This window comes from Furipterus horrens, unplaced genomic scaffold, assembly GCF_987537825.1.
Source record: "Furipterus horrens unplaced genomic scaffold, mFurHor1.1.pri manual_scaffold_12, whole genome shotgun sequence".
Classification (NCBI taxonomy): domain Eukaryota; kingdom Metazoa; phylum Chordata; class Mammalia; order Chiroptera; family Furipteridae; genus Furipterus; species Furipterus horrens.
Window position 1 is genome coordinate 49707084 of NW_028327182.1, and position 72089 is coordinate 49779172.

At 39.3% G+C, this 72089-nt stretch overlaps 1 protein-coding gene across 1 annotated transcript; it reads right to left on the bottom strand.

Annotated features, from left to right (window-relative positions):
- Nucleotides 1-670: 670 nt before the first annotated feature.
- On the bottom strand, nucleotides 671-41622 carry RCBTB2 (RCC1 and BTB domain containing protein 2). The gene is made up of 12 exons (XM_090258652.1): nucleotides 41569-41622; nucleotides 24055-24210; nucleotides 23683-23833; nucleotides 21332-21498; nucleotides 20622-20780; nucleotides 20378-20485; nucleotides 19005-19147; nucleotides 12520-12710; nucleotides 11647-11773; nucleotides 9762-9901; nucleotides 5603-5733; nucleotides 671-1925 (listed from the first exon to the last, which is right to left on the bottom strand). Exons 2-12 carry the CDS (start codon nucleotides 24178-24180, stop codon nucleotides 1785-1787), a joined length of 1584 nt encoding a protein of 527 aa, XP_090114778.1. The 5' UTR covers nucleotides 24181-24210; nucleotides 41569-41622; the 3' UTR covers nucleotides 671-1784.
- Nucleotides 41623-72089: the final 30467 nt, after the last annotated feature.

The following is a 72089-nucleotide window of genomic DNA, read 5'->3' on the forward strand; positions in this document are numbered from 1 at the left end:
CAAGCCCACAACCTTTTGGTGTATGCGACAACGCTCCAAACCACTGGGCAACAGTGGCCAGGGCTGAATATTTCTTTGCTGGATATAATAGCAAATCTTCCAAAGAATTAAAACAAATGGTATATCATACTCTTATTTTAAAATAACTGAATAAGACTATATAATTTCAAAAATAAAATTGTTATTTAGAACTAGAGGCATCCAGATTACTTTGCCTCTACAAAATAAGGTCTGCAAAAACAGATAAATAAAGGAATTAAGGATTCGAAAGTGACCTGACCAATAAAGAGTAACTACGGGCAATAATATGAATAGTAAGTTGTTTATAACCATTTATGTTTTAAATGGGCTTTGCTATGATACCTTATTTGAGTAACTGCTTTAAAAAACAAGCATAGATTTATATAAATAAGAGGTATCTAAGAGATAAACATAATCCCTCTTTTTTTGGAATTAAAAAACACCTATCATGGGGATATAAATAAAAGTACAGCACAGGGAATATACTCAGTAAGATTGTAATAACTATGTATGGTGCCAGGTGGGTACTAGAAATACCAGGAGGATCACTTTGTAAAATATATGACTGTTTAACCACTATGCTGTTACCTGTAATTAATACAAAATAATATTGAATGTAAACTGTAATTGAAAAAAAAAACACTTATTATCTGCAAATAAGCACTTTATTATCAAATAGTTCAGCATTAGAACAAGGTTTCTACTTCCAAAAGAGATTTTTTTTTATGTAATATCAGATTGTGAAACATACTAGGAGAATTTGGTGCCACATCATACATCCGATCCAGTTTCTCTTCTGCAGTTGGGTAACTTATTTTGAGCTACAAAGTATAAATTTATCTCATTCTTCTTAATGCCATACATGAAAGGTAAGTATTAGTTCCTCTTCAGCTAGTACTTTATAATTATACTGTGCCAGATTAAGAGACCTGGTTTAAAGTGACATAAAAATCAACTAAAGAAAAACACATAAACATTTTTATTTACAGAGGCAAATCTCTTAACACAAAAACAAAGGACATTATGCAACTATGTAAGGCAGATGAGCCCAGAAATAAAATTCTTCATATTCAATAATCCCATACAATAAATCAATAACTCAAGAGTAAATAGAAAATTAAAGTTAGCCCTTGGGCCTTTGACAATTCATTTGCCAAGGCATTTTGTGAATTCTAATTAATGCTGTAAATTAGCCAATATTTCTCAGAATGATGCACCAGAAGAATATGAACCTTAATAGATATAGGCTGCTTTAAATTTATTTTTGTGCTCGTTATTCCTGCATCCAGTATCCCACAAATAAAGCTGTTCTCAGGGAATACTTAAGATTTATAATAAACTAACTGAGTGCCTACTATATGCAAGGCCCTATGCTGGATGCTGACTGTGTTGGTGACAGCATTCCTCGCCAAGCTGTCTATATCAGCCTGTTGAATAATGGAAGATTTATCCAGAATAGCATGCACTTAGACCTATATGCCAAAAGTGTCCAGCTTAACTGGCTCAAAAGAGGAAATAGTAAATATAATAAGACATTTTAATTTTTTCCCCTGGAGCTTAGTCACATCTGAGCAGACCACGTAATGCCTTCTCTATCAACTTTGAATTTCAGCAGATGGGGAAGACTGACCACCATCGTCCTTTTGACAGAATGTAAGTCTTCAGGCAAATGTAGGTCATCATCATTACTACTGAATAGAAGTCTTCTCTGGCTGTTGCAGGCAAAAAGGAAATACTAAAAAAAATTTTCCCGAAGGTGAGGATCAATTTTTAAAGGCTCCAACTCTGCTTGCTTTGCTGATAAAATTCTTTAGGAGATCATGGTCCATTTCTGCAAAGCCCGAAGTTTGTGTTACTACAGTCAAGTGGTTTATACAAAACCTGAAGCAAAATTCTTCTAAATCCTAGGAACAACAAAAAAATTTTTAACAAATTCATATTTCCCAATGCAATGCAATACAGAATGAAACTTCCTAAAACACACGGGCAAAAAAAAAGGATTAGCTAGCCAAAAGGAAGAAATGTTGGTATGGCAATACCTAAAGAATAGTTATAAAACTACAGAGCTAATATGAATCTATGCTGGTGAAAAATACGAAAAACAGAGTAAAACATTAAAGTTTCTCCACACCAACCAATGCCGGAGTTAGGCACCTACATGTATGAATTCTGTACCTTTTATAGTGAGAGCATTTGTTTTGTTCATTCCACTTTCAATGTTTGTTGAAAGTGTAACATTCCTCTTTTATATTCCCTAGGGGCTTTAAATATCTCTACCTATAAAGAGTTTGTGAGAAAAAAAGTTACATCATAAAAAACAGTAATGCTGGGAAACCACTTCTCTGAAGTCATTAAAAGGCCACTGCTCTTCTTCCTTTACAAGAAGACAAAAGATGCTAGGATGATTGGATTTCATCAGACCCTGCATACCTTCAGTAATCTTAACTGGAAAATGCTTGGAGGAAATCATGACTTTTTCCTAAGAGAAAGTCCTCACATTGATGTTTCTGGCTTGCTGTAATGTACTCTAAGCCAAAGGATAATTCTCTTGATTAGATCTGGAAACTTGAGACAGAATGAAGGTGGCTGGATACCTTTTTTCTGCCCCAGACAAATTAGACCTAAAGTGAGGCCAGCCTGCAGAGACTCCAGTATGCCTTTGGCCTTGGGAAACGCTACCATCTTGACACAGGACAAGGTGCTGCCAGGTGGTGGTCAGCTTTTATGGTGTATGCTCTTTAGCTGAAGCTAATTTACAAAAAGTGAACCCCAGAATAATGTCCAAGTAATCACATATACACAGTACACAATATAATCTTTTCTTCTTTACACACATGTAAATGATAGCAAATGATGGAGATGAAAAAAACAGACAAAAATGAGCAATACTAATAGTCATGCCAATCAAATTCACAGAATGTTTGAAGGAACAATCTACATGAAGAAAACCTATCTATTTCACCCCTAAACAGCTATGTAGGCTGCTAGGTTCACCCTGGCAGTATAACATCTCTCAGTCCCCCACTTGATATCATAACATGACTATACATAAAAATGTGCATTATTAATATATACTGAATATATCGATATCCATTTAAAATGATAAACTCTAGCTTAAATTTTTAGAAATGACATTTTTGCCTACAGCACACTGAAGTGAAATAAGACAGCAAACACACTGTTCTTTTAAAAACTTGTAGTCTATTATACTAATTTAGGTACAGCTATTCGTTAGATAGGCTGTAGTAAAATACAGGCCTCTATAGGCAAAGTTAAATATTCATTAAACATTTAATGGTATGTGTTAGGCACTATCCTAGGCACGAGGGATTTGGTTGTGAGCAAAGCAAAGTCCTTGCCATTCCTTGCAGAGCTTACTTTCAAGAAAACAGAGGGCTGCAAGGTAACCATACAAAGAATTTACATAAATAAGGGAATATGAAAACATCTTGGAAATTAAGACCTAGTTTAGGTGGAAACATTATGTCCGCACCTTTTTGTTATCTGAGGTAGCCCACCAGAATCCAGTGTTATCACCATGACTTTAACAAACTAGAAAACACAATAATTTTTTTTAGCCATAAGCATTTTGCATGTTGTACATACCCAGTAAAACATTACCTTGATGAAAGACAAACATTGACTCTGCTTGTAAATGTCAATGTTTCTAGGTGGGTAAAAAAAATTTTTAATGTTAACTAAAAAAAAATTAGTATTTAGAGATATAATATAATCTAGGAAAAGATCAGAAGGAGCTGTGTGAAAATGTTATGTTCTCCAGTTGATAAGTCATTTCCTTTCCAAATTTTATTTAATAAGCATATTATTATTTTACAAGCAGAAAAAAGGTTATAACTAGTTTAGGTTATAACCTTCTTTCCACCCACCACTAAAATGTCCCCCTTTTTTTCTTTTTTCTTTTTAACCAAGGAGAGGTTATCCTTATACCAAAAGGAAATTGACTCTAGGAAGTATAGCCTAGTTCTTAAAGATATCACTCTAAGACTGGTTTTCTTTCTTTATTAAAACTATACATGGTCACTGTACAAAGTTCAGAAGAAAGAAAGCAAAGATAAGGATATGAAAATCATCCATAATCCCACCATGTAAAGATAATCATTGGCTATAATTTTCAGGGGTTTTTTTGTTTTGTTTTGTTTTTTTGTTTGTTTTTTTGTAGATAATGTTCAGTGTTTTTAAATCAGCTATTTTTACATTTAAAAAAATAAAAATAGGACCATAGTTTTTCAGTTAATGATATATATTGAGTAGCTGCAGATTTCATGTTATTAACATTCAATATAGTTTAAACAGTTCTCTACAGTTCACATTGACTTTTTCTAATTTTTCAAAATTATAAACAATGCTGCAATAAACATCTTTGAAGTTAATCTTTGTCCAAATCCATGATTACGTCCTTAAGACAAGTCCCTATATATCAATTTCTTAAAGAACTACATCTTTTAAGTCTTTTAAAGTTTGTTTTGTTTTGTTGTCTTCCTTTTATTAAATTTATTGAGATTACATTGGTTAACAAAATTGTACAGGTTTCAGGTGCACAGTTCTACACCGTATCTGTATAGTGTATTATGTGTTCAATGCCCCAAGTCATCAGTTTATCCCCCCATCCCCTCTTCTACCTTCCCAAGCCCCCTCCCACAGCAGTCACCACACTGTTGTCCTTGTCCATGATTTTCTTTCCTTTTTGCTCTATCCCTCCACCCCTCCCCTCGTCCAGCCAAACAGTGCCCCAGAATGACTGTACCAGTTTGCACTTTCATTAGCAGTTTAGGAGATCATCCACTGTCCTAAGTCTATATTATTTCTAAAAACATATTCCTCAATGTGACAATTGTTTTTATTTATATTTTTCACTTATTCATAACTCCATTTTTTTTTCGTCAATTGCTCATGTTTCCTTTTTTCTAAGAACTAGACATTCAAAGGACTCATGAACAACAGTGTGGTGATTGCTGAGGGGAGGGGATATAAGGGGACTAAATGGTAATAGAAAAAAATAAAATAAAGATGAAGTTTAAAAATAAAGAACTGTGCATTAACTATTGTAAGCTTGCTTCATTATATGTTACAAAAAATTTCCCAGTGTATTATTTACTTTCTAATTTTCTCTGTGGTATTTTTTGGTGTATAAATTTTTTTTTAATCCTCACCTGAGAATATGCTTAAAGATTCTAGGGGACGGTGGCAGCGAAAGAGAGAGAGAGAGGCATTAACACAAGAGAGAAACACTGTCTACCGTATGTGCTCTGACTGGGAATGGAACCCACAACCTTTTGTTGTATGGGACGATGCTCCAACCAACTGAGCCACCTGGCCAGGGCTGTATAAACTTTATTTTCTTTTTTTGAAATTAAATCCATCAGTCCTTTCCTTTATGGTTTTCTGACTTTGAGGTCCACCCTAGCATTATATAAATATTTATTAATATTTTTGCTGACACTTTACTGTACTTGTTTGTATTAAGTATTTAATCTACAAAGACTTTATTTTAGTTTAAGATATGAAGTAGACACCTACCTGTTGTTTCCAGAAGGTAGGCTAGAAAAAATGCTTTTCTTACCTGAGCATCATACTTCACAGCAGCAGAGAGCAGAGCAATGGCATTCTCCTCACAGATTCCTTGCTTGATAGTTTGCTGGCAGAGTTTTTTCAATCGGTTTTCTCTATAAAATGTAGCCAAATCTAGCAATCCTGGCAGAAAGAGACAGGTGGAGTAACTTCAAGCATCCTGATTTAACTTCTCTCAACCCTTCAGAGATGATTTTTAATATAATCCTTAGGGAAGGCTGTGTAAATATACTGGTATTAACTTATACTCTGAGCAGGTGACTCTACCTAAGAATGTAATTGAACTGAGCAAATAAGGAGCTGTGGAAAAATAAGAGCACAGTGAAAATGGCTTTAATATGTTTCCTAGAAAGGCCCCTGTAATTATCTGTCCACTTGCATTGCCAATATCTGCTCCTGGGTAATTTCCATCAGCACATACAAGCTATAATAGTGCTCATCTCTTTCAAAAAGAAAAGAAAGAAGAAAAACCTTTATGGACTCATGTCTGCCTCTCATCACCCTACTCCATTTCTCTGCTCCTCTCTACAGCAAACCTCCAGGGGAGAGTCATCTCTGCTTCTTGACTTCATTTTCTCAGCTCCCATTCTCACCTCAAACCTTTCCAGGCGTAATTCCATCCCCTCCCCTCCTGACACCACACCTGGGATTATCAGTGATGGCTTCCACATTGCCAAGTCCAAGGGGCTCTTTTCTGGTTTCATCTTACTCAAGATTGACACCGAATTTCTTGTGGTTGATGACACTCCAGTTCTTGTCACTTGTTTGTGTTTTTCTTCTCTTTAATTAGTTACTCTTCAGTCTCTTGGCTGAACCATTTTCTCCTGACTTCCAAATGTCTGAGTGCCCCAGGATTCAATCCTCAGATTCTTATTTATTTCTTGAAGTGATTCCAGTTCCATGGCTTTAAATACCATCTATAAATGCTGATGATTCCTGTCATATTATCTGTCATCTACTTTCAGATAATTCAACATAGATTGATATACACATGCCAGTTAATTTTCATCTACCCCATGGGACACTGTGAGATTCTCTAATCAGGAATGGCCAGTTAGCATTTGAAATATCCTTGTCAGGGCTTCGGATACTGCTACTTAAATCTTCATTAAAGAGTGTTGTTGGTTAAATGACTACTGTTCGGGATACAAGGCTTGGTTAGAAATATTGTGAGGGTCCTTTCTCTTTCCATGAATGGCGTTCAAGCATCATGAGCTCAGCAGTCTGACAGTCTTGGAGTAGTACATTTGCTAGGTCTTCATCCAGTCCTAGGCTGCCAACTGATCAAAAGCTTAGCTAAATCTTGCTACTAGAATATTATCTCATCTACTTCATGCTAACCTTTCATGTAATCTACTTCATAGAGGTCCTAATGGACAGAGAGCTGGGATTTCATCAGTTTTACATTAGTATTTTCATATCTGTCTGCTCCTAAGTTTTGTGTGTATGGAAGAATATGGCTGGAAACTTGCTTTCATTGTAACTGAGAAACATTTGAACAGAATTATGGAAGAGAAGCCCATTGGATGATACTGAAACCTTGAGAGCTATGAATGGCTCGATTATTTTTGGTCAGTCCTCAACATCTCCCAAATTCTTATCAACAGCCCTATATGCTCCTGAGCTTCAGACTTACATTGACGTGTACTCACAGGAACTACCCTAAGAAAGGATCCTGCCCTGAATCTCTGCTCAAGAGGACTCTATTCTGTGCCTCCACCAGACACGTCCCTCACTAAAAGTGTGGTGGTTAAGGAGCTGTGCACCCACTCTTAGATCACATTTTGGGTACCAGGGACTCTAGGGTTACCTGCCTAACTGGCCCTGAGGCACCATTGTATGAGTATTTCTTCCCCCTCCCCTCTAAACCATGATACCAATGTACAGACCCTCCACCCCAAGGGGTGGCCCAAGCTGGGGGTGGATGGAGCTTGGACATGCAGGCTGGGGTGCCCATATACCACTGTGATGCAGGATGTAGCTGGTGGTGGGAAAAGAAAAGCAGCTGGCTACAAGCTGGAGGCCAGAGGCCTGTCTGTCTCATGCCACTATATTCCAGCACAGAACTCCAAGGAGTTCCACAATTCTAAATTCCATCTAAAACTTAAACCTGGCCTTTCACTTCTCAGTCAAGGTATACTTTTCAAGGTATGAGGATTGAGCATATCTGAAGTTTGTTAGCTTGACATAACTTTGAATTTTTAGACATACAGTAAGTAGCCCTTAATTTGGACTCTTGCCCGGGCCCTGCAAATATTAGGGATGGGCCTATAATAATGCCACTCGGATGTCTAATAAAGCAGCTCACACTCCTTTGACTTTTAAAACTCAATAGCAATACCTCTTTATCCTCTTCATTTTAGTGAATGATACTTTCTTTAACCCAGCCTCTCAGGCTATTACTTCAGAGTGGTCATCCTTCTCCTTTTGCCTCACACCCCACATCCCACCAATTGACAAATCCCATCAGCTCCATCTTTAAAATATCCAGAATCTAATCTCATCAGCCACTGCTACACCACCCAAACCCAGGGTACCATTATAATTACTGATCTTTTAAAAACAACATCACTCCTATGGTAGAAGCTACTTGTTGCTTCCCCAACATACACACATGCATGTGGGACTCCATTCTCCCTTTCTCCCAAAACCATATAATATTTAGCTGAGCCTTGGCCATCTGGATACAACCACACTTTCCCAAATCTCCTATGCATCTGGATTATTGCCTTGGTCAACTCCAGTCCCTGGTTTGAAATAAGTGGAACTTCCAGGGCCTTTCCTTAAGGGATGTAATGCAGATGTGCTCTTGGACCACGAGCACAGGGGCCACATGTACCAATGCCTTGCACTGTATTCCTGTGTGAGAGAGAAACTATCTTGTTTAAGCCACTTTTTTTTTCCCATTTTACTGTGAGAATTAAAGAAAATCCTAAATAACACAACCCTATGCTAAAAACTTTCCAAGACTTTCCATCATACCAAGAATAAAACTCAGGCTCTTCACCATGGCCTTCAAGATTATGTATGATCTTGCTCAGCTCTCAATTCCTCAATTCCTACCACTACAAGTCTTGCTCAGTCCACTGCAGCCATCCTGGTCTTCTCCCTCTTCCTCCACATGCCAGTTCTGTTCCTGTCTCAGACTTTTGCACTTACTGTTTTGCTTAGAGGCTCTTCCTTGGGTATCTGCATGGCTCACTCCCTCATGACTCACCCATGTCTCTGCTTAGTACACTCCCCAGTGGAGGACTCCCTTGACCCCCCTGACTGATGCTTGTATTTATTTGTTTAGGGCTTGTCTCCCTCATCTGAATACAAGCTCCACAGCAGCAGGGCCTCAGTCTGTCTCCTCACAGGCACCGGGAGGAGTTGCAACACATGGTGGGCATGGGCACTAAAATATTTGTGGAAAAAAAGGAAGGAAAATTATAAAACTTTAGAAATCAGACTTCTGTTTATCTGAGTAAAACTAAATGCTGACCTGGTAAAAAAAAATTTTATTGGTTTATATATGTAAAATGAATGTTTAATTTAAAAATTTGGAGACTGAACTCTCTTTAGTTCCTTATAGAAGTAATTCCTTAATTTTTCCTGTACCATAGGCCAACGGTATTGCTGTCAGCTGTAAACTGAAACTTCGTAGGTTTTTAACTGTGTCCATTGGACACCTTGTGGGGTTTTTTCGTTGTTGTATTTTTTACTGTCAGGTGAACGCTCCTCACCTTTCAGGACAGGATGCACCAGACCATAGTGGTCTGTCCTGAAGTCCTCTGGGATGGAAATTCACAGATATGGAAATCAGCAGGGCTTATTATTACGCGGATGTTACCTTTTTTATAATGCAAACATCTTGAGGGCAACAGGTATGATAGCTAAAAGTTATGGGCAATACTAACAATATAGCAATTAAGAATGGTACATGCTCAACAGTGGTAATGCTTCGATAATTCATGTACCTCTTATTTTATCTATCCAGCCAACCTTTGTATTAAGTAATAACAAAGGAAAGCAGCTTGGGTTCAACACACAAAAAGAGAACTACTGTGATTTCCCTTACCACGATGTCCATTTAGGCTCTGCAGGAACCACCTTGCTCAGTTACCAAGCACTTAGCCAATCTCTTGGTAAAGTTTGTGGCAATTAATTACCTACTGCCTCCTCAGGGGCAAGGCTGATACTGTCCGTGTACAGGTATTCCAGGAAGGCTCGGTAAACAGGATATGAAAATTCACTCATTTCTACAGTATCATCCTCACTGTCTTCCAACGAAGAACGGAAGTGCTCGCACCTGAAGGAAGAAAAGCATGTCAGGTCCTAACTTATGTGCAAGAGCACATAAACACAAGGAGCACATGCCTGTGGGGCTTAAAGGGCAGAAACTAACAAGATGAAAGGAAAATCACAACACTACACATGACACTTTGCGTTGTATACCTTCATATCCTTGCCCTGACCCTCACTTCCTCTGCTGGCCAGTTTTCAAACAACCATTAATTCGAAAGGTTGCAAGTGCAAACCTGCTGTGGTGGAGCTGCCCCTGCAGCCATGCTGGGTAGAGACAGTGCTGGCCTCCCTGGCAAAGTTCCCACACCATGTCCACAGCACCGCATTTATGGACATCAGGTGGGTTTACCTTTATAATCTCTGGGTGATTTTGTTTCTTTACTTCCTGTTACGGGTTGAATTTTGCCTCCCAAAATTCATATGTTGAAACCCTCACAGTATTGAAGGGTCCTTACAGAAGTCACCAAGTTAAAATGAGGTCATTAGGGTGGACCCTAATCCAATATGACTGGTGTCCTTATAAAAAGGGGAGAATTTGAACACACACATGCACACACAGTGAGAATACCATGTGAAGACTGGAGTTAAGCTGCCACAAGGCAAGGAACACCGAAGATTGCCAGTAAACCACCACAGACTGGGAGACTCAAGGATCAGATTCTTCTTCCTGGCCCTCAGAAGAAACCCATCCTATGAACACCTCAGTCTTGGACTGCTAGCCTCCAGAACAGTAAGAGAATACACTTCCGTTGTTGAAGCCCGGTTTGTAGTGCTTTGTTACAGCAGCCCCGGCACACTCACTCACACGCACCTTTCACAAATGCTACACAGCCCGACCTTAATAAGAGGTGAACTTGAGACTGAAATGCTATCTTACGCTTGTGATTTGTTGCAGTAGGATTTGTATATCTGTTACACAACAACATGATGAGTTTCAAAATTACTGTTAAAAGAAAGAAGCCAGGCACAGAAGACTACATACTGTATAATTCTATTTATTAAACTTCTAGAAAATGCTAGCTAATCTATAGCGAGAGAAAGAAGATTGCCTGCCCCATCACTGGGGCAGGAGGCATCTTCGAGTAGTGACAGAAACAATCTCTATCTTGATTTGGGGCAATGCTTTCACAGCTGTATGCATATGTCAAAGCTCCTAAAATGCACACGTCAAGTGAATGCAGCTCATTGATAAAAACTATACACACACACACACACATATATATATATATATATATATATATATATATATATATATATCATTTTTTAAAAATATATGTTAGCTCTATCCTTGATCTTATTGCTTTGGAAAAGTCTTCTCTTTTTTTCAAACATCTAAAAGTTCAGTACCCCACAGCTGACTGAGGAGTGATGTTCATGGAGCTGAGCCCAGCTCCTAGCTAGGAAATTTACCTGTGTTGATGCAGCCCATGCAGTGCTGAAAGCACACAACACACTCACCTGCTGGTAGCTGGCTGCTCTCTGAAGCCAAGGAGGACAGACCATTTGTAAAGTCCTGTAACGAAGCCTAGAGTACTTATGCCCTGAATTATAATCCTGGCACTCATTGCATCCGGCCTCTATTACTTCTTGTTTCATGTATAACGTGTTTCCCCCAGCTGCACTGTAAGCTCATAAGGACAAAATCTGCCTTACATTTTTTTCATAATTACTGAAGTGCCTAGAGTAGTCCCTTAGATTAGCAAACAATAAATGTATTTCTTTTAATTCTCAAAATAAATGATTCCTTACCTAATTTTGAGAAGGACTTTATGTGCATAAATATACTTTCCATCCACCAGAAATTTCAGGTCTGCAGTATTGGGGTTGTCAAATTCCCTCTTCAGTGACTCAGCTACTGTGAGGTGGTCATCAGGTTCTAGGAGAATAACACCAGTGTTTCTGACTTAACTACAGACATAATGAAAATGCAGGTTGCAATATAGCATTGCTCTCTGTAGGCATTGATGAAAATATCAATTCTCCAAAATAACAAAACAACTGAGCAATGCTTTTTTCCCCTAAACATGAATTCACACCGCTGCAATCATTAAGGATCAGAACCTCACACAAATCTGCTGCTAAATCTGGCAAAACAACAACTGTGAAGTCCAAAACCATCTCCAATTAAATGGAGTTTTGAATGTTTTGAGTAAATATACTAGCTAAAAAAAAAAAAAGACAGTTTCTTAGTCAAATTAAAAAGCAGTCAAATAGCCCTGGCTGGTATGGCTCACTGGATTGAGTGCTGACCTGAGAACCAAAGGGTAGCCCGTTTAATCCCCAGTCAGGGCCTGGGTGGTGGGCCAGGTCCCCAGTTGGGGGTGTGTAGGAGGCAACCACACATTGATGTTTCTCTCTCTCTCTTCCTTCCCTTCTCTCTAAAAATAAATAAAATATTTTTTTTAAAAACCAGTCAAATATAGTACTTTTAATTTAGTATGTAGTGTTGGTGTCTGATACTTTTAAGAAAAATAATCAAACTAGTTCCTTTTCACAGGAATCCATTAAAGGAAAACAAAGTATGTAATACTGTACTTAACAAAGTCCTTCCTATCAATACAAAAGCAACAGTTCTCTTCCTAGTTTTTAAGCCATCACTCAAATGGACAGTGATCAGCTCACCCACAGAGAGGAGGCGCCAGGAGACGGCAGGAGTGGCAAAGCAGGCAAACACGTCATCCGTGCAGGAGAGGTGGGTGAGGTGAGGCAGGATCACTGACTGGCCCCGGCACTGGCCCCACATGTACACATGCCCGCCCTGGGTCTTGGCAGCAGATGTGTGGGTAGAGTGGCAGGCTGCAATTTCTATAATTCTAAATTCACAAAGTAGAGAAGAAATGAGTTGATCTTTACAGGTCTTTACACTGAAGCTATATTTCAATGCACTAATAACTAATGAAGATCTTGTTATCACTTCTAACCAGTAAACCTATAAAAATATGTACCATCCTGCCCTGTCCAGGTGGCTCAGTTTGTTGGAGCGTCTCCCCATATACCAAAAGGTTGAGGGTTTGATTCCCAGTCAGGGCACATACCTAGGTTGTGGGTTTGATCCCAGGTCGGGGCACGTATGGGAGGCAATAGCAATAAATTGATCTCTCTCTTGCTCTCTCTCACTCGCTCTCTCTCGCTCTCTCTCCCTCCAACTCCCTTCCTCTCTCTGTAAAATCAATAAGCATATCCTTGAGTGAGGATTAAAGAAAAAAATGTACCATCCCATTTTAAAATTCAAGTGTAATCTAAGAGAGTACAGACCAGGGAAAAAAAGAAGAAAAAAAAGGAATATAATTTTTTGTTAAAATATTACTTACTAAAGTAGAAATAAAGACTTGACCCATCTTGACCCAAGTTCAAAAAATATTTTCATCAAAACATTACCAATTTTAGGATTAAATGGAGCATGCTGTAAGACACCCCACCTCACACTGCAAACAGGAAATTCAGTAGTTATAACTCACTAGACTGTCTAGAGCCCCACAATGCAGTTCTCTGGGTCAACATGTGTTAGACTGTAGTGCAATAAGCTCATGATTGCTAGGGGGGTAGTTCTCAGAACACTTCCTAATAGAAAACACTGTTTCTGTTGATTTGAAAATAATTACTTTGCTCTAAGAATAAGCCATCATACAGATTCAAAGAAGATAAGAAACTATTTTACCCTGAATGAGGCTATCATCTTGATTTTCTTACAGCAGGCAATGGGATCAGCATCCTCTGTAACTTAGGCTCAGAACTTCAGAATTATCTCTGACCTCTCTTTCCTCACCACTTTCTTCAGAATATCCAGTTGGCAAATAACATAAATCCTTTGTAATTTCTCCCATCTGCCACCGCCTTTGGTCAAACACATCTGGACCAATGGAACAGTCTCCTAGCGACTTCTGTCTGCTCTGATCCAAATTGCGTAATACTGGCAGGTGGGTAATCCTCTTAAAATACCATGCTCATCAGTACTTTCAAACCTTCCCTGATTTCCCACAAGATAAAACCCTGACTAGTGACATTAAGGCCTTCCATCATCATCTGGCTTCCACCTATGTCCAGCCTTCCTTCAAACAGCTTTTGCCCACACACCCTACATTCCAACAAATATGTACTCACTACCCCTCGATGCCTTTATTCACAAGTAAAGTCCTTAATCAGGAATGTTCTTTCCTTTCTCTCTGCCTCAGAGTTCCTACCCATCTTTTAAGGCCCAGTTCAAACAGTCCCAAGATAAGAGGTCTCTCACTCACCTGACCTCTTGCAGAACTTCCTGTCCACACCACTCCAGCCTGGCCCTGTTATCTTTCAGGTGAATGTGTCATACCTATCTTATTCAGTTAGATTACAAGTTCCTGGCAGGCTGATTCACTGACTTATTTCTCACCCCCTAAGCAACCAATACAGTGCCTTACTAAATATAATTTGTAGATCATTTTATTGACTAATTGGGAAAGACTCAACCACACAGAGCAACTGAGGGGTGGGTAAGACCCTACTGACCAAGGCTAACAGCTGAAAGGTGGAGACATTCCTCCACTGTGTGCTTTAACTAGAGGTTTCCCAATCAAGGAGGGAGGATGGTCATCATACAACCTGGTGATTGCTGTGTTGGCTTGCCTCAGAAGGCTGAGAGATCTATTGTTTTCTTGTGCAGCCCAAGTAATTTCACTGATTTATTAGAGGATAGCTCTCAGCTCTTGAAAACAGCTCAAGAGTATTGGAGGAAATGAGGCTGTATGTCTCAGCTATATGTCTCATAGTGGAAAGCCTGGATGTTGGAGCTTAATTTGAGTCTTAGCCTTACCACTAAGCTGCATGATTCTCAGAATGTCCCTGCATATCTGTGAACCTCAGTTTCATCATAGTGTAAGGCTACTGTATGAGAATTAAATGAGAACATGTTAAATGCCAAGCACAGTGTCTGGTGTACAAATGAAATGGTAGCCTAACAGTAGAGGTTTCTCAATATTACTATTTCTCCTCAGTATTTTAAGTGCCAAAGGCTCCACTATACAGAGACTGTGTATTTCTAATGATCAGTTCAAAATAGTAAGACCTTTCCTATTTGCACGGTTAAGTTAGTCAAAACGAAGCCAGCCTACATGGGGAAAGTGGTCAATACTATGGAAAAGAATATCCTTATTGCTTCTCAATAAGGATATTATTTCCAAAAAAAAAAGGAGCAGGAAATAGAATAAATACATTTATTCAAGGAAAAGTGGATCTATTACCATCTACCCTCAAATGTTACATCCACACGTGAGAGTAGCAACAATTCACTTTAATTATCATGGCTCTATAGTATAATTTGAAGTTAGATAGTGTGATACCTCCGGCTTCATTCTCTTTTTTCAGGATTGCTTTGACTATGCAGGGTCTTTTGTGGTTCCATATAAATCTAATGTTTTTTGGTCTATTTCTTTTTAAAAAATGACATTGGGATTTTGATGGAGATTGCATAAAATCTCTACATGGATCTGGGTAATATGGCATTTTAACTATGTTGATTCTTCCAATCCATGGACACATAATATCTTCATTTCATTGTATCTTTTTCAATATCTGTTAATAATGCTTTGTAGTTTTCTGTAAACAATTCATTTTATTTTTTTTTTAGCCTTTTAAGTATATTTTATTGATTATGTTGTTACAGAAGTCCCAGTTTTTTTCTGCTTTGCTCCCCTCCACCCAGTACCCCCCTTCCCTCCAGCAATCCCACCCCCCTTAATTCATGTCCATGGGTCGTGCATATAGTTCTTTGGTTAGATTGTGTAGTAGGCAAGACATGGGCTGGGAGTCAGAGGCTAAGTTATTTAAATTCTTATAATCCATTTTATCATCTTAAAAAAAAGAAGAAAGAAAAGAAAGGTGGAGGCTTGTGGTGAAAAGTACATGAAATGAGCTACCCAGCACAGTGCACATTCAAAAATGGTTTCTTCCCATGACTAACAGCTCCTTGAGGCATGATGGGACCTGCCCAGGGGGCTTAAGAGAGAAGTAGCTTACCTGTGAAACTGCAAAGAATTCCCAGATAACATCACAGTGTAGCACTGCCTACAAGTCTCTGGAGTAAGGGGGAATACCTGGGTACTCTTCAGGGAGTATTTGAAGTAAAAATGAGTTCAGGTGGGCCACAGAGGTTTGGATGAGTAAGAGCATATGAAACAGAGAGAAATACATGTACAAATCTGTAGGCATAGCATGGAAACAGCAAGACTGGAGAAGGTACAATATTAAGAAGAGATGGCAGCAATGAGGTTTGCTAGGAACAGTGGTGTCAGTTTTAAATCCAAGGCTGAAGGGTTTAGATTTTATTTGATGTGAAGGAACACAGCTTTGTAAACAGGGCCACAATATGATAAAAATGTAATCCTTAGATTAATTTGGCAACAGTGTACAACATAGGCTGAGAAGGAGAAAAAGAATAGGCTAGAAGGTGAGCTGGGGAAGGCTGATGGGTGTGCAGATGTCGTGTCTAAGCATGGTGCCAAGGAAGGATCAGGGTAGCCTTTGACATTGTGAGAGTTCAGAACAAGTCACCCGAAATACGCTTCTATGAGATGCAGATTGTTTTGAGCTAAAGGCAACTTTAGCCATGGGCTCAAGAGAAAAATTTTCCCCTCCCTTAACTACCTACAAGAATTCGAGACAATAAACTCACAGCTATCAAAAACTGAATCTAAAAAATAAAAACAAAAACAAACTAAGCAAACAACCAGAACAGGAGCAGAATCATAGGTGTGGGGATCACTTGCAGGGATATCATCTTGGGAGGGGAAGGGGGAGAAATGGGGAAATGGTGCAGGGATTAAGAAGCATAATTGGTTGGTACAAAATAGACAAGGGGAAGTTAAGAATAATATAGGAAAGGGTGAAGCCAAAGTATTTACATGCACGACCCATGGACATGAAATAAGGGGGGTGGGATTGCTGAAGGGAAAGGGAGTACTGGGCAGAGGGGAGCAAAGGGAAAAAAAATTGGGACAACTGTAACAACATAATCAATAAAATATACTTAAAAAAAAAACTTGAATTAGGGGGCTTACCCATAATAAGAGACTATAAAGATAACCTCTTTTGACCTACCTGTAGAGCAAGACAAACTCCTATTTACTGAACATCTGCTCTTCTTATCCTGCAATGACCCTTTGAAGTCCCCAAGGCAACTTACCTCATCCTAGCTCAGGATGTCTTATATACCCATGTTCTCTTGCTATCTCTGAACCTCTGAAGCATGTAGAGTATAACTCTCATGTACGTGGAGTTTCCATACATATGTATATATGAAATTTAGTTATTTTTTCTTGCTAATCTGTCGCATGTCTATTTGATTATTAGACCAACCAGAAGAGCACTGAGGGTAGAGGAAATTTTGTTCTCCCCCAGAATATCAGTGAGAAGAAGGAGAGGCTTTAAATTTGGCCCCAGAGTCTAAGAAAACATCAACTTGACAGTTGTTGGAGGGAGGGGGACACAGTGCTGGTCTGATGATGGGATGGGGGCTCAACAGACAGATATCTAAGCAGTTAACAAAAGAAAAAGGCCTTCTATATTTTAACCACTTCAGTTATAAAGCAATCTGGTGTTCTCTGGGAGAAGGGGAGGTTAGAACAACCCAACACTGTTTAGATAAACATTAATTAACTGCTCTGCCCTGGCTGGTTTGGCTCAGTGGATTGAGCGTCGGCCTGCGAGCTAAGTGTCGCTGGTTCGATCTTCCAGTCAGGGCACATCAGAGAAGGAAAACTCTGACTCCAAAAAACCTCCGCTGCCTTGCGGCATACCTCTTCAGGGGAAAGGCTAAGGGAGTAAACCCCGACAGAAAATCCGGAGCCGGAGTCCCTAAGGCGGTTTGACGTTGTAGTCAACACCGGCAACTCCTGCGGCGCACCTGAAGCCAAGCTGTATTGACTCCGTCTTTCCCTTGGACCCTTCAGCTGCGAAGAGAGGGGGGGTCTGCTGCATGGGCAACAGCAGACCCTCCATATCACCCTGCCCAGGCTCTGTAGCTTCAGCTTCACTGGAGAGGACACTCCAGCGTCATCGCAAGATGTCAATTCAACACGGGAGGAGACAGATACCGTGTCACTCCCGAGTCGGACTGCACAACCATTCTCGGCGGTGCAGATAGACTCTTAAGAAGCTACACCATCGTCTCTCGAGACGGACGGCTGCCGACGACGGAATTAACTGCTCTGTTCTCATCATATTTAATCACTTCCACAATGACCCACTAGGTAGAAACTTTTAGATCATTTGAATATCTTTTCTGTACTTTGGAAAATCACTTAAAATGATAGCCTCCCTTTTCCATGATAACATTCTATGAAATATGTAACTAGTTGAAACACAACAGTGACCATCTATGCTAAACTACCCACCACAGAAAAGAAAAATAACTTAATTCCTACATTCACTTCTGACTGTTTATTATTAGCCTTCATAAAACAGGAGTAGCCTTTGCCATTATAGGAGGCAGAAACACTGCTTCTTGCAGAAAGCTGGTACAGACACAGCAAAGGGGTTAGGATGTGGACCTGGCCTGGTGACATTTTCCTGGAACACCCATTGCCACAAGGGAAGTCAGGGAAGGGGCACAGTCTTGGCTCGCTGTAGCAACTGCTACAGGAAAGAGAGTGGAGAAAGTTGACAGGAAACCTTCAGGTCTAGGTTTGGGATCAAAGCCCCAAGGCCCATGCCTTTGTCATCTGTTTTTGTACCTGATTCATACCAACAAACAAATTTTCCTGAGCCACAGAAGATAGAATGCAAATGTTATCAACTTCCTCTTAAGAACAGAAAACAGAAAACAATGAGGAGAAAGAGAAGAGGTAATTTGTGAGGGAGAAAAATAATGTAGAGTAGCTGTTGGAGGTTTAGTCATTATAGTTTGTATAGAGTAGCCATTGGAGGTGCAGATGAAATATGGCTAAGGGAAAATAGAATATTCAATATACGGTCAAATTCCCCAACTATTCAAAAGTCAATTTTAAAAAAGAATGAGAGCTCCTGTTAAAGAATGTTCTAATACTAGCAGTAAATTTCCCACAATTCTATATTAGGTCTAAGCTTTGTTTAATCGCTAAGAAACATTGAAGATACTTTGCAAATGAACATATTACCTGTCCTTTTCCACAACGACAGGAGTAGGATAGGACTGGTTACTTTTATTGCCAGTGCCCAACTGGCCATAAGAATTTGCGCCCCAAGCATATACTTGGCCATCATCTGTTAATACTAATGTGTGTGCGTAGCCACAGGCAACCTGAAAGAGAAAAACCAAATCTACTCAGGCCTGCAAATAGAAGGGTACATGCTTTCACAAAATAGGTAAGAATCAAAAATGAAAAAAAGGGAAGAGGCAACCTGTCCAGAGAGGCAAACATTAAGTTAACCAATTCCTCTGGAACTATCTCAGGCTCCACGTATGGCCAAAACTATGGAAAGGTAGATGTGAGTCCTTTAGTGATATGAGCCCAGTATTCAGCTTTTGATATGACATTCATTGTGCTCACAGAGATCAAGGGGTATGAAGTTAATAAGAAAGATACATTTTTCTTTTTTAAAAAGATTTTTTTTATTATAAAAAGATGTTCAATATGAAAAAGTATAAATATGAAAGTAATCTCAAGATCAGTATTTTCTACTTAAATACGGATATGCACAGATAGCTTTTTTGAGTAATTCTGTGTCTTTTTTTTTGAATCCTCATCCAAGGATATGTTTATTGATTTTAGAGAGAGGAAGAGAAAGAGAGAGAGAGAGAGTGAGAGAGAGAGAGAGAGACATCAATGTGAGAGTAACATCAACTGGTTGCCTCCCATATGTGCCCCAAACAGGGATTGAACCTGCAACCCAGATATGTGCCCTGATGGGGAATTGAACGTGCAAACTTTTTGGTGTATGGACTGATGCTCTAACCAACTGAGCCACCGAGTCAGGGCTCTGTCTTTTTTTTTCTATTTAACATTACATACAGCACTATTTCAAAATCATTAAAAATCCTTTGTCCTTTATAAACATCATTTCTGTTCGCATAGGTTTAGTATAATTTATTTAACCATTAACTTATTGTTTGAGTAGATAAATTATGCTACATTTATTATTTGCTAAAGTTATTTTGTTTTTCTTCCTTTTTTTTCTTCTTCTCCACTAATTCTGTGAGTTTCTCTTAGGTTCCTTACAATGGAGTAGAATTACAGATTAAAGGGTATCGATATTTTTAAGGTTCTTGATACATACTGCCAAAGTGTCCTTGGGAAATATTTTAGTAATTTATATTCCAACAGCTGTGTATGAGAATGTCCTAGAAATTTAAATTTTCTGATAAGTAACTATAACTCAATTCAGGGAAACAGAGCTTAAACCTTTACTTCAGTGAAGATACCCGAGCAGCTAAACTTTTCATCCCGCCATAAAAACGGTTTTTAATACATTGGTATCTTTGTCACTGAAGCTCTAATAACAGGCACATATAAAGCAAGGGTGGACATACCCGCTGAACGCGTATGCCTTGCAGAGCTGCGATTCTGCAGGGCGTTGATTGGTTGCCGCTACTGCCAAGTCCGAGCTGCCCGTTTCCATTGTAACCCCAGACATACACCTGAGAGAAAATGAGAGACTCAAGGCCAACAAAAGACAAAAAGCAATCAAGTTCTCTGTTACGAGAAACATGCTAGGTTGGTATGACGCTAGTAAGGCAAACAATTTTTTTAAATAACATGAAATAACCTTCTTACCTCCCCACTGTCCACCACCGCCATTGAGCACATCTGCCCACATGCTATGTTCGTAACTACTCTATTCTGTAAGCATCCAGTGACTCTTCGAGGGATTGGCTGATTAGCTGTTGATCCAGATCCTACCTGACCAGAATTATTATAACCCCAGGCAAATACCTATTTGAAAGAAGAGATCAGTTAATGAAATATAATAATTTATAAAGCATCTCAATTGGACACTAACATATACTTATGGCATCTCATTTTTGCTCTCAAAGTGACTGATATCCATATATTGTCTCAACATAGGCAGAGAAGTTTTTGTAAAATTTATTCTTACAAAATGCATTTTATAAAATTTGGTTATTGGTGTTTCTATGCAAACAGTAATTATTATTTCATATCATATAATATTTATAAGAATATCTACTTTGCCATATTTTTTCAGCATTTGGGGATTTTTTTCTTTTTGCAGATGACCCCTTTGAGTATAGAAATATAGAAGAGGAAATATATCCTTTTAAATTTTACAGTAATAGAGATTCTTACTACATAAAGGTAAACATACTATACACATAAACACCATGACTATGAGTTGTTAACAAGAATAAGACTGAATTTGAGGAAGGTGATCATTTTAATCAAATGATTATATTTCTAGGATTGCTATAGGAATCTATATAAACTTATTGAAAAGAATAAATGAGATTTATACTAATTGTTCTTACCTCTCCATCAGATGTCAGTACCAAAGAATGGTAAGACCCACAGGCAACTTCGATCACTTGTTTGTTTGACAAATTAGTAGAGATATGACAGGGCACTAAACCAGGATTAGTTGCTCCATTGCCCAGCTGGCTATAAGCATTATGACCCCAGGTAAAGACTTCTCCTTCTGACAATAAAAAGAAACATAATTAGCTTTCAGAATATCTACTTCATTATATGAAAATATATATTGCACACTTCTACAAATGAAAACTAAAAATTAAGTTGCAAAAGCCAATCAACTTCACTATTCCACCAAACCCATTCTATAAAAAAATACATTTGAAAAGTATGAACACATTCTACCTCAAAGCAACAAGATGAAATTTAAATAAATGCAATTTTAGTAGCTGGAAAATAGGCTTTTAATAAACAGCAGGGGGAAAAGGCCGCTAAAAGTAATAGAAAAAAATATTAGATTGAAAGATAGAAGATTTCACTTTTCTAAGCTTTAATTTCCTCACCTATAAAATGATCACCAAGTTATTTTTTAATCTTTGTTATTACATCACTTGTACAATACACATTCATAAAAGTTCATAAAATATATATGCACAATTTCATAAATAATTATATATTTCACACACCCATGTGCTATACCATTCAGGTGAGAAAATATAACCTTTGATCACCCCAAAAGCCCCCACATATAAGTCCTGAATAACAATTTAGTTTGTCCTATTTCTGAACTTTAAATAAATGGAAGTACATAGTATATACCCATTTCATCTGTATTTTCTACCATACTGTCTCTTTGTGCTACATTCCAGATAATTCCTTCTGATCAATCTTCCAGTTTATAAATTTTCTCTTTTGCTGTGTCCAAACTGCAGCTAAACTTGTCTACTAAGTTATTCATTTTGATAATTATATTGTATATTTGGTTCTTTTTCAAATATTTTATGATCTCTGCAGGTATCTCCATGCTCATTTTTTATTTTTTCTAACACAATAAATATAGCCATCTTATCACTGGTGTCTGGTAACTCTATTATATGATATGTAATAGTCAGTTTTTGCTGTCTTTTTTGCACTGGTTCTCACCCATGCTGCCTGTTTCATTATGTACCTGGTTGTCCTTGACTATGTGCTGCTAACTGGCACTGGGAAATTATTTTTCAATGGCATCATACCCCCTCAGGCCCAGAATAAAGGTGCCTTCCTAACGAAAGGATTTACATCAACTTCTTAAAAGTACTTAAAGGTACCTCTAATAAATTCAAGACTTAAGATTTCTTGGACAATCCAGACTGATGTGAATTGGAATACAAATCTATGGTTACAACCTCTCAGGGAGAGATTTTCTTTCTTTTTTCTTCCTGATTTGCTGAGAGCCAAGGAATTCTTCAGTTCAGTCCTATAAGATGAAAGAACTGGCTCATCCTTGCCCTGATGTAGCCCTTTGTGGTCCCAGCCTAGTTTGTGAGGTCTTTGACTTTTGACCCCTTCACCTCATGAGTACATTAGCCCACAACTCCATTTAAGTGGATAGGCAGATATCTTTAAGGCAAAATTAACTTCAAGTTTCCCTCTGACTTCTTAGTTCACACTTTCTCCTAAATCTGATCTAATAATTCCTTTTTGCACTGTGTTTTGATGCCTTTATGGAAAATATTTTTAATATTTTATTTAGAATTTTCAGTTGTTTTCAGTGAGGAAGTGATCTGAATAATCTTGCCTGCTATTACTGGCAACAAAAACCTCTAAAAGTTATTATTTTAATGTGAAATAAGTATACAAAAGAATGTAAAATTTATTTCCATTTAAAGAATACTAATAATACTTAAGAAAACTATAAGGTATATTTTAATTATAATGTCTATTACTCTTATGTCATGAAATAGTCATGAGAATATTTAATTCCTTATACTATTAAATACCAACTACAGTCATCAGTCATTAACATAAGAATCACAGAATAGGAAGAGTTGGAGGGGACCTTGGAATTTGGTTTTAGTCTTTCAGTTAGTTCATTGGTCAGAATCTCAAATTCAAAAAGTCTACAGTGAGTGCACCATTTTAAGTACAAAATAATTACACTTATAAAATGTAAGGGTTTTACTGGGCTTAAAGCACTGCCATTCTTACATGTAAAGTGCCAGTAATTGCTAGATTCCATCTGCTACATAACTTTATTTGATATTCAGATACGTTCATGTTTCATGTTGTCCAAAGCACAGTCAAGTTCACAGGGCAGAGCCAGAAGCTCTTGCCAAATCAAAACGTATGTTCTTGATTTAAGGGTGATCCTAGTTTTGTTTCTGAACAAATAAAGCAAGGGCTAAAATTCTACATCGTGTTCCTCAGTTACCTGCTGTTGCGAGGACAATATGTGGGCCACTCCCATAGCTGACACAGGCTATTTTTTTGCCACTTAGAGAATCCAGTCTCCGAGGTTCAATAGTGCTCTGGACATCACCTAATCCCAAACAGCCACAGCAATTTGTGCCAAGAACAAAAATCTGTGGGGAAAACCACTGTTAGTTCAAGCAGTTCTATTTCTGACAAACCTATAATTACATTTAAACAGGCACAGTGCTACTAAAACAAAACTGCTTCATTTATAATAAGAATATACTCTCTGCACTTTTTAAAACTTAATGCCTTAGTTCCCCCCAAGATCTTCAGTTTTGCAAATCCATTACTGAAAAGAGAAGTGTTTGAACTTTTTCTTCAAAATTACCTCATTGTTTACTGTCATATATAAAACTTCGTTCCCAGCGCTGCCAAAGACACAAGCCTGACGAATTAACTGCAGTTCTTCCTCAGAACAAAGGGAGAAAATTGGCCACTTCCCCACATCTAACATCTTCAAAGATGACAGAGTAGCCTGTACTGGCTAAAAAGGAAAAATATATATATTGAGACTATTCATTAAAAGATTAAGTTTCTTTGCCCCTTTCCCTTCTGTGGAAGAGCTAGCACTGGTTTAGTGAAGAACGAGCTCTTTCTGGTTTTGAGAGGCACCTCACAAATTGCCTTCACAAGCTCAACTGCTTGAGTAATACTCTCACTACAATCAAGTGCCACAGGTTCTGGGCAGAATCAGATCTCACCTATTAATTTTCCTCTAGGACACAGGAACCATCCAAGACTGAACTTGGGGAAGCTGAATGTCTAGCAAGCTCTTGAAGTACTGGCTATGTGCTAAATGTAGCTCTGGAAAATAGCTTGGTTGTAGAAGCAGGGGGAAAAAATGACAAACAGGACTGCTGTTTCATCTGCTGCCCAATTCTTAACAAAACAAGTCCTTAGAAAAGAAAAATGCTGACAGTGACACCAAGGAAATGGTCCAGAAATTTCAGGTCATGGGCCAGTTTTGACCTGCAGTTTAAACAGCTGGTGGGTTCCCTTTTCCCCCACTCAGGTTTGGGTATTTGTAGAAAGAAACACCCAGGAAGTGTGTGTATTCGTTTTCTAGGCCTACTGTAACAAAGTACCACAGATGGAGTGGCTTAATAACAGAAGGCTAGAAGTTCAAAATCAAGGCATCAGCTAGTTTGGTTCCTTCTGAGGGCTGAGAAGGAAGGTCCTGTTCCAGGCCTCTCTCCTTGGCTTGTAGATGGCCATCTTCTCCCTGTGTCTTCACATTATCTTCCCCTTTATGTGTATCTGTTTCTGTGTCAAATTTTCTTTTATTAAGGATACTGGATTAGGGTCCATCTTAACTAAACTACATTTCCAAATAAGGTCACCTTCTCAAGTACTGGGGTATCTTAGTCCATTTGGGCATCTATAACAAAACACTACAGACTGTTGACTTATAGCCAAAAGAAATTTATTTCTCAGTTCTGGAGGTTGGGAAGTCTAAGATCAAGATACCAGCACAGTCATGTTCTTGGTTCATTGCTGGTGACTTCTCACTGTCCTCACATGGTGGAAAGGGCTAGGGATCTCTCTGGACCCCTTTAATAAAGGCAACTAATTCCATTCTTGAGGGTACCATGCTGGTGACATAAGCACCTCCAGCTTAGGATTTCAACATATGAATGAGGGGACACAATTATAGCCTGTGCTTAACAAAAGTGGTAAGTTCTGAGAAAGGCATTGTTCGGCAATTTTCTCACCATGTGAACATCATAGTGTACCTACACAAACCTAGACGCTACAGCCTACCACACCTGGGGTATATGGTATAGCCTATTGCTCCTAGGCTGCAAGCCTGTATAGTATGTTATATACTAAATACTATAGGCAGTTGTAATACATTGCACTACAATGTTACATTGTCACTAGGCAATAGGAATTTTTCAGGTCCATTATAATCTTATGGAACCACCATCACATATGTGGACTTCTGTTGCCTGAAACATCATTATGTGGCATGTGACTGTAAACTCAAAACAGCACACATTTATATCATGAGCATCTGCTCTTATGATAAGAGCATTCAATGGGGACATTATAATGCTATTTCAAAGAGAGCTCTTATGGATTTGCTATACTAGAAACATTTTTAGTTATGTACTTTCAACTTTCAGCATTTTTGTAGATTACAGTAAGATGCAATAAATAGCCAATATACCTATCAAATGGCATGTTTGGCCATTTCCCTCAATAATCATCATATGCTTGGTGGATTTAAAGGAGCAAGGGATTTCCAAGGCCTGTGTTTCGCATAAGCTATTAAGTCAGTTTATCAGAAATGAGTTCTGGTAGAGAGATGATCATATTAGATACTTATTTTCTACAGACTGAAAGGAAATTTGTCCCTTCCACCCTTCAGAGTCACAATCCTGCTGACACGTTGGTTTTAGATGTCTAGCCTCGAGAACTAGGAGAGAATTAATTTCTATTATGTCACCCTCTCCAGTGTGGCTCAGTTGGCTGGAGCATTGTCCTGTAAACAGAAAGGTTGTGGGTTCAATTCCCTGTCAGGGCACATGCCTAGGTTGCAGGTTCAGCCCCCTGGTCGGGGCTCATACAAGAGACAACTGATAGATGTTTATGTTTCTCTCCCTCTCTCTCTTCCTCCCTCCCCGTGCCTAAATCAAAAGCATGTCCTCTAGTGAGGATTTTTTAAAATTCTGTTATTTTAAGCCCCTCAGTTTGCAGTTCTTTGTTAGGGTAGCCCTAGGAAACTAATACAGAAGCAAAGCAGCTTGTTGCTTCTAACAGTATCACCCTGAGTCAGTGGCAGAGCCTGAAACAGGGCAAACTCCCCAATGCCAAATCCAGCCACTTTACTTTTCCCATGCCGCTGCAATTTTAAGATCCTGTCCTGAGAACAATGTCTTCTCTTTTGGGCAGCACCCAAGGCCACTTTAGAGCTATGGACAGATTCTAAGCTTCTACTTTAAATTACCCATTTCCTTATATTATAAAAGAACCTACTTTTCTGTGAGGTCCTTCTTTTAGTATTTTTTCCTATGTAAGTCTTGAAATTTCAAAAAGAACAATATTTGGGTTGTGGCATCAAATATTTAATGTAGATGTCCTCGTCGTCGTCGTCGGCAGCCGTCCGTCTCGAGAGACGATGGCGTAGCTTCCTGAGAGTCTATCTGCACCGCCGAGAATGGCTGTGCAGTCCGATTCGGGAGTGACAATCCCTGCCGCACTTGGTACAGGTGAAGGCAGATGGCCGTTGTTGCTGCTGCTGACGCTGCTTCCGCCTCGATCTTTTCTGGACCGCCTCCTCATTGCGCGCAGCCTCTGCACGTGACGTACCTTGCCTGACCGCGAGCCTCCAGGCTAGGCGGTCGTCTGCTTGAACTTCCCATGTGTTGAGATTGATGGAGCATTGTGTCATGTCCTTTTTGCAGATGTCTTTGAACCGCAGTTTTGGGCGCCCTGTCATCCTCTGGCCTTCTGCTAGCTCGCCGTAGAGGAGGTCTTTGGGGATACGGCCTGCATCCATTCTTTTGACATGGCCGAGCCACCTGAGGCGTCTCTCGCTAAGAACTGCATGCAAACTGCTCATATTGGCTCGCTTCAGCACCTCGGTGTTGGGGACCTTATCCTGCCAGGCGACATGCAGGACGCGTCGCAGGCACCTCATGTGGAAGCTGTTGAGTTTCCTTTCGTGCCTTGCGTAGGTGGTCCACGTCTCGCTGCCATAGAGGAGAGTGCTGAGTACGCAGGCTTGGTAGATGCGCAGTCTGGTTTTCTCAGTGAGGCTGGAATTGTTCCACGCTCGCCGGTTCAGTCTGGCCATAACTGTGGCTGCCCTGGCAATTCTCCGGTTGACCTCCAAGTCGACTGACAGAGAGCTCGAGATGGTGGACCCGAGGTAAGTGAAGTCGTTGACAACCTCCAGGGTGTATCCGTCGATGGTGATGCATGGGGGAGTCCCCGTGCCTTGAGCCATAACATTCGTCTTCGTCAGGCTGATGGCTAGTCCGAACTCCTTGCATGCGTGGGAAAGGCAAGTGACTAGCTGCTGGAGTCCCTCTTCGGAGTGTGATGTCAAAGCTGCGTCGTCGGCGAAGAGCATCTCACGGATGAGCACCTCTTTGACTTTGGTCTTGGCTCGTAGACGGGCCAGGTTGTAGAGCTTGCCATCGGATCTGGTGTGAATGAAGACACCCTCGCTGCAGTCCTTAAAGGCGTATTGGAGGAGCATGGAGAAGAAGATTCCGAACAGCGTAGGCGCGAGGACGCAGCCCTGCTTTACTCCGCTGCTGACTGGGAAGGCCTCAGAGGTTGCGCCGTTGTAGGACACCGTGCTGTGCATGTTGTCGTGAAAGGACATGACCACAGCAAGCAGATGTGGTGGACAGCCAATCTTCCGTAGCAAGCTGAAGAGTCCGCTTCGACTGACCAGATCAAACGCCTTCGTGAGGTCGATAAAGGCGAGGTAGAGTGGTTTATGCTGCTCGTGACACTTCTCCTGCAGCTGGCGTAGGGAGAAGATCATGTCCACTGTTGATCGGCCAGCTCTGAAGCCACACTGGGACTCTGGGTAGACGCGGGAAGCAAGGGTCTGCAGGCGGGCAAGAGCGACCCGGGCGAATACTTTGCCGACGACGCTGAGGAGAGAGATGCCCCGGTAGTTGTTGCAGTCACTGCGGTCTCCTTTGTTCTTGTACATGGTGATAATGTTGGCGTCTCTCATATCCTGGGGGATGTAACCCTCCTTCCAGCAGAGACAGAGTAGATGGTGGAGCGGCTGTAGCAGGACTGGTTTCCCGCTCTTTAGGATTTCTGGAGGGATTCCGTCGCTTCCTGGTGCTTTCCCACAAGCAAGGCGGTCGATGGCTTTGCCGAGCTCTGCCGCAGTAGGTGGGGTGTCTAGCTCCTCCATGACTGGTAGGTCTGGGATGGCTTTAAGAGCAGTGTCTGTTACGGTGTTCTTCGTTGCGTACAGCTCGAGGTAGTGCTCGGTCCACCGCCGCATTTGCTGTTCCTGGTCAGTGATGACCTCACCTGTCTTGGACTTAAGGGGGGCGATCTTGGAGGGGATTGGGCCTGTTGCCTTCTTGATACCCTCATACATTCCTCTGTAGATGTCCTATGTGCTAGTTAAAAGAGTTCTTACAAATTATCTCAAGTCATCTCAATTGTAAGACATAGATATTGCTATCATTTCAAATATGAGGAAACTGAGGCACACAGAGATTACAAAATCCTCCAAGATCACTAGCTTCTAATCGGGTGAGCCCATATTTCTTTCCACATTGTCATCTCTTACCGAGTAAGAAAAACACATCAGAAGTTATACAACTGGTAGACCTAGTGTTTGCCTGAATTTGCAGGGCTTTGGCTGTGGTTCACATGGAGTTCTTAATAAACGGGACGATGCCCACTGTGGTTTGTCATGCACAAACAGGGCAGATGGCAATATACAATGAGAAAACAAGCAGCAATATAATGATTGATTGGTACCTCATTTTTCCCTTGCAAGCAGTCTCTTGAATTTCAACTTGCCCTGCTACAAAATCAAGTGGTTTCTTAGATGCCTAAAATCAGGTTGTAAATTCAACCAGCAACTCAACACTTGCATCCAATTATTAGTTCTGAACTTTCTTCCTGGATCACCTGTACAAAAACTGTAATATCCAGTTCATAACTCTGCTGACTAGTGGGATTCCAATGTGTCTGTAATGTCACTTGCATTGTACATTTGTGAAAGGACATTACTGGTCAAGAGAACATTGGGAGTGACAGTATCACTGAACATTTATTGAATGTCCAATACTGAAGATATAAAAATGGGACATAATCGCTCTCTTCAAGGAGCTCACAATTTAATAGAAAATAATAACTACAATACAACCTAAGTACAGCAGAAGTGTGCTTTTTAAATATGTCAGAAGGCTGGCTGCTGAAGGTTAGTCCTCAAAAACGCATTTTTCTAAACCTGTGGAGAACTATTTCTTGGGGAACTGATGACTAACTTTATGAAATGTATATGTTTACACTTTTTGAAGTAAATATTTAATATTAGTCTCAAGGAACTGAAGCATCTTTGTTCACAGGAGAAAAAAACATTCTCTCGACCATGATAATCATGAGTGTCTATAGTTATATACATCATATATATTGTATACATATGTACATATATAGAATATGTGTATTCCTTATATATAACATTGTATATACACTCCAATAATAAAAGTATATGTAACATAAGAATTCACATGACGCACCCTGTAGAAGCCTCAATCATGCTGCAGCCACCTGCAGGAATGGAGTCATTTCTGTAGAAGGCACCCAACTACCTCTGTACCCAACTGTTAATTTAGAAACTGGTTGAACAAGAGCCAAGAGAGGGCAACAGAAAAATCTGAATGGGGAAAAAAGTGCTACCAAGGAACGAGACCTTGGCAACATATGTCATAAAGATCATGTCCCTAGAATCCACAGTCTTAGTTAGGCCCAGGTAACCCTCCTTCCTGCCCATACTACTACCATAGGCAAGAATTAATCCCAGGCCAGCTCTCCTTTACTACTTTGTTCACATCAAGTCCACCTCCACCATCTTTTGTTGGCATTTGTTTGGGAAATGCAAAGTAACAAAATTTTAATATTAGTTCAAGAAAAAGATAATTAAGGAAATAGAGCTCCATAAAGTTAGAGACCAAACTGCATTTTATTATTCCTTTGAGTGTGTGCTACCTGTATAAATACAGCACATGGAAAATAATTAAAATTACATTTAGGACTTTCTAGCAAAAAAATTTCTTTAAGAAAACCAGCCAACACCTTGCCCTTTGAAGATTTCCTGTCCGTATAACACTTTGAATGTAATAAAGCAATGTCATTACTAATTCTTTGAGTGCATTCTTTCATTTTATAAAACTGTCTCCAGAAAAACAATCGGGAATTTTTTATTAACATTTTAAAGACTCTCAAGTCCTATATATGTATTACTTTTGTAAGCTACTTTTGGGCTTTCTTACGAGGGCTTGCAAACAAGCACTTTGTGTCAGGAGCTTCTGACACTATGCTGGCTTTGCGTAATTATTTACACTGTTAACTGTATTTTGACGGTATTTTATTTAAAAAGAGTGGAAACAGAAAAGTGAAAATACTGGCAGTTGTTAAGCTGTTAACAGTAAAGAGCATATACTTTCTAAACTTAATAAAATTAACACTAGAATGGAAATCAATGTGCATGCTGAAAGATGTGAAACTTTTCACATCATTTGGACACTGATTGGACTTAAGCTGGTTGACTGTAATGCTCAGATGTGTTGGAAAAGAAATAAATTAAAGAATACCTATGATGAATTAAGAACATGTCATCTAAGATATTTTATATTTTCTTTAAATCTAGGAATGGAGTAAACATACCAGAGTTTGAGTTGTTTAACTCATATCCTTCTGCAGGACAGCATTATCTGTGGAAGCAGGGTATGGGCTGTACTCCTCAACCAGCTCAAACATCACCATCTCTGACAACCTGTTCTCTACTCCTCGGACAATATGCATAATTCCCTGTTGGCTCCTTTACCCTTTACATTCTACATACACACAAAATTATCTTTTGGCATCTTTGTCACTACACTGTGAGCCCCTCAAAGATAGATACTGTCTCATTGTTCTTCCCATCAGATGATCAATAAATGTTTGATGAAGCACTTCATGTGACAGAAAATGCAAGGGCATGATTTTTTTCTAAACTTGCCACTTTCTCCATTAAAAAAGGAGAAGTTCTTCTTCTATATGGACTCGATCCTGTGCAGTCCTGAGGGAAAAGTATGTGGTTAAATCAGCATCCCATATGTTGAATTAAAATAGGCAAGTTAAAATTACTTTTAATTAACAGAAAATAAGATAAGCTCAAATATGTAAAAAGAAGATAAAGGAATTGAGTTTTAGGCATGGGAGTTAACAGCTATAAAACCCAAAAGGTGACTTAACAGTTCAGGAACTACCATATGGCTCCTTATAGGAATCCTTCTAATGTTTGAAAAAGTAACCCCAGGATAAATGTAGATTCTTTTTTAAAAAAATAATTTATTTATTTGTTTGTTTTATTTTTAGAGAGAGGGGAAAGGAGAAAGAAAGGGAGAGAAATATCACTGTGTGGTTGCCTCTCATTCGCGCCCCCAACTGGGGACCTGACATGCAACCTAGTCACTTGGTTCGTAGGCTGATGCTCAATCCACTGAGCCATAGCAGCCAAGGCTTTAAATGTAGATTCTTAAATCTAAAAGAAAGTAAGTAGAAATTTTTCATTTGAGTTGAATTCCTATAGTTAAAGAAAAATAAGTCTTAGACGTTGGGCTTAGAAAATTCCAAATCACGGTGAAGAACAGACATCAATTCTCAGCTCCACTGAGGAATATATGATTTTACTAATGGGAGAACTGATGTGCTGATACATCTGATAGGGGGTTAATATCCAAATTTATAAAGAACTTACAAAACTCAACACCAAGAAAACAAATAACCCAATTAAAAAATGAGCAAAGGACCCAAATAGACACTTCTCCAAAGAAAACATACAGGTGGCCAACAGACATATGAAACGATGCTTCAACATCACTAATCATCAGAGAAATGCAAATTAAAACCACAATGAAATATCATCTCATAGCTGTCAGAATTGCTATCATCAATAACTCAACAAACAACAAGTGCTGATGAGGAATGCAGATTCATGCAGGCACTGTGGAGAGCATTATGGAGATACCTCAAAAAATTAAAAATGGATCTGTCTTTTGACGCAGAGATCCCACTTCTGGAAATATATCTGTAGGAACCCAAAACACTAATTGAAAAGAACATAAGCACTCCTATGTTCATTGCAGCATTATTTACAATTGCCAAGATAAGGAAGCAGCCCAAGTGTCCATCAGTAGATGAGTGGGTAAAACAACTATGGGACATTTACACAATAGAATACTACTCAGCTGTAAAAAAGAAGAAAGTTTTACCCTTTCGACAGTATGGAGGGGCCTGGAGAACATTATGCTAAGTGAAATATGCCAGTCAGAGCAAGAAAAATACCATATGATTTCACTCATAAATGGAATCTAATGAACAAACTGAACTAATAAGCAAATAGACTCACAGATATAGAGCAGGATGACAGGTAAGCAGGGGGCAGGGCATTAGAGGTCGGAAGTGCTGAGCAAATAGGTAAAAGGACTCATGGGCATGGACAACAATGTGGTGATTGTGGGAGACAGGGATATAAAAGGACTAACTGGTCATGGAAAAATAATAATAAAAAATAAAATAACACTTTAAAAATAAAATAAAATAAAAATGAAAGGGAACCAAATAGAGATGTAACTGCCCACACTGTATTTTAGACTACCTTTCTTCGTGGTAGAAGGGAAATCTTGCTAACACGCTAAGATCTTTGAACAGTATCCTGGGTTTTTTCTTTCCCACCTCATCCCTCTACCATTGTAGGTATCCAATTTCACTGTATTCAGTATTTTTCTTCCTCTTTTTATTTTTACAAAAATAAGAAGATATATACATAGATATGTTTTTATTCCTCAGTTCCTTCTTGCACAAAATAATTTATACACTCTTTTTAATTCACTTTTTTTCCACTTAACAATATAGCCTGGAAATCACTCAATATCAATTATTATAGATATTTTTAAACAGCTATATATCCTGAGTTTTTAAAGAAGGAAAGTAAATAGCTTTTTTTTCAGTGTCTTTTATAAATTTCAATATTAATTCTTTAAAAATAACAATGGTAAAAAATGAACCATTCCGTGTATTTGACTAATTGAAGTTAAGATATAATTGCATGTATGGCACATAAAAATCACCATATTCAAATCAATAACATTCAGTAGGATTCAATTAACATAATTTAATTTTTCTTGGAATTCCCAATATAGTAAGTATCCAAAATACAAAAATAATTCAAGATGAATTATTATCGTATAGTGTTTTGAAAAAATATTGAATTCTCAAAGCATTGTGGAAAGAATGGCTTTTTAAAAATCATTCCAATCTGATACTAAGATATAGAAAAAACAGAGAATATACGACCTTGCAACTTTAATAAAATCTTTTTATACCTTAGAAAAATACAGCTTAAAAATGATACCAACTTTATTACTAAAAAGTCAGCAAGAGTTATACAATTATTTAAAAATTAATATTGTAAAATATAACCTTTACAACTTCTACTTTATATTGTCCATTAATCTGGACAATAGAACATGAAAAAACACATACTAAAAAAGTTTAATATATAGTATTTCAACATAGAAAATGCAAGGTAAACCATCTGGAATGTGAAAAAAGCAGAACTTTAAAACTTTTGGAACAAACTATAGAAAATATCTTAATGATCTCAGGGCAAGGAAAGATTTCTTAAATAAGAACAAAAAAGCATAAACCACAAAGAAAAGACTGATAAATTTTACTACATTAAAGCTTAAAAATTTGGCATAATAAAAACCAAAATGAGCAAAGGGAAAAACATGTTAAGGAATGGGAGAAGATATTTTCAACATATATAACTAATAGTTGACAAAGGGTTAGTATCCAGAATAAAGAATACCTAAAAATCAGTAAGAAAAAGACAATTTGATTTAGAAATGGGCAAATCACAGAAGGATACAGGTAGTCACAGAAGAAGAAATTAATAAACATATGAAAGGATGCTCAAATTCACCATGGAATTTACTGTGGAAATGTAACCACAATAAGATAGCTCTCACCCATCAGATCTGCAAAATTAGAGGGAAAATACCTAGTGTTGGTGAGGATGCAGACCAAAAGACACTTAAATTGCTGGAAGGAACATAAACTGATATAATAACTTTAGAGAATCATTCAACAATATTGTCTTTCAACCTTTTTTGATACATATATGTAGTTGAAACAAAATTTTCACAAAATCTTATCCTTACTACATGAGATGCTTAGTACTATCTTCTTTCCTATTTTTTCTATTTTATTCTATTGTATTCTACCCTGCTCTATCTTATCTTTCTCTATTTCATTTTTAAAAGAAAATGCTTGTCTCAGTCCACTAAAATAATTTCACAATCACTAATAATTCATGCCTTATAGTTTGGGAAACAATGGTCTAGATAAACTCTAGAGTATATACATAATTTTTTGCAAAAACAAAACAGAACAATAACAACAACAATTTTTAAAAACTTATTGCTCTGGCTGGTGTGGCTCCGTGGAGTGAGTGCCTGCCTGCGAATGGAAGGTCACTGGTTCAATTCCCAGTAAGAGCATGTGCCTGGTTTGTGGGCCAGGTCCCCAGTTGGGGTGTGAGAGAGACAACCAATCAGTGTGCCTCACACATCGATGTTTATCTCCCTCTCTATCTCCCTCCCTTCTTCACTCTCTAAAAATAAGTAAAATCTTAAAAATAAATGAATAAATAAAAAACTAGAAATAGCAAGTGTAAACCGTGGCATATGCATACCACACAGCAATTAAATAAATGATTTAGAATCAATACAGATAAATTTTCAAAAAATTTTGACCAAAATCAGTAAGTTACAGAATGATACATATTTGATAAAGTTTAAAAACATTCATATAATAGTATTTTAATGTGTCGTGGATATACTGATACATATATGACAGGACCGTAATGAGTATTTTTTTCATAGGGAAGTTTTGATGCAGGTATTGCCTGAAATAAAATTGGCATGTAATTCTATCAATGAATTGGTATGATTTGGCTTTTTTATCTGACAAGACTGTTTTCAAATTGCTAAGCTTAAATTAATCACCTGAGCATGGGTGAATAACCCAATGTTAAGGAAAACAACATCTTAGAATCAGAATGCCACCATTTTAATATTGCCTTTACCATAGACACAGGAATTCAATATAGGTTTGATAATGACAACTAACAATCCACAATTTCTTTCTCCATCTGTAAAATAAAATTTTATCAATACCATAGGAAGATAGTAATAAAATATCATAGACAAAGTATTGTACCTTAAATGCCATAATAGAGTAATCCAAAATAGAGAAAAGCTTACTATTAGTGTATTAGAAGAGCAAAAATGTTTTTTACTTCTGATTTAAATCTATTCACAAATTTTCCCCTTTTCTGCACAGGAGCGCAATGTTTCTTATAGACACAGTAGAAGTTAGCATTTGTATTGGGAAAACATTCTTCATATTGATAGTGTCACAGCATAAGATCACCCCACATTATACATCCTATATGTTACTTTATTGGTTTTTGCCGTATGTGAGTTTTGGGATATATAACTTGGCTCATGAGTTAATTACTCATATAAAAAAAAAAATGCCTGTGCTTTGCAAAATAGTTTCTTATGCATTTCCTCATTTTGTTTAAATATAATTTTAAAACTATGTTATTAGAATCTTACTGTACTGATATTTGCATTGCAATATAAAAAGTGGAAGAGGCCCTGGCCAGGTAGCTAAGTTGGTTATCATCCTGATAACCAAGATTGCCAGTTCCAATCCCTAGTCAGGGCACATACATAAATAAGTGAGACAATAAATCAACATCTCTCTTCCTCTCTCTCAAAAAATCAATTTCATGGAGCAAAAGATTGATGTCTCTCTGTCAAAAAATCAATAAAAGGAAAGAAAAAAAACCAAATACACATCAACTAAGATAATTTTTTGCATGACATTTCTTATTTTGGTTGTTTTCCTAAATGTGTATAATTCAATAACTTTCCAAATTAACCCTGGTTAGGACAGGTAACTTCTTGTTTTACATACTGTATTTTGAGAGTTTCCCTACACTATTAATGACTACACAGTTGGGTACTAGTGGACAAAAAGACAGTCTTTTGATGACTGAACTTGATAAATACATACATTCTGAATCCTCTCAAAGAACAGGTCAAATAATTCATTTCCCTGTACAAAGCATATAATAGGCAGTCCCACATATTATTGTAGGTAAAGCAATCATTGTTAACCAGTGTGTCTGCCAATATGACATGCCATTATTACTTGGCAATACTTCTGACATAAATAATAAATTAAGCTGATTATAGTACATACATTCATTTGCCTAATTCATCAACAAATATTGATTTAGTGCCTGCAGTAGGCAATGAACCTTAAGTAAATGCACAAAAGAAAAAAACACAATCATGTGGAGCAAAAGGATACCTTGCTCCTATGTTCTTACATCAATATTATCTCACCCAATGGTACTCATGGGCCTTTAGAGCTAATAAACTAGTGAGCAAAGCATTTTTCAAGTAAATTGATATTTTGCAATTAATCAAAAGCTTCTAAATGGTGATTACTGTTCTCTGTGGTTCAAGAAGAAAAAGTGAAAAAAAAAAGTAATTTCTGCACCTAAAGCCCAGTGTCATGTATTTTGTTAATTTAACTTAATAATAAGCATAAACTCCAAAGCTAAGCTTGAGAAACATAATATATATAAGTTTTCTTGCAATATAGAATTAAATGCTTTTAACAAATTCTCCCTTCTAGACAACACAGTTGGTGATGCTTTTATAACCAAAGAAACAGGACATTAAAGAAAACCTGTATCTTTTAGGACACCAGTTCAGTTTACATATCAGTGTGTTAATGGCTCCAGACCAAGTAAATGTCAGTGAGATAATAACGGTTCCTACCTATATGCTTAGCTGAGTCATTAAATGTATGTCATCTGTAAGTTATAAATAATATAAATATAATATAAAATAATAAAACATGATCCCAATTGTTACGTGCAAAAAAAGATGATAGCTATAAATTAGTTCCACTTGAATGAGATGTAAATCAATGACAAATAATAGTAAGATACCTACACAACTGCTAACTAAAGCAGGACAATTACAAACAAGATGGACAAAACTAAAACACTCCAAGCACAATTAAAACTAAAGCACAACCTCTGAGGAAATGATATTACTATGTTTATGATAAACAGCAAACTGACTTTTAGAACACAGAAACATAGTTTCTATATTAAATTTTTTATTTTTTGAAAAAAGTTTCCAAATTTCACCAAGAGTAATGAAACAGATCTTCAGTCCAAAGCAAAACTGTATTTGATTGGAAAGGATTACTGAGCTTCTCAGTAATCTGAACCACACATAGAAAGTGTCACTTTCAAATATGAAAAATAATCAACATAAACTATACAAATTGTTTAGATTGTTAAGACTAGCTAAAATGAAATGGTTCTTAAGACATCTCTAAATCCATTTGAAATTTAGGTCCTTATAGATCTAATACCAAACAAACAAACAAAAAAAATCCTAACATGCCCATTAAATAGAATCATAACTATAAAGATCTTTGCCCTACAACATATTTGTTCAGCATGGTAGGCCCTCTTGACATTGGCACATTTTCATTTGGGATTCATTTTGTTCAGTATCATATATACAATCAACATAATACAGAACATGTTATAATGTGGTTACAATTTATTATCTACTCATATACTATTACTCATTGGTATTTTTTAGCTCAAATTGTCTTCCATGAGATATATACAAACTCAGGTTAGATTAGCAAAACTGAAGACATAGAAAAGACATATTATCTAACACACTCTGATGTCAGATTAATGCTGAAAAAACCTACTATGCCTTAAACTTCATAAAGACTTTCACGTTAAAATGGAATCACCATGTGAACTAGACACATTTTTTTTTCTGGATAATGAAAGCAAGAGATCACATCAGCCTTCCATTGAAGGACACTATGACTATCCTTTTCAAAGTGGTAAGCTACCTCCTTTGAAGTAAATATTCTCATGTATCCCTGTGCTTTTGGCCTTAAACAGCAGTCCTAGATGTTGCTCTACAACACCGATCATTCAATTCTTGGTCTCAAATCTCTCTAGCCTAGTCAATTTTGATTTATATTCAACTCCAGTAAACCTCAACAGTAGTGGTATCTTGGGGGCATTTTAATTTCAGTTTTTCCAAGTGATAAAACAAAAATTAAATATGGCAATCTCCTGAAGGCATAAGCAAATCCCATGGGTACCTACATTTATAGTTCTATATTAATAGTTTTTGATACTTAAACATAGTGTTTATAATCTACTTAAGTACAAGACCTCAAGGGACACACACCTCGCTTTCTAAAATCGTTTCTCTTCATCAACCTCTTTCTCTAAGCATCCTTTAATTATGGATAGAAATTTGGTTAGTTTTGTTTGGTTCATTCAAAAGTCTTGGGCCCTGGCTGCTGTGGCTCAGTGGATTGAGCATCAGCCTGCGAGCCAAGTGTCGCTGGTTCGATTCCCAGGCAGGGCACAGGAATAGGTTGCACGTCAGGTTCCCAGTTGGGGGCGCGAGTGAGAGGCAACCACACAGTGATGTTTCTCTCCCTCTCTTTCTCCTTTCCCCTCTCTCTACAAATAAATAAACAAAGAAACAAACAAAAAATTTTTTTTAAAGTTTCCTTTAAAAAAAAAGTCTCTAAGAGCAATAATTTAATACCTTAAAGCATCACATCACACCAGGTGAATCTTCAATACATTTTCAAATAAAGTAAATCAGTAACCACTCTTAGGAAACAACTTCACAAGTCATACACAGTCAGAAGGACATTAAGAAGCAATTGCAAAGCATAGTAAAATGTAAAAATATATATACAATTTTTCTCAACACATCTGCAGTATTTCTTTGGCTAGCCTCTTCCACATAAGAGTGCAGTCTCTTAATCTGATGTGCTGAGTTAAACTGTAAAATCCTGAATAACTTGAATTCAATTTAGAAAAGTATTTTTTTACCTATATATTATAAAAGATGATGACATTTGCTACAATGGTCATGCTATGTGCCCCCCTGAAAGACATAGTAAAGAATGGCAAGGAACATTCTCTCCCAGAAAGACATTTTATTCTAAAAGCCAGTTTTCTGTCATAAATATCACCTTCACTTTATCCTTCAGACTCACAATAACCATGCTGTTTAAAATTGCAACACATATGTGCACTGCCAGTCCGCTTTCTCTGATCTCTTCATTTTTTCATAAGTTATAATTTTCTAACATTAAAATTGTTTATTATTAATCATTCTTTGCTAGAATGTAAGCTACAGAAAAAAAAATTTTGTCTATTTTGTTCACTGACATATCCTAAACACCTAGCCAGGATCTGACACAAAGCAGTCACTCAATAAATGTTAGTTAAGTGAATGAATGAAGGAAGGAAGGAATCCAAGTTGAGAGTCCAATGCAAAGTATTTCTAGAGTCAGTTAGATTTCAATTTCATTTATACAATTAACAAATATCTACTAAGATCTGATTATGGGCGAAACAGATTATACACATACAAAAATATATCAGATGCCAAGTAGAGCAGGGTAAGAGGTTGAAGAACAAGAACAGTGGCTAATTTAGAGTGGTAACCACCTCCCTAAAATGATGGCAACTGTTTTGAGACTTGAATGAAGTTGTATGCCATGCAAATTTGGGTGGAGGGGGAAAGTAAGCTTTTAACATGGACAAAATAGCGAATGCTTAGGCCCTAGGGTTGAAGAGGCCCATAAGAACAGTCAGGCCTGCATGGTGGGTGTGGGGTGTGTAATAACATATTCCAATTGATAGCATGTATATACTACCGAGTGCCCTAGAAAATACAATAGAAATACATTCCACCTAGAGTATTCAGATTCTCTGATAGTAAGCACTTCTTCTATTCCAGATCCCAAATGTCTGTATCATCACATCATATAAGATTACAAGGCACACAGGAATGACATTGTTAAAAATGTTCCAAGCAGCCCTAGGAGTCAGGAAACTGACTTAAGCACCATCGGCCAGGAAGGTGTGAAAACCATGCAGATAGTATTAGAAGGGTGCAAAGCCACATTAGTGACGGTCACTTCCTAGTCTGGGAGAGAGCTTTCTAGGCACTGTTTGTGAACTTCACTGCTTTCATTCAGGTCGGACAGAGATTAAGCAGCCAAGGGCGATACCAGTCAGCCCTAGGACTTCCAAGCTATTAACAGTCCTGGACTAGACCCGTTCCAACATTTTATGTAATTTCCCAAAGAACAAACGCAAAAAAGTTCACTCTGACCTCACTCGCCTTCCAACACAAGCAGGAAGTTCTTTCTTGGCCATGAGGAGCAGTTGGTAAATTATCAGCATCTGAAAATCTCTATTTCCGAGTCTGAGCCGAGAACAATAATCTACAGGCTTAAAATAAAGTTTTAAAACGATTTCTCCCCATCCCTTCCACATCAGTTTCAAAAACAGCTTTTGCCTAGCTTGGTCAAACTTTCTGCATTACCCTCGAAATCAGGACCAAATGTCGAAGGCATAATGAGTTGGCCTGCTCGGAGCCAGGGCTAGATGAACAGATTCACAGGACAGGGGCCCGGGGGCGAAGCCACATCAGTAGCGTAAGCGGGGTGGCGCGTGGGGAAGAAAGAGAAACTCCGAGGCAGAAGCCTCACCCGGAGCTCCGGACGCCCTCGCGCCCAGCTGGCCCAGAGCAGCCGGGCACTTGCCCTGGGGGGCCTCAAACGCAGCCCTAAACTGGGCACACAACTTGGGCGGGTGCCCAATCCCAGAGCGGCGCGCCCAGCGATGCCGGAGAGGGCTGCGCACGCGCGGCGACGCCACGGCCCCAGCCTTGGTGACACTGTAGCCCCAGAGGCCCGCGCCTAGGCCCCGCCAGCCAGCGCAGCTGCGGTGCGCAGGGACGGCTCGGCCCGCGGTTCCAGGAAGGCTGTGGACCTCCGGGCTGCTTCCCAAGGGCTGCATCGTCCCGGAATTTTGGCAGCAGGGGCGCAGGAAGGCGGCCCGCTCCGCGGTGTTTGAGATTGGCCCGCTTCAAACCCGGCGCCCCTCCTGACTCTCTGTGCGGTCCCCTGCTCCTACCTCAGCACAGGCCCAGGCCGCATCCGCTCCGCCTCCTGTGTTGCCGTTACTGCGCGGTCAGGACTGGCGCTGCGACGGTTTGGCGCCTCCCCTTGAAGCGGCTCGGCTTCGGCGGGATGCTCTCCAGGGCTTGGCTGACCAAGGAGGGGAAAGGTGGGAAGCGCACTAGAGGAGGGGGGCTGGCGATGGCGCCTCGCCCCTCCTCGCCTGCCTAGCCGCCCACCGCCGCCCCCGCTCATTCCTCGCCAACCACCACTCCTCTGGAGCGGCCCCCTAGGACTGGACACCACCTGCCCCCCTGGGTCACATCTGTCGTTTCATCGTCAATGCCCATGTGGGACACCCCTAGCATTTTCCGTGGTTCTGGTCTGCAAAATCTTGGGAATTTGGAGAGGCCTGACTTAAGGGTGAGGCACGTGTGATGCTGTGGGCAACGTTTTCTACAGTCCCTCTGTCCCAGCTTTCCTAGAGATGGTAGGTACCCCAGTAGGCATCTCAGATCGATTTTTCAACAGTTTCCCCCTTGCTTTCACCTCACTAATGTGGGGCTGAAGTCCTGTACTCTTCTAGTACAAATGCTGAAATAACGAATGATGTGTGCTGAGGAGGTGACCTGAGTTACTTTGGGATCAAGATCTGGAGCCATACTCTCCCTTTAGTAATTCGCAATCATTTCCTGTACCACACTACAGTTCTGTTGGCCTTAGTAGATTTTAGTAAATTGTACTGCAGCTTTATAATGTTCAATAATTTCTGCCACATTACTACACTTAACCTTGACCTGAGTGGATTTTGATAAAATGTTCCAAGCCAATACTAGCTGGTTCTATCAAGGAAGGTGGTGGCTTACATGACATATAATGGCTTTTAAAAGAGGACACAGGTTCAGCACTTAAATTGATTTGCCAAAAGTAGCACAGCCAGATAGAATAACTGAGATTTCAACCCAGAGTGACCATGTCAGTCTTTTGTTTGGTCTGACTTCTGTCATTTCATTGAAAAATGACATTTCATTGGAAAAATTCCAGAATGTCTAGCTGCCCTTATTGCAGCTGCTTTAGGTGGAATTTATGCCTATTATCAGAGTGTAGTCCACTGAGCTCCAGAAGGAGACTTGCAGTTATTTGATTCTATGGAATATAAGTAGGGCAGAAGTTCACATGCATGGCATTGCCTAAGACAAACTTTTTCCTTGAAACAATCAGTTACTTTTTGGCCTTTAAATATAAACTCTGACATCACCATAACTAAAAGGAAAGCTTGGAGTTTTGATTTTAAAAAGAATAATTAGAGGGATTCCTTCAATAGTAATTACCTAAGGGACAGGATGGCCAGACTAAGAAAAGCAGTCAGATGAGTAGGAGTTATCACTCAACATACCTTCCTTGTACTTGGGATGTTTATATCTCATGAGATTGTGAAGTACTTGAGAGCACAGATCATGCCTTGTTAATTTCTGTACCACAAAGTATGTAATAAATGTTTGTGATACCAAATTACATTCGTTACATGCCTTTAGTTCCTCAAATATGCTTCCACGCTACATTTAGAAAACGTAATATAAATGCAAGTCCACTGTCTGCTCTCCTTTTAGATGGTTTGTGCCAGTAATCCTGGCCTGATTGCCTGGATAAACTGACATTTTAGGAGTGCTTGATATCAAATCCAAAAATGCTTGAGTTCACCTTTTCTTATAACCTAATCAGCTTTCTCCTTCCTCCTTTCCTTTATGGCAGAGCCATATAACACTGGGTCTGCATTAAAAATCTACTGACTAGACTTCAGGCCAAGATGCAGGTGTAGAAAGACATCCTGCATCTCCCTCCACAACTAAGAAGGAATACAACTACCTCAAGTCTAGAAACAACCAGAAGTTCCAGAAAATCAAACTGCATGGAAGTCCAGTAAAAAAAGATATAAAGAAGAAATACTCATCCAGACAGGTAGGAAGGGCAGAGCTGGGTTGGAGAGGATGTGGTGTGGTGGTGGCAACAGTGGTGGCAGCAGCAGGCCAGCAGAAAGCGCAGTCACATGTTTTAAAAAGTCAGGAGGGACTTTCCCAGCTCCTCACCGGATCTCGCAGCCCACAATCCCAGCACCGGGGAAAATCAAGCTTCATTGCCTCTGACTGTACAAACCAGTGCGAGTTGGAGTGGAGGCAGAAACTGCCAGTCTAAGCAGAGTCCACTTGTTTAAAGGGCCCCCATGGTCCTAGAACATCCACAGACCCACCCACTCTGGGAACGACAGCCAGGGCAGCACCTAGAGGGGCGCCAGTCCGGTGCGGAAGTGGGAGAGGTGCCTGGAAAAGGGGCGAGTGCTGGGCAGGTGGCATTGTTCCCTCTCGGACGTCTCCCCCACATACGGCGCCACAACGTAGTGAAAGAGGTCACCCTGTACTGATGAATCCCTAAGGCTCCACCCCTTACAATGTAACAAGAGCTACAGCTCTACCTGGGACAAGGTGGCAAACAAACACAGGAGCCTGTCAGAATGAGGAGACAGAGAAGAATGGCCCAAAAGGGGAAATGAATCAAAGTTCCAGTGGGAGAACTAAGCCATGAGGAGGTAGCCAACCTAACAGATGAGGAGATAGACAACCTAACAGATGCAGAATTCTAAACACTGGTGATAAAGATGCTCACAGGCTTGACAGATATGCTTGAGTATGGCAAACGCATAAGAGAAGTGAAGACTATGCTAAGTGAAATGAAGGAAAATCCACTCAAAACCAATGGTGAAGAGAAGGAAACCAGAGTTTAAATCAATGATTTGGAACATAAAGAAGAAAAAAACAACCAGTGCAGAATGAGGAAGCAAGAATTGAAAAAAATGAGGAAAACTTCCCAAATTTTGTGAAGGAGATGGACATACAGGTCTGGGAAGCCCGGAGGGTCCGGGGCGAGCTGGACCCAGAGGGCACCACACCAGGACGCATCATGACTGAGATGGCAAAGGTGAAAGATAAAGAGAGAGTTCTGGGGGCAGCAAGAGAGAGGCAGAGAGTTGCCTATAGGGGATGTCTATAGGACTGTCAGCTGATTTCTCAGAGGACACTTTGCAGGCAGGAAGGGACTGGCAAGAAGTATTGAATGTGATGAAAAGCAACCTACAACCAAGATTACTCTATCCAGCAAAGCTATCATTTGGAATGGAAGGGCAGATGAAGTACTTCCCAGACAAGGTGAGGCTAAAAAGTTTATCATCACCAAGCCATTATTATATGAAATGTCAAAGGGACTTAAGAAAAAGATCAATATTATGAACATTAAAATGACAACAAACTCACAACTATCAACAACTGAATCTGAAAAATAAAAACAAAATCCAACTAAGCAAACCAGAATAGGAACAGAATCATAGGTATGGGGATCATTTGGAGGGTTATCAACTGGGAAGGGGGAGGGGGAGAAATAGGGAAATGGTGCAAGGACTAAGAAGCATAATTGGTTGGTACAAAATAGACAGGGGAATGTTAAGAATAGTATAGGAAAGGGTGAAGTCAAAGAACTTATATGCACGACCCATGGACATGAACTAAGTGGGGGCGGGGGGGTTGCTGGAGGGAGGAGGGGTACTAGGCAGAGGGGAGCAAAGGGGAAAAAATTGGAACTACTGTAACAACATAATCAATAAAATACATTTTAAAAAATCTAATGACTTACCTTTCTGTTCAGGAAAGCTTTCTCATTACCTCAGAATTTAAAGTCATCATTAAACAAGTTTAGAGTTGATTCATTAAACTGGAATTATTTCTAATTCAAGAGAAGGAAAACTCTGACCCCAAAAAACCTCCACTGCCTTGCGGCATACCTCTTCAGGGGAAAGGCTAAGGGAGTAAACCCCGACAGAAAATCCGGAGCCGGAGTCCCTAAGGCGGTTTGACGTTGTAGTCAACACCAGCAACTCCTGCGGCGCACCTGAAGCCAAGCTGTATTGACTCCGTCTTTCCCTTGGACCCTTCAGCTGCGAAGAGAGGGGGGGTCTGCTGCATGGGCAACAGCAGACCCTCCATATCACCCTGCCCAGGCTCTGTAGCTTCAGCTTCACTGGAGAGGACACTCCAGCGTCATCGCAAGATGTCGATTCAACACGGGAGGAGACGGATACCGTGTCACTCCCGAGTTGGACTGCACAACCATTCTCGGCGGTGCAGATAGACTCTTAAGAAGCTACACCATCGTCTCTTGAGACGGACGGCTGCCGACGATTTCTAATTCAAACACTCAAGCTCTTTGCTACTTTTCCTCTTAATTGAGACTGCCTTGTATTTAAGGCATTTTAAGGGATTTGAGTCATTATTTAGAGAGCAAAATTACAGAAAACCATTTTCAAACAGAATATGACACATCATTTACAAATCAACCTACATAATAGTTCTTTCCCTGCAGCAATGATACTCATTTATAAATTTGTATTTACTTTTTAAAGACTTAATTACTTTAAAATTAAAAGATACTTTTTAAATTTTTAAATTAATTTTTAGAGAGAGAGACACACAGTGATTTCTTGTCCCAATTATTTATACATTCATTTTCTTGTATGTACCCTGACTGGGGATTGAACACACAACTTTGGCATATCGGGACAATGTTCTAACCAACTGAGTTAGCAAGCCAGTGCTAAAATAGATACTTTTTAAAGGTCCTGAGATTATTCCTAAATGATGAAAAATAATGACATATTGTAGTGTAGACTTTCTATGATTTCTGGCACTGACACATATTGTTAATGGGGAACTTAAGATATGATTACAGAGGTTCCTTTTTTTCTTTTTCTTTTTTTTTTAAGTATATTAAAAACATACTTGTCAATGATATATCTGATAAGGGGTTAATATCCAAAATTTATAAAAACACACACAACTGAACATGAAAAACAAAATCCAATTAAAAAATGGGCAAAGGACCTGAATAGGCACTTCTCAAATGAGGACATACAGAAGACCTATAGACACATGAAAGAAATACTCAACATCACTAATCATTACAGAAGTGCAAATTAAAACCACAATGAGATATCACCTCACACCTTTAAGAATGGCTATCATCAATAAATCAACAGTGCTGATGATGATCTGAAGAAAAGGGAACCCAGGAGAGAAAGAAGATGGTGGCTCAGTAGGTGGAAGCTGAACTCACTTGCCTGTGCCCAGCACAGATTTTGGGCTGACCTTCTGACAAGTGATTGGAACAATCAATGGAATCTCAGTTGACATGAATTTTCAAAGCCCAGGTGTACAGAGGATGCTTTGCACTGTCTGGTAAGAGATTTTATAAGTTGAGGGGGAAATGCCCTGTACAAGGCTCCTGCAGCAGAGGAGAGATCAGACAGAAGACACAGCTTAGTGCCTCCTTCTACTAGAGAGGGTCTCTGGTCCCACACAGAGAACACCCAACCCTTGAAAGGATATACAAAGTCTGGGAGACAGACTGCACACACACAATGAACAGCATGTCCATAGCTGCAATGCCAACTGGGGGAGTTCCAGAGAGAAGTTCTATTTCCTAAGGCTGTCAGAAGCACTGGCAGGCTGTGGACAGCCCTGACTGAGAGAGACTTTGCTTTTGGGGGAGGTGGAGTGCACAGAGAGCTGTCCCATGGCATGGGACTGCAGTGTGGGTGCCACATAGAGACTTTTTTAAAGGAGGATCTGACGTGTGGCAGGGCAGGGACCCGTACTTGTGCATGCAGTGGCTCTGCCAACAAATCAGAGTGAAAATGCAGTTCATTCCTAAGTCCAGCTGCACAGGAATAACAGAAAGTGACATGCCAACGGTACTGTGGGACCTGACTCAGCATGCCTGATGAGCATGGGTTGGACAGAGTAGAGAGTTCGGATCTGACTCTCCCGCAAGAGTGGCAGGCTAGGGACTGGAGGACCAGGAGCTGAGCACCAGATTTATTGCATCCAGGCAGGTCACCTCACAAGCAAGTGTGCCCAACCTCCACCTGTGGGATTGCAGGCTCTGCAGATCAGTGAGGCCAGGCTCAGGAGTCCTCTGCTCAGTGCATATCTGCAGAAAAAGAAGGAGAAGCTCTGAAAGGGCCCTTTCTGAACTATGAGCTACACTGGTTCCTTGAGCCCTGGTCCACTGAAATCAGCAGAGCAGAGAGATTAGAGACAGGTGCAACAAGAGGTGTTCAGGGCCCCACACAGCCTCTGATTTTAAACAGAGCTGCCATCAGTGCTAAGCAGGAAGGAGCTGACACTTTTATACAGATTGGCCCCTCGCAGGAAATGGACAGCTTATTCATCAGAAACTATACATTATTGGAAATAATCTGGGACAGACCAAAATGGGAGGGGGGGGGCGGGGGGAAGCAAAGAAACAATCCCACCATCTTCCCTGAAGACTGAACACTCTTGGGGATGATCCAGGAATCCACTCTCCAGATCCCACCCAAGTGCCCCATTGGACGCAGGTGGAGGTAGTAGTTGAGGTGCACTCAGGCATTCGGTGAACCACTCCGGGCCTTGTGCTGATGGAAAGCTGATAGGGCAGAAGAGGGAAAAACAGGCCTGAAGGAAACAGCCATGGACTGTGGATGCTTATAGCCATGGACAGGCTGCCTAGGGCTAGACTGGGACACCATCTGACATTATCAGGGGCAGATCCAAAATGATTAGACAGTGGCAAACACTAGACTCTGCTGAGATAAATTCCACCTTGGTCCTTTTCATTATTTGCATATTTTTTCTCCAGCATAGCTTTTTAACATTTTTTCTTTTTCTTCAACTTTGTTCCTGTTATTTCACTATTTTTTTACTTTAGTTTTATTTCAAATCTCATATTTTATTCTTCCCTTCTCTTACTCCAATTTGCCTTCTTCCTCCTTCTTATTTTTGTTTTAAATTTTATTTTTTCTCTTTCTACACTTTGTTTCCATCCCACACTCTTACTATCTCTCCTCCATCCAGCCTCCCAAAACCATTTTCCTGTCATTAGTCATCTCACACCCTTTCCCCCTTTCTTATAATGTCCTTATTCTATCTCCACCTCTATTAATTTTTGCTCATTTGCTATTGATATGGTGGTTGTTATTGCATTTCTTCAACTTTATTCTTAATATTCACTTTTTTTTTTATTTTAAATCTCAAATTTTATGGTTCCCCTCTCTCACTCAATTTTGCCTTCCTTCTGCCCTTTCTTTTTTCCATTTCAAATTTTATTTTTCCCCTCTCTTACCCTTGTTTTTACTCCTTAGTCTTCTTATTTCTTCTCTATCTTCTCAAGATCACTTTCCTTTCATTTAGACACCTCATAATCATTTTTTAACTTTTTATTCTCTTTCCACCTTTATTAATCTTTGCTCATTTGTCATTGGTATTGCTTGGGGGTTGTTTTCCTTCAACTTTGTTCCTATTTTATTACTGTTTTTTATTTTTTTATTTCATATTATACTCATATTTTCTTACTCCATTTTGCTGTCTTCCCTCTCCTTTTTTATTTATGTTGTTAATTTTATTTTCTTTATTTCTACACCTTCTTTCTATTCCCTACTATTATTTCTCCTCCTTCTATGCTCTCAAAATAATTTTTATTTTTTTTAGTCATCTTATATTCATTTTTCCTTTCTTTTAATAGTCTTAATATCTTTCTGCCTTTATTAATATTTGCTCATTCACTGTTGATCATGTGATTATGGTTGGAGGGTATTTTTGCAGGTGGGGGTTGTGTTTCCTGAGTTGTTTTGTTTTGTTCTGGCACCACCTGTACACCACCATCCAAGACACGGTGGGCAGTGTGACTTTCAGTCAGCCAGCTTGAAGGGTGAACCCACCAAAGAATGACCCAACAACAACCAAAACCCAATTGTAACAAGAGAGCCCACATAAATGGCCTAAAGGGTATCCCAAGAGCAACAAGCTCAGGAGACCTAGAAGACTGTACCACTGAGTCTCACAGGTCTCCTACCTCAGAAGGCAACCTCTTGAAGACTAGGAATCAAAGCAGATCAATTAAGGCAGAAACAAACAAAAAGAGTCACCTAAAATGAGGAGACAAAGAAACAACCCCTAATCAAAAGAAAAGGAGGAATTCCCAGAAAGAGTGCTAAATGAAATTGAGGCAAGCAATATATCAGCTATAGACATCAAAATAATGGTTATAAAGATGCTCAAAAAACTCTGCAAGGACTACAAAGAATCTTATGGAAGCTACAAGGAATTTAGTGGGAACTACAGCAACATGAAAAAGGACATAGAAACTATGAATAAGATCCAGGAGGAAATAGAGACAATATCTGAAATGAAGAGTACATTAGAAGGAATTAAAAGCAGGCTAGATGAAGCAAATGATCAAATCAGCAAGTTTGAAGACAAAGTAGAACAAAACACCCAGTCAGAGCAACAACCCACACATACAAAAAAAAAAAAAAAAGACTCAAAAAGAATGAAGATAGTAGTTTAAGGGAGCTTCAGGACAATATGAAACATAATAATATTCACATCATAGGGCTACCAGAAAGAGAATAAAAGGAATAAGTTATAGAAAACATGTTTAAAAGAGAATTGAAAGAATACTTCCCTAATGTGGGGGGGGGGGGAGTCACCCAAGTCTATGGAGCACAGAGGGTCCCAATCAAGATGAAGCGAAGGAGGCCTACTCCAAGACACATCATAATTAAAATGGCAATAGGTACAGACAAAGAGAGAATCATAAAGGCAGCAAGGGAGAAACAGGTAATAACATACAAGGGATCTCCTTAAGGCTGTCAGCTAATTTCTCAACTAAAACACTACAAGTCAGAAAATGGCACAAAATATTTCAAGTGATGAAAAGCAAAGGCCTGCAACTGAGACTACTCTACCCAGAAAGGCTCTCATTTAAAATGGAAGGCAAGATAAGAAGCTTCCCAGACAAAAAAAAAAAAAAGAAAAAAAGGCTAAAAGTTATATCTCCACTAAACCAGATTTGCAAGAGATGCTAAAGGGACTGCTTTAAGATGATGAAGGAAAAGGGGGAGGGAGAGAGAGAGAGAGGGAGGGAGGGAGAGAGAGAGAGAGAGAGAGAGAGAGAGAGAGAGAGAGAGAGAGAGAGAGAGAGAGAGAGAGAGAGAGAGAGAGAGAGAGAACACAGGTACAAAGGGAAATATGGCAGAGAATAAATACCTATCAAATAACCTTAAATGTAAATGGATTAAATGCTCCAAACAAAAGACATAGGATAGCTGAATAAGAAAACGAGACCCACATTATGCTGTCTTCAAGAGACCCATCTCAGAACAAAAGATCTACACAGACTGAAAGTGAAGGGATGGAAAGAATATTCCAAGCAAACAAACATGAAAAAAAGCTGCTGTAGCAATACTTATATCAGACAAAATAGACTTCAAAACAAAGACCGTAACAAGAGACAAAGAAGCTCATGATATAACACTTAAGGGAGCAGTCCAACAAGGGGATATAACACTTAAAAAACTATATGTACCTAGCAGAGGAGCACCTAATTATATTTTTAAAAATCTTGGAGAATTTCAAACTTCCGGCCAAGGTGGAGGCATGGACAGACATGCTGAGTCTCCCTCCACAATTAAGAAGGAATACAACTACCTCAAAACTAAAAACAACCAGAAGTTCCAGAAAATCAAAGTGCATGGAAGTCCTGCAAACAAAGATATAAAGAAGAAATACTCATACAGACAGGTAGGAGGGGCAGACCCATGGCAGAGAGGACACGGTGTGGTGGTGGCAGCAGCGGCAACAGCAGCAGGCCGACGGAAAAGTCAGAAGGGACACCTGCGGAGTGTTCCCAGCTCCTCACCAGACCGCGCAGCTCACTATCCCAGAACTGGGAAATGTCAAGCCTCATTGCTTCTGACTCGGCAAACCAGTAGGGGTTCGGACAGAGGCAGAAACTGCCGGTCTCAGTACAGTCCGCTTGTTTAAAGGACCCACACGAACCTAGAACATCCAGAGACCCACCCACTCTGGGAACAACAGACAGGGCAGCAGCTAGAGGGGCGCCAGTCCGGTGCGGAAGTGGAAGAAGTGCCTAGAAAAAGGGCGAGTGCTGGGTAAGTGGCATTGTTTCTTCTCAGACCACTCCCCAATATAAAGCACCACAACATGGTGAAACAGTTCGCCCTGTACTGAAGAATCCCTAAGGCTCCTCCTTAAAACATAACAGAAGCAACAGCTCTACCGGGGACACGAAAGCAAACACAGGAGACTTCCGGCCAAGATGGAGGCCTAGACTGACACGCTCCATCTCCCTCCACAACAAAGAAGGAATACAACTACTGCAAAACCAGAAATAACCAGAAGTTCTGGAAAATAAATGGAAGTCCAACGTATCAAGTTATAAAGAAGTGGTGCTCAGGAGTAGAGAGGTCAAGCTGCGCTGTCCGTGGCAGCAGCAGTGATGGAGGCAGGACAGTGGTAAGCACAGATACCCGTATTTAGGGAGAGGCAAGAAGCATCTGGGGAGCACCCCAGCTGCAGAACAGACACCTCAGCTTGCAATTCCAAAGCCAGGGAAGGCAGACCTCCATTGCCTTGGACTGTAAGGCCCGGAGGGGGTGGGGATAGAAGAGGAGGCTCACAGTCTCTCAGTGGAGAGTGAATGGCAAGAATCCATTTTGGACCCCCACCCCCCAGAAAATGCCACAGCATGGTGAGACGGGCTACCGGTTGTGATGAGGGCACAGGGCTCTGCCCCCTGTAGCATAGGAGGTGTGACAGTCCTGCCCAGGAAGCAAAGGTAAACACAAAACTGTCAGGATGGCACAGATCATGATAGAGATCCCAGTGATGCAGCTGATCAGACAGCAAATATCTAATCTAACCAAGCAGCACATAGGAAAGCTTTCTGAGGCTCAGTCCAGAGTTTTGGTTATAAAAATGCTTACAGACCTTACACCAGATCTTAAACAAGACAGGGAAGGAATGAAGGCTAGTCCTGCTAAAATGAACAAAAACACATATGAAACTAGTCGTGAGGGCAAGAAGACCAGGGATCAAATCAACAAATCAGAACATAGGAAGGAACAAACAGTCAACCAGTGCAGAAAGAGGAAACAAAAAATGAGGAAAATGAGGAGAGGCTCAGAAACCTTTGGGATAGCTATAAGCGGGCCAACATCCAAATCATAGGGCTGCCAGAAGGTGAAGAAGAAGAACTAGAAGTTGAAAATTTATGTGAAAAAATAATGAAGCAGAACTTCCCTAACTTGGGGAAGGAAATAGACTTACAGGTCCAAGAAGCACAGAGAGTCTCAAAACAAACTAGACCCAGGGAGGACCACACCAAGACACATCATAATCAAAATGTCAAAAATTAAGGATAAACAGAGAATCTTAAAAACAGCAGGAGAGAAGAAGAGAATTACATACAAAGGGATCCCAATAAGACTATCAGCTGATATCTCAAAAGAACCTCTACAGGCAAGAAGGGACTGGCAAGAAATATTCAAAGGAATGAAAAGGAAAAACCTACAACCATGATTACTCTATCCAGCAAAGCTGTCATTCAGAATAGAAGGGCAGAGAAAGTGCTTCCAGGACAAAGTAAAACTGAAGGAGTTCATCAGATCCAAACCACTGTTATATGAAATGTTAAAGGGACTTGTTTAGGAGAAGGAGGAACAAAACTATGAACATTAAAATGAAAAGTGTATCACAACAACCAACAACAGAAGCTAGGTAATTGAAACAAAGGCAGACTACATAGGCAACGAGAGTGGGAAAAGAATTATAGGTATGGGGAACATTTGTGGGGGAGGTCAGTGGGTAGGGGGAAGGAGGGAAAGGGAGAGAGATGGTACAGGAATTAAGCATAGTAGGAGGGAGTGGAATAGATAGGAAGATGTTGAGAAGAACTATATGCACAACTAATGGGCATGGACTAAGGGGAGTACAACTGGAGGGAGGGAGGTCACTGGCTGGAGAGGAACAAAAGGAAAAGAAATTGGGACAACTGTAATAGCATAAACGATAAAGCATATTAAAAAAAGTCTTGGAGAATTTCAAGAAAGATATCAACAGCAACACACGCGTAGTATGGGATTTTAACACCTCACTGTCAACGTTGGATAGATCTTCCAAACAAAGGATCAACAAGGATATTGTGGCATTGAACAACACTCTAGATCAAATGGACCTACTTCATAATTACAAAATATTTCACCCCAAGAAGCAAAATATACATTCTTTTAAACACACATGGATCATTTTCAAAGATAGGCCACATGGTAGGACACAAAAAAGCCTCAACAAATTCAGGAAAATTGAAACCATATCAAGCATATTCTCAGATCACAATGGCTCGAATCTAGAACCAACCTGAAAAAAAAAAAAAACCCTCAAAAACATTCAAACACATGAGGACTGAATAACATACTATTAAATAACAAATGGGTTAACAATGAGATACAAGAAGAAATGAAAATTTTTCTGGAAAAAATGAAAATGAACACATAACAAACTAAAACCACTAGGACACAGTGAAGATAGTCCTGAGAGGGAAGTTCATAGCAATACAGGCTACCTAAAGATGACAGACAAATCTCAAATAAAGAACCTAACCCTAGATCTATAATAACTAGAGGGACAACAACAAACAAAGCCCAGGGTGAGTAGAAGGAAGAAAATAATCAAGATGAGAGCAGAATTAAATGCCAAAAAAAAAAAAAAAAAAAACCAATTCAAAGGATCAATGAATCCAGGAGCTGGTTCTTTGAAAAGATAAACAAAATTGACAATGATTAACCAGACTCACCAAGAAAAAACAGGTGAGGACCCAAATAAAATCAAAAACAAAAGAAGAGAAGTTACAACTGATACCACAGAAATACAAAGGATTGTAAGAAATTACTATGAACAACTATATGCCAAGGAAGTGAACAACCTGGGCAAAATGGACACATTTCTGGAAACATGCAATCTTCCAAAACTGAATCAAGAAGAAACAGAAAACTTGAATTGACCAATAATGACTAGTGAAATTAAAGCAGAAATGGAAAACAAACAAACACTCGGCACACAAAAGCACTGGACTGGATGGCTTCACAGGTGAATTTTACCAAACATTCAAAGAAGAACTACTATCCTTTTCAAACTATTACAAATAATTCAAGAAGATGGAAGATTCCCAAGCTCTTTTTATGAGACCAGTATTATCCTAATTTCAAAACCAGGTCAAGACACAACAAAGAAACAAAAGTACAGGCCAATATCGCTGATGAACATAGATGATAAAATCCTCAACAAAATATTGGCAAACTTGATCCAGCAACACATTAAAAAGATCATACACCATGATCAAGTGAGATTCATCCCGTGGATGCAAGTATGGTACAAATATTCGCAAATCAATAAACATAATATACCACATGAACAAAATGAAGGACAAAATCACATGATCGTATCAATAGATGCAGAAAAACAGTTTGATAAAATCCAGCAGAAATTTATGATAAAAACACTCAACAAAGTGAGAATAGACGGAGCATACCTCAATGTAGTAAAGGTCATATGTGAGAAACTTACTGCCCAAATCATACTCAATGGGCAAAAACTGAAAGCTTTCCCTTTAAGATCAGGAACAATACAAGGGTGTACACTTTCACCACTCTTATTCAACATAGTACTGGAGGTCTTAGCCAAAGTGATCAGACAAGAAAAAGAAATAAAATACACTCAGATTGGAAAGGAGAAAATAAAACTGTCATTATTCTCAGATGACATGACAATGTACATAAAAAATTCTATAGTCTCCACAAAAAAAACTTTTCAGTCTAATAAGTGAATTTTGCAAAATAATGCGATACAAACCCAATATTCAGAAATCAATAGCATTTTTTCACACCAACAATGAACTGTCAGAAAGAGAAACTAGGAAAAATATCTCATTTACTATATCAACAACAACAACAAAAAAAAACTACCTAAGAATAAATTTAACCGAGGGTGTTAAAGACCTATATGTGGAAAACTATAGAACACTGAAGAAAGAAATTGAGGAAGGTACGGATAAATGGAAGTATATACTGTGTTCGTGGACTGGAAGAATTAACATCATTAAAATGTCCTTACCACCCAAAGCAGTCTATAGATTCAATGCAATTCCTACTAAAATACCAATAGCATATTTTGAATATCTAGAAAAAATATTTCAAAAATTTATATGGAACCAAAAATGATGCCCAATAGCCTCAGCAATCTTGAGAAAGAAGAATAAAGTAGAAGGGATCACAATACCCAATATTAGACTATACTACGAGGCCACTGTAATAAAATCAGTTTGGTACTGGCATAGAACAGACATGTAGATCAATGGAACAGAAAAGAGAGCCCCAAAATAATATGATCAGTTAATATTTGACAAAGAGAGCATGAGCCTACAATGGAGTAAAAATAGCCTCTTCAATAATAGTGTTGGGAGAACTGGACTGCTACATGCAAAAAAATGAAACTAGACCACCAACTTACACCATACACCAGAATAAACTCAAAATGGATAAAAGATATGAATATAAGTTGTGATATCATGAAAATCCTCACAAAAAAATATAGGTAGTAAAATTTCAGATATCCCACATAGCAATATTTTGCCAATATATCTCCTATGGCAAGGGAAATAAAGGCAAAAACAAACAAATGGGATTACATCAAACTAAAAATCTCTGCATAGCTTATAAAACCAGCATCAAAATGAAAGGGAAACTGATTATATGGAGAACATATTTGCCAGTGATACAATGGGTATGGGTTTAATCTCCAAAATGTATAAAGAACTCATATGACTCAACACCAGTAAGACACTTCTTCAAGGAAGACATCCAAAGGGCCCATAGACGTATGAAAGAATGCTCAACATCACTAGCCATCAGAGAGATGCAAATTAAAACCATAATAAGGTATCACCTCACATCCTTCAGAATGATCATCATTAATAAATGAACAAGCAATAAGTGTTGGTAAGAATGTGGAGAAAAGGGAACCCTAGTGCACTGTTGGTAAGAATGAAGACTAGTGCAGCCACTGTGGGAAACAGTATGTAATTTCTTCAAAAAATTAAAAATGGAACTGCGTTTTGACTCAGTGATTCCACTGCTGGGAATTTACTCTAAGAATCCCAAAATACCAATTCAGAAGAATTTATGTGCCTCTGTGTTCATAGCAGCACTATTTACAATAGCCAAGATATGGAAAAGCCTAATTTCCCATCAGTAGATGAGTGGATCAAAAAGCCGTTGTACATCTACACAATGGAATATAACATAGCAGAAAGAAAGAAGGAACTCCTACCTTTTTGTGACAGCATGGGTGGAACTGGAGAATATTATGTTAAGTATAATAAGTCAGTTGGTGAAAGATAAATACTATATGATCCCACTTTTATGAGGAATCTAATAAACAAAATAAAGTAACAAGCTAAACAGAACCAGAGACAAGGGAACATGAAACAGACTGACAACGGCCAGAGGGGAGGGGTGGGGGGAGGGGAATAATGATGAAAAGAAGAGGAAGGGACTAGTGGAAGAACATGTATGAATGACCCATGGACACAGACAATGGTGTAGGGATTCACTGTGGGAGCAGGGATGTGAGCTGGGTGGGGGAGGGCAAAGAAGGAAAATTGCAGCAACTGTAATAGAATAACAATAATAACTTTTTAAAAAGAAATTAAAAAAAGGACACACACACACAAAGAAAAAACACAGGAAAGGGAACCCGTGTGCATTGCTGGTGGAACTGCAGATTGGTGCAACCACTATGAAGAACAATATACAGATTTCTCACAAAATTAAAAATGGAACTCCCTTACGACCCAGTGGTTCCACTTTGGGTATTTACCTAAAGAAATCCAAAACTCTGATTGGAAAGAATATATGCACTGCTTTATTCATTGCAGTGTAATTTACAATAGCCATGATATGGAAGAAACCCAAGTGCCCATCAATAGACAAATAAATTAAAAAGCTGTAGTACGTACATATAATGGAATATTAGTTGGCCATAAACAATGAAATCTACCCATTTCAACAGCATGGATGGATCTAGAGTGTATTGTGCTACATAAAATAAGTTAGACAGAAAAAGACAAATCTCACATGATTTCACTTAATTTGAATCTAAAGAATAATATGAATGAACAAAATTGAATCAGATTCACAGATAAAGAGAACAGACTAATGGTTGCCAGAAGGGAGTGTGTTTGGGAGGACTGGGTGAAAAAGGTGAAGGGATTGAGAAGTATAGATTGGTAGTTACAAAACAGTCATGGGAATGTAAAGTACAGCATAGGAAATTTAATCAATATTTTAATAACTGTATGGCACCAGGTGGGTATTGGAAATATCAGGGGAACACTTTGTAAAGTATATGATTATCTAACCCCTATGTTTTACAGCTATGCCCTGGCTGGTTTGGCTCAGTGGATTGAGCGTCGGCCTGCGAGCTAAGTGTCGCTGGTTCGATCTTCCAGTCAGGGCACATCAGAGAAGGAAAACTCTGACCCCAAAAAACCTCCGCTGCCTTGTGGCATACCTCTTCAGGGGAAAGGCTAAGGGAGTAAACCCCGACAGAAAATCCGGAGCCGGAGTCCCTAAGGCGGTTTGACGTTGTAGTCAACACCGGCAACTCCTGCGGCGCACCTGAAGCCAAGCTGTATTGACTCCGTCTTTCCCTTGGACCCTTCAGCTGCGAAGAGAGGGGGGGTCTGCTGCATGGGCAACAGCAGACCCTCCATATCACCCTGCCCAGGCTCTGTAGCTTCAGCTTCACTGGAGAGGACACTCCAGCGTCATCGCAAGATGTCGATTCAACACGGGAGGAGACAGATACCGTGTCACTCCCGAGTCGGACTGCACGGCCATTTTTGGCGGTGCAGATAGACTCTTAAGAAGCTACACCATCGTCTCTCGAGACGAACGGCTGCCGACGATGATGTTTTACAGCTAAAACAAATACAAAATAATATCGACTGTAAATTATAATTTAAAATGTTTTTAAAGAAATTAGACTGTGCTAATATTCCACATGTAAGTTTACAATGGTGCATTTTTTTATAATCAGAGTACATGATCAAAAATGTTTAGCAATCAGATCCAAGATGGCGGAGGAGGTATAAATCTATTATCTCATTACCTGAGTGATTGTACTTATAGGCCTCACTTAATCCTGTCTGCATTGCTGTCTCCTAGGACTCAATGGTTTGACTGAACTAAGTGGTTGGTTTGGTGAATTATGGGGTGGTTTGTGGGCTTCACTTTAAAACTGGTTTCTCTTTTCTGTCCTAATTGGCTTGGATAGAAAGGGCCCAGATGTCTGAGAGGGGGGAAACCTAAAATATTCCCCTCAGCCCAAACTAAGTATAGTGGGCAAAAGAGCTTCAGACAGTAGTGATGTGCCTTGCACACCTTCTTCCAAAGAAGACTTTTTTTTCCTAATGTGGGACATTTGAAAATTAATCCCTGCCTTTTGTCATCTAGTGGTTATGATTTTAATGATGCCTTTTAACCCTGTTGCCAAATCTGTTGCTCCCAGAATACAACAAGGATACTAGCTTGTTAAACCGACCATGCCATTGCCCGGGGACAGTCAACTGACCTGGACTCTGCAAAATCCTTCCCCATGTGGGAAGGCCACCCTCCCCTCCACATCCCACTCTTATTAGGGATTTCTGAACCCAAGGGTAGGTAGGATGATGACCATGTCCAGCTTGAAGCGGCTAGAGTAGCACAAAACCTTTGCCCATTGTCCTTTATAAGATTATAAAGGGTATTACGTCTGAGAGGGAGGAATTTTTAGAGCAGGGGTTCCCTCCAAAACAAACAAACAAACAAATAAAAATGTTTAGAAATCACTTCCATAGAGTACCATCAGCTCTGTAGGCAGGTACCTGAAGTCACCACATTTTGAATCTATGTAGTAGTTTAAATAAAATAATTTAAATTTATATAACATTACAAGTATAATAATCTTAAAATATATATAATATTTAAAATTTTACATTTTACTGTGCAGTTAGTAAATGTTTATCTTTCAATCTCTTTCAGCATGAGATATTTATTTATCAAATCTTTGTAATTTACATAATGTTTCTTTGCCTTAACTGTTGCTTTGTATTTATATTTATATTTACAAAAATCAAGGAGTTGAGAGAGATTAAATATAAATCCTCATTTTATAGACACTGAGATTGTTAAAGTTATCTCAAGTCTTTGGACTTATAATATCAATGCTTTTTCAAATGCATCATCCCATTTATAGGAAAACAGCAGCATTTCATTATCTATCAGATGAGCAGTAACAACAGTGCTGTTTTACAAGAAATCTAAGTAAAAGAAATTCTTAACTTTTCACTTCAAAATAATTATAGATTCACAGATGTCATGAAGATGGCACAGAGGAGTTCCATGTTCCTGCCCTCAGTTTCTTCTACTAGTTATATTTTATAAATGGAAGACATTTATCAGATAATGTATGTGCTCTCAGTAAATTTCAAACCAAAGGATTTTTAAAATGATAGCTGCCATTTTTTGAGCACCTCTTGTATATCATGAGTTTTAACTATATTATCTTATTTGGAGCTTACAAAAATCCTTTAAGGCAGGCGTTATCCTTAGTGTACAGCTAAGGCAATCCAGGGTCTCAGAGATTAAGTCACTTTCATCAGTTCCCAAGGCCAATCTGTCCACCTTGTACATTCCATCTTTTCCACATCTTGACAGCCGAAGCTCATACATTCTTTACACTAAGTTTCAGCTGAATGCTGATAATTACCTAATAATAAAAACAGTTTATTAATTTTTATTGTTTTTAAAATTATGAATATTTTCTTAGAAGTTGAAACTTTTTTTAAAAATGTATGTATGATATAAAAATCGATATAAAAATTTTTTCCTTAAATATATTTATTTTATTGGGACCCACAATGTTTCCCAGGGAGGAAAAGATAACTAAATCACATAGTTCATTTCAAAATTTTTTAGATAACTTAGTCTATTGAAATCACAATATTGCTATATTTAACAGACTGAGAAGTTATATCAATACTTTGATGGTATAGGTCCGTATTTCAGGAGTTAAAATTTCCATCATCATATCTGTCAAGTTTATCTACTGTCTTAGTCTTGACTGCTTTTATGAAGTGCCATAGGCTGGGTGGCTTATAAGCAACGGAAATTTCTTTTTCATAGTTCTGGAAACCAGAAGTTTGAGATCGGGTCCTTTTTCTGGGTTGCAGACTGCCGTTTTCTCATTGTATTTTCACACAGTGGAAAGAAGGCAAGAGAGCTATCTGGAATTCCTTTATAAAGGCACTAATCTCATTCAGGAGGACTCTACCTGATGGCCTAATTGCCGCCCCCGCCTCCCCTAAAGCCTCAGCTCCTAATATCACATTGGAGATTAGGGTTTTAACATATAAATTTTGAGAAGACACAAACATTCAGTCCACTGCACCTTCATCTGGACTCATGTACTCTGTAGTCCCTTATCTTCCCAGAATGAAATGTCCATGCTCCTATGTAAGTCCAGCTCTTCCATTTTTGTATGAGGTCTTTTAGGTTCTTAAGGTTGTTATCCCTCAATCTTACATTAGTTCTTTCTCTATCCTGGATTATTCACATAAGCATATTAACATTGTGTACTGTTTTCTCATCTTTTAAAAAACTTTCTGACAACATGTTCTCATCCAGCTATTTCTCCACTTTCTCCCAAAAATTCCTCAAAAAGAGACATTTATGCTCACTGTGTTCTCACACGTCCCCACCTTCTCATTTGAATCCACTCGAATCAGATTTGTGCCCCCACCCCTCCACTGAAACTGTTCTTGGCAGTCACCAGTGATCTTTGTATTGCAAAATCAACAGTTAATTCCCAATTACCTCACTCCAACAGTCAGCAGCACTTGAAACAATTGATCAGACCTGCTATTTTGAAGCATTCACTTTCTTTGCTTGGCTTTCAGGGAGTCCCTCTCTCTTGGGTCTTCCATCTGAACAGCAGATCCATTGGCTCATCACCTCGCACCCTCCACATCTCCAGTCCTTGGCATACCCAGAGTTCAATCCTTGGATCTCTCTCTTTTCTCTCCCTTAGTGATTTTACTCATTATCAAAATACAATTTTTAGTGTTCAGTTCCTCTAGCCACTCCTGGAGACATTTCCCCTCAATGTTCTGCCATTGACTGAAGTAGATTCATGATTTTATTCCTGTAAAACTTGGAGCCCTTGTCCTTTTCACATTCCACAATGGACCCAGCCATAACAGGACCATCTTCCCTTTTTAACCTCCAAAGCAGAGACTTATCCTGCTTTTTTTCTTACCAGACAGTGAGCCACCAACACCTCACCTTCTTTTGGCTTTTTCTTAGGAATTCAGAGAAGTCTAATTATATACTTCAGGGAAGAGTCTCCAGCAGCAAAACTTAAGTACAAGTAAATTTCTTTGTAGGTCACCTTGTTACATATTGAATGAAGAAATAAATGAATGAAAGAGATCTGTACTTTGGTGCCTGGTATTCCATGGATTGGGTAATAACCCTTTGAAGCAGATTAGTTTAAACTTAAATTCCTCAAGGCTTTATGAAATTGAAATTTGTATTATTTTTTGAAGTTTTCTACATTTCATATAATAATATACTGCAAATGCTAAGGTAAAGCAAAGACGCATTCAATTGGCTCACCAAGTTTTGGGAAAGCTGACTGGTCAGAAGCTGAAGGTTGCAAAGTACTGGTTTGGGGTAGAGTTTGACTTGGGGGAGCAGTTCCAGGGAAAAGGAAGAGGAGGAGGAGGAGGAAGGTGGGAGAGTAGGGAGGGGAAGAAAGTAAGAGAGGGGGAGGAGATGGATGAGGGGGAGGGGGAGGGAAGGAAGAGGGGTAAGGGGAGAAGAAGAAAGAAGGCCACTAAACACAACACAGTCCTTTATCAGAAGAGAAGAAATAGCTTCTATACCAGAGAGACATTTTTCTTTTGTGTTTCTATTATTTTGTCTATTATTTCATCACTTATAATTTCTTTTCAAATATTATTCCAGATAATGTGATTGCTATTGTAATCTGTGTTTCTGCAGGTCATAGTCTGGACATATAGCTGGGTCACACTAAAAGAGGACAGCTTTCTGACTCAGAATCTAAGGACAACCTGGTGGGAGTATTAGCCCTCTTTAAATCCCATAGGGGCTGGGAGGATGGGGTGTTCTAGTATAATTGTGCAGATACCATCCAGCATCCTCTGGGGTGGACATGTGATGTCCTGACCATAGACACGTACAAAGAAGTCACTAGGAAAATTCTTAAAAAGACTTTCCACCTACTCAGTTGCTCCCTCTTCCCTGTCAGCTTCTTTTTACATTATCACATGAGGACTTGATGTTTGGAGAGCTGCTGCTGAAACTTGGAATAGTTCAATTGGATACATGCAATGCACAATTAGGAATAGTAATATTACAGATCTAGACTTATTGGTTGGGAAATAAATCTATGATATGTTGCTGATATAGTACCTATCATTAAAATCATTTATATAAAAGTATACATATTTACACAGAGACTTGTCTAGAGTTGTGTTCACTTAAATATTGAGAGTGGTCATCTCTGAGTGGTGAAATACTCATGAATTTCTACTTTATTCTTTGTATTTTTCTATAATGTTTAAGGATCAAATTTTTATGTGAACAATAAACTTTTAAAAGCCATATGATTTTAGGCAATTCCAATTTATCTCATTTTACTTATAATGAATTTTTTTCAAATAAATGTATTCCTTCATAAAATTTCTTCTATAAGACTTCATAGATGGCATCACATAATTTTGCTTCATGGCATAATCATCAGGCCAGAAATGTTTTGATTCTGGAGTAACATTTCCTGATAAACATTTTTTGGAAACATTTAGGCATTTCCTGATTAAAAACTTTTGTGATTTTTTTTTTGTGTACTTTATTGTTTTAATAATACTCTCTAGCCTTGTGGGACATAATCATTTTGTTACAGAAAAAAGAAATTCAGGAAAACATGAGTTTTATTAGAGAGCCATTTTCCAGTAACCAAAAAAATAAAATTGGCACAGTTTTCACTTAGCGGTATAAATAATAAATAGGATCCCCTTAGCCTACATTTAAGAAATTTTGGTTCATTTAACTCTTCCCAAAAAACTGCGTGTTCTTAATACCAAAAAGTTATTTTAAAAATATTCTAGACCTCCAGAGTAAAATCGAAAAAGGGTCTTTTTTCCTTTTGCTAATTACCTTTTCATTGTGGTTCTGCCAGGCCATCAGCACAGGGAACCAGGGCCAGGCCGACTGTGACCGTGAACAAAGGAAATAGAAGGCACAGCTCTCTGTGGCCCATGTACTTTGTACCCTATGTTACCATAGTTACTGTGACAAATATAATTAAGGAGATAACTTTGCTCTCCTGGACCACATAATCTAAAGTTGAGAAATACCATAAAGACATGGGGTGAGGGGGCGCAAGGCTAGAAATGAGTCTAGAAAGGCAGTTCCTCGAGAGCTTTGATGAATTTTAAACAGAGATCAGATATAGTCTGGAGAATGACATGAGGGGGACAGAAGGACATAGGGAAAGGAACTGAGGCACAGCTGCAGGAGTCCAGATGAGAGACAATGCAAGCTTGAATTTGAACAGTGATTTTGGGATGCAGAGGAGAGGACAAAGAGAAGATACACAAATACATTATATAGTCAAATACTTACATTATGTAGTCTCCGTGGTTGTTTTTCTCTTGTTCTATCTTAACATCAGTGTAGTCTTCAGCAGGATTTAACATCATGTTTGGAGTAAGGAAAACAAAACAAACTGTTTTCCACCTACCCTTGGGTCAGAACACTGAAGGAGGAACAGCTGGCTCCTAGGCAGCCATCATGGAAGTGGTGAAACTGAGCCAGGTCATCTAGGTTTGTTCTGGCCTGATAGATCCACCCTTTCACGTGATGATTAACAGTAGGACTCACTTCCCCATATGGACAGGGATGCAGCCCTGACCTCAGTGCAAATACAATAGGGCCAGAAATCCCAGGACCATTGATAGGCTTGATATCTTCTTGTTCTGCCGTCAGAGTCTTCAGCAAGTTGGTATCCCTCATCCACTCACCTGAGAGCATTCTTATAACTCCTGGAGTGGTACTGGTCATTTACAGTCTTCCTACACAACTGGCTTTTCAACCAAATTGCCTTTTAAGGAGCAAATGGTCCTGAAGTCCATTGCTGTTGAAGGCTTCTCTGCAACAGCAAAAACTCAAAACTGATGTTGCCATTCCAACCTGGGCCAATGTGCATTTGCAGAAGATATTGTAGCAAGTCTGCAACCCAGAGGAAAGGCAAGGACTGTCTCCCTGTCAGACTGTTCAAGATTCAGGATCTCAGGTCTGCTTTAGGTCAGTGAGAAAGTTTTAGAGCTCCACCTGGAAGAAACTTTATTGAGACTCTATTATCTAGTACTACTGTCTATTTAACCCTCTCCTCTTTTGAGATTCCTATCTGGTGTATTAATTCCTAGCTTAGATTGGTTCTTAAACTACCAATCACTAAAGAAAATTTGGAAACAACTCATCGTATCATATTGCAAAGCTGGTGTAATGTTTCTAAAGCTCAGTAGTCTAATTTGAACTGATGATATCATATATATCACAGTGAAATGAAAAACGAAATGAAATTTCGAATTCTTTTTGTAAGTTGAGATAATTTTCCTTGTAATAGGATGAGGTAAGGCCAGCTCAGGGCTTTCAAAATTAAAATTAAGAGAGAGGTCTGTAAAAATGTTCTGGTCCTAATACCTGGAACTACCTAACCTTGAAAATGGACCGTATACTGAACCCTTGTCCCCAAATCATTCCCCAAATAGCTATTGGCCCTATTGCCAGAGACTTCCCCAGACAGTGTACAGGAGAAATGAAAAATAAGACAGTAGGTAAATTAGGAAGCAATGGCCAGTCAACGGTGTAAACCATGACTTCAAAATAGGCAAGACATACGCACCACTGAGAAACAAGGGAGACGCGACAAAATGCTGCCTGGCCCAGCTATCCTCCATACGCTCTTAAACTCACTCTTCACCTCTACCCACTTCCATTTCCAATCTCTTCCCAAAGGATTGAGCAGGGCTTTCTTATGGACTCTTCTACGATTAGGATTTGACAGCAGCTCTTCTATGGCTTAGCTCTGGGCTTCAACACACTAGAATTCTCTCTTTGCAAACCCTTGTCTGAAAGCAGTTCTACCTCTTGTCGCCTTCACCCATGACCCAACATTTCCACCTACTTATTCATCAGAATGTTCAGGCCCTAGTTTAACCAGTCTTTCTGGTTCCTGTGACCTTATAACTTCTTCTTCTTTCCTTTTCTCAGGGCAGGCTCAAGCTAGCTCATGGTTCAGATACGTCTACCACATCACTCAAAGAGCTCAGAGATTTACCTGTCCAAAAAAAATCCTCAAAAATCTCAGTGGCTCTCCTTTTTGTTTTTAGTGTTTGGGACTTGAAGATGATCATTTTGATCCCAGGGGTACTCTTTCTAGCTATCATCAGAAGATACAGGCCTATGGATCCCTAACTGCATACATCCTAGAATAAAGATTTGTGTTTTGATGATGTAACAGAAGCCCTGGGCTGCTCCGATTGAAACAGAACCCATGGGCTGTTTAGTTAGGGGCCCGATTGCCCACCATGAGAATTATAACTCTCAATACCAGAGTTTAGTGAAAAGAAAAGGAATTGTTTATTTGCACATACTTCTGCCTCCCCCTCCCAGACCTGGCCAGTCTTAGGAAAGTCAGAAACACCGTTTTCCTACTTCCTAGGCACAGTTCAGCTTTACCAGTAGCTGCCAATCACTCAATTCTGATTGGGGAGGTCCTCTCTGTGCTGTGGTGCCCTCCAGCTCTCAATGCAGAACCACCTGGATTCTCAGCCTCCTTGTAAACTGCGTTCTTCCTGCAAACTGCATGAATCTCCTCTCCTTCTCAAAACCACATGGCAAGAGCCTCTTAAAGCAGCCTGTAGGCCTCCCTTAAAGCAGCCTGGAGAGACCTGCTCCTCCAAGCCACCTGGAGGGAGCTCACACCAGCTAAAATGTCCATGGGTGCTTATATATCCCTGACTGCGTCCTCTTACACAGTGGGTGTTGCAAGCAGTTCTGACTTTTCACAGAACCCTAGGCAGGCTCTGTAGGCTCTTTCTGTACCATCCCACAGTCCAAGACCCCTCCCATCTTCCTGAGCCTTGGAAGTTTCAAAGCAGATCTTTGTGCAACAAAGTTTCCAGCCACTAGCCCCAGGCATGCAAGGTATCCTGAAAGCTGCTTCCTTTTCCCTATCTCCCAGCCGCAAACTCTGGGGTTTGTTTTTGGACTCCCCTGTTTCTGTAACAATGATAGTGCCAGAAAGCTGACCCCCTTGAGTTGTGCAGTAATCTCATGTCAAAATATTTTTAGATGAAATGTTTTCAACACTGACGCCCAAACTACTGTCTCATTGTCTCCTTGGCCCTGAGGTGATTTGGCTTTAGAATATAAATTAATGTTAAGACATGAACTTAGGAAATGATTGGACATATGGAACTGTGGCAACAAGGACAAAAAAAACTAATGTTTATTGAATACCTACAATGTACCAGGTGCCAAGCACAATTAATAATAATGATAATAATATTTACTGTACTCATCTTATGTGTAAGGCATTTGTGCTAAACCCTTATATATGACCTAATTTAATCCTCATAACCACCCATGAAATAAGAACTGTATTATTGTCCTCATTTTATGAATGAGAAACTTGAGCTTAAAGAGGTAGTGACTTGCTCAACTGAACTTGGTTTTAAGTCAAAGTCTGTCTGAATCTAACATCTAAGAAGTTTTCTCTCTTTTTCTCTCTCAAATCTCTTTCAATTTAAAGCTGCTACAAACCTTCATGTATATGTTTTGTATGTACATATAGCTCTTTTTCTCAATTCTTATGAGTGAATGGTGTATGTTTAACATTTTAAGAGTTGTTAAAATATTTTCTAAAGTGGCTGAACCATTTTACATTCCCATCAGCGATGTATCAGAGTTCCAGCTTACCCACATCCTCACCAGCACTCAATATCATTAGTCTTTTTAATTTTAGACATTCTAATAGATATATACTAGTATCTGATGGTGTGAGAAGTAAGCACATGGGAACCTCTTTTCTATTACAGTTTGAATTTTGACAGTTCATTAAATATGAACAAACTTTTCATTCTATTTCTAGAAATCTACTTTGTTACAAACTGGGCATTTCTGCAAAAGTTACCAGGCTAAACTCAGTTGCTTCCTAGTTCTCCCCTGACTTAGAAGTGGTGTTGTTGGGTCTTCTTGCTGGTCAATTTCTATTTCTCCACACCTTTCATTCAACACTTTGAATATATGAATTGTACAGTTTTGCAATGTGATTTAATCTAAAATGCAGCTAGATATTTTAGTTTAAAGATGGAAAACATAACAGTGTAGTAAATTGGGAAAGCTTCTTTTTATTTCCTGCCAGCACACTTGGTGACAGCACCTCATTTCCTTTGTGAAACTCTTTCCCAACTTCATACAGTCTGAACAGGGCTGTCAATTATACTGCCTGGCACTCTTTGGCCATGGGGTGGTCACGTGATCCAAACTGGTCCACTCATCGTTCATCATATGCTTGGTATACTGATTAATCTAGGATGGGCTAATGATTCAGCAGGGACAGAGTCTTCCTCCAGATTAATATATGAAAGTGAGGAGCCTATTGCTTTTCTGCTGGGGTTGCTAGGATGGGAAAATGTGGGTCTGGGGCTGCCAATGGGTGCCATCCCTGGCTGCATAGAGGAAGCCTGTCTTTAGTGGAAATCAAAAGAGTGAGACCACAGACAGAGGAAAGCAGAGGCAGACATGGAGAGGGGGGGGGGAGAGAGAGAGAGAGAGAGAGGGAGAGAGAGAGAGAGAGAGAGAGAGAGAGAGAGAGAGAGAGAGAGAGAGAGGTGGGGCAAAGGGTGGAGAGAAGAGACAAGAGAAAAGAAAGGGAAAGAGAAAACAATTTACTATCTCTAAATCCAAATTCATCCCTGGACTTCCTTCTTTTACAATCCAATTTACTTTCTCCTTCACTCTTCCTGTCTCTCTCTTCTTTAACTTAGCTTGTCTCAGGTTTCTAATTTTCAAGTGACAGAATGCAAACTGTTACGCGCATCTCCTCTTCTTTGAGTCCTATTAAAAATCTACTCATATAACCTGTAATGAACAATGTACAGTTTTTGAATATTTCATAGAAGAGAAAAAAGAAGAACTTGACAAAATGTATTCATAGCACACAGCCTGCAAATCCCATAGGTGTTTCTTGTCTCCACATTCCTGTCCTAATGGACTGTCTCCCTACTGATTCTTCCACCTCACAGCCTGCAGTTCCTTTGTTTCCTTCTATTATGTAAACAATTTATTTACCATCTTTTATCACTTGAACATTTCCTTGAGGTTCTGAACTCTAAGTACTTTTTATTTAAAACTAAAACCAATGTATCCATTTAAATTTAAGTATTAGCTAGTCCCAAGCCTGAAATCCTTAAGGCATAACTTCATGATAAAGTGAAATGGAGCATGTGATTCCTGTCCCATGTGTGCCTAAAGCAAGCCACCAGATAAGTGTTGCCATGAGAGCAATAAAAGTGCTCAAATGCTTGTAAATGAAAAGGACCAACAACAAAGATGCTTGAATTATCCCTTAGGCAAAGCCTTGATCAGTTGATGGATTCAGCTGTATGGAAGGAAGAAATGGAGCAAAGCATCCAAGAAAGGGCTTCGTCCATGCAACCATGCATGACACCTTATACTGTGCAGGAATTCTGTCCCAGAGTCAAGATGACTCAGTAAAAGTTCTGAAATCGAAGTAGTATCCCCTTATTTGGAGCAGAAGTGGAAGAGAGTATGATGGTGTGGCAGAAGCTACTGGTTGCTTCCACAATATCAGTTCTTTTTCCTTAGTAAGAGAAGCCCCCAAATTTATCTGAGTACTAACCATTTAGAATAAAAGTCACACTTCCTAACTTCCTTGAAGCTAAGAGTGGTATATGGCTAAGTTCTGGACATTGGGATGTAAGCAGATAAGGGATATGCCCTTTCCTCTACTTTTCCACTTAATTGCCAGAGTGTAAATATGATGGCAGGATCTAGAGTAGTTTGTTGGCCACAAGATGGAAGTCAGATGTTGAGGATAGTAGAGCAACAAGTTAGAAGAAGCCTAGGTCTCTGATTATTGTAGAGTTGCAATACTAGCTACTGTCTTTTTATGAGTCCTCTGCATATTGTGCATAGCTGAACCTATTTTTAATGATACTGGTGGAGATATCACCTACTACATTGAAGTAATATCAATAATCTAATAAACACACTGAGCTAAGAAGTAAAATAGAGATAGACTCATAGATAGTGAGCAGGCTGACAGCTCTGGTTTGGGGGTGTTGAGGGGGATGAAGGGAACAAACAAAAAGGTAAAAAAAGAGAAAAAACTCATGGACATGGACAAGAGTGGTGATTGTGGGGGAGGAGGTTAGGTGGAAGATGGTATGGGGGATAAATGGTAATCGGAAAAAATACAATAAAATTTTAAAAAAGAAGGCCTTGAACTTTATGCTAAAAAGTTTAGATCTTTTTAAATACATATAATGGGGAACAAACAATGGATTTTAGATGGGAAGAGAAATAACAGGAATAAAATTCACTCACATTTATGGTACTGTTGTGTTTTCCCTTTACATCCTAAGGACTAAAGCAAAAATTTTTTAAATTTATGCACAGGTCACTAATCACATGAGCAAAGGTCAGAAGAGGAACAATAGAAGTGAATTTGCCAGTTTTAATATTTACTTAAGACATATTTAATATTTGTATTTCATAAATGGGAATTTTAAAATACTGAGTGGAGAATGTTGAATACATTTTTCAATTAATAACATCTATTTTTTTGTTCTTCGGCATATTATTTACTGTCTTCTCTTGGGATTAATAGTCAGTAGTGGGTCACCTAGTAAGACACAAATTGAAATAAAAGTAAGGAACTAGATTGATAAAGTGGACATTTGTAATGTAATTAGATATAGAACATGAGGTCCCTAGATGATAGAGGAACACACACTCAGTCCTGTAGGCAGGATTGAGGAAGAGGGACAGCAAATGGTACTTCATTTAAAATACATTGCATAACAAATGGCAAATTAACAGCCATGCCTTCCTGAAGGCAAGAAGGCTGCCACCCAGGATGAATTGCGTGCATGACTGAGAACTCATGACACAGCCAAGGTGTGTGGATGTCCATCCTGCTGCCCATGCATTGCTGGGAACTCTTGCCCTGACTAAAGATGGCAGCTAAAACAGGGTTCAAGACACTGGGGAACTGACAAAAATGGTGGACTCATGCACCATAGGAAGAGCCAGATACGAGGTCGCATAGGATGTTCTGAGCTGAGCATTTAAATTAGGGGCAGGGGAGGGGAGTGAAGGTCAAGGGAAAGAGCCAGAAGATCAGAGAAGGTCTGCAGAGGAGGTTAGCAGAGATGTCTGCAGAGAAGGGAGCCAGGAGGTGGAGAGGTCTACCTGGAAGTCTACCTGGAGAGAATGGCGGCAGGGCTGGTGGTGCTGTGGGGATATGCCTAGCCACCCACACCTTTGAGAGATGCTTGAAGCTGAACAGTGACTGGGAATGCTGAGCTGTAGACTTCTGCTTTTCTGAAAGATGGTACCTCTGAGTGGTGTATTCTGAAAATGGCCTGGTTTGGGAAAGGGAGGCAGGAATAGGTGTTTTGGGTGTTTTTAAAAGGAGCAGCTATTTTTTGGGGGGGGTTCAATTACAATTGTCCCATTTTTTCCCCATTACTCCCCCTTATCCAGTCCACCCATACTCCCGAAATCATATCCCTCCCCGTTGTCGATGTCTATGAGTCATTTTTACACGTTCCTTGACTACACCCTTCCCTTACTTATCCCCTTCTCCCCCGCATCCCCCCACCCATTGGCTGCTATTCTGCTCCTTGTCCTATTTAGTTCGTTTGTTTATGTTGTTCTTTAGTTTCCTGTATTATGTGATATCATATGGTATTTTGCTTTCTTTGTCTGGCTTATTTCACTAAGCATAATTCTTTCTAGTACCATCCATGTTGTCGCAAAAGGCAGGAGTTCCTTCTTTCTCCCTGCTGCATAGTATTCCATTCTGTAAATGTACCACGGTTTTTTGATCCACTCATCTACAGATGGGCACTTAGGCTGTTTCCAGCACTTAGCTATTATAAACAGTGCTGCTATGAACATAGGGGTACATAAGTTCTTTTGAATTAGGGTTTTAGTATTTTTCGGGTATAATCCCAGCAGTGGAATCGCTGGTTCAAAAGGCAGTTTCATTTTTAGTTTTTTGAGGTAATTTCATACTGTTTTCCATAGTAGCTGCACCAGTCTGCATTCCCACCAACAGTGCAATAGGGTTCCCATTTCTCCACATCCTCGCCAGCATTTGTTGTTTGTTGATTTGTTGATGATGGCCATTCTGACTGGTGTAAAGTGGTATCTCATTG

What these genes read in the sequence shown, in the direction of transcription:
- RCBTB2 (XM_090258652.1), bottom strand. Translation starts at nt 24,180, where the DNA reads ATGTTAGATGTGGGGAAGTGGCCAATTTTCTCCCTTTGTTCTGAGGAA. An exon ending in TATTGTCCTCGCAACAGCAG is followed by an intron (nt 21,499 to 23,682) that starts GTAACTGAGGAA and finishes TTTTATTGTCAG; the next exon opens with AAGGAGAAGTCTTTACCTGG. An exon ending in CTGGCGCCTCCTCTCTGTGG is followed by an intron (nt 11,774 to 12,519) that starts GTGAGCTGATCA and finishes TTATTCTCCTAG; the next exon opens with AACCTGATGACCACCTCACA.